General features: G+C 31.7%; 3 protein-coding genes across 7 annotated transcripts in view; 1 reads left to right on the top strand and 2 right to left on the bottom strand.

Moving 5' to 3' along the window:
- Window positions 1-14,022, top strand: part of LOC148604791 (low-density lipoprotein receptor-related protein 6-like) — a 20,184-nt gene extending 6,162 nt beyond the window's left edge. Inside the window, exons 5-14 of the mRNA XM_088550247.1 lie at window positions 1,855-1,970; window positions 3,687-3,861; window positions 4,252-4,383; window positions 4,935-5,106; window positions 5,582-5,812; window positions 6,424-6,542; window positions 7,516-7,797; window positions 8,364-8,513; window positions 9,700-9,759; window positions 10,855-14,022. Of these exons, the coding sequence (XP_088406373.1) occupies window positions 1,855-1,970; window positions 3,687-3,861; window positions 4,252-4,383; window positions 4,935-5,106; window positions 5,582-5,812; window positions 6,424-6,542; window positions 7,516-7,797; window positions 8,364-8,513; window positions 9,700-9,759; window positions 10,855-11,036 (1,619 nt within the window). The 3' untranslated portion in view covers window positions 11,037-14,022. The remainder of the gene's footprint in view (window positions 1-1,854; window positions 1,971-3,686; window positions 3,862-4,251; window positions 4,384-4,934; window positions 5,107-5,581; window positions 5,813-6,423; window positions 6,543-7,515; window positions 7,798-8,363; window positions 8,514-9,699; window positions 9,760-10,854) is intronic.
- Window positions 14,023-18,074: 4,052 nt separating this feature from the next.
- LOC148604792 (low-density lipoprotein receptor-related protein 4-like) lies at window positions 18,075-45,696 on the bottom strand. Of its 5 annotated transcripts, none has more exons than XM_088551208.1 (14): window positions 45,492-45,661; window positions 42,250-42,421; window positions 40,333-40,551; window positions 39,614-39,738; window positions 36,956-37,237; window positions 36,302-36,433; window positions 29,923-30,094; window positions 29,291-29,521; window positions 27,761-27,879; window positions 25,496-25,777; window positions 24,927-25,076; window positions 23,725-23,772; window positions 23,188-23,244; window positions 18,075-18,446 (listed from the first exon to the last, which is right to left on the bottom strand). In XM_088551208.1, the coding sequence occupies exons 1-14, from the start codon at window positions 45,559-45,561 to the stop codon at window positions 18,364-18,366; spliced, it is 2,142 nt and encodes a 713-aa protein (XP_088407334.1). In that variant the 5' UTR covers window positions 45,562-45,661; the 3' UTR covers window positions 18,075-18,363. The 5 variants fall into 5 exon arrangements, with proteins under 5 accessions (XP_088407334.1, XP_088407336.1, XP_088407335.1 ...); XM_088551209.1 differs by lacking the exon at window positions 18,075-18,446 and adding an exon at window positions 20,553-20,888; XM_088551206.1 differs by lacking the exon at window positions 18,075-18,446 and adding an exon at window positions 21,426-22,317 and having other exon boundaries at window positions 45,492-45,696.
- A 6,002-nt stretch (window positions 45,697-51,698) lies between these two features.
- LOC148604793 (complement C1q and tumor necrosis factor-related protein 9-like) lies at window positions 51,699-55,224 on the bottom strand. The gene is made up of 3 exons (XM_088551211.1): window positions 55,147-55,224; window positions 53,895-54,069; window positions 51,699-52,130 (listed from the first exon to the last, which is right to left on the bottom strand). Exons 2-3 carry the CDS (start codon window positions 54,022-54,024, stop codon window positions 51,736-51,738), a joined length of 525 nt encoding a protein of 174 aa, XP_088407337.1. The 5' UTR covers window positions 54,025-54,069; window positions 55,147-55,224; the 3' UTR covers window positions 51,699-51,735.
- Window positions 55,225-64,206: the final 8,982 nt, after the last annotated feature.

Genomic DNA, 64,206 nt, shown 5'->3' on the forward strand with positions numbered 1-64,206 from the left:
ATGGGATAGTAAGCGAGTTTTATGAACTTTACTTGTACCTTATAAGAGAAGAATTTTATGGTGTGGTTAAATAGATAAAAATCCATTGTGTAACTCCCAAAATAAAGGAGTAATTACACTTATATTCAAAGCTGGGGAAAGGGATGATAGTAAAAAACGGACTATAAAATTATTTTGAAGTTGAAGGTGAAAGCATGTATTACCTAGTATCTTTGACACTGATTAAATTTGGGTTTGGGCAAATATTTAAGGGAAGGGTTTCTATGCTATTCAAAAACACAAAGACTAATTCAAACTAATGGATTTGTTTCCAAATATATAGTAATATCCCATTCAATACGTCAGGGATGCTCTATTGCAGCGATGTTATACATATTACAAGACAAACCATTTGCGGCAACAATAAGAGGTAATCCTAATACTCAGGGGATACACCTTCAGTCGAGGGCCGGAGATGGCATTGAAGTCAAATTAAACATATTCGCAGACGATACTTAACTTATTAATAAAGCGGAAAGATCATTATCGAGACTTTCAAAGTCTTGGAAATTTAGGAAAAAAAACCAGCGCGCCCATGAATTTAAACAAAACCGTTGGTATGTACTTAGGCAGATGGAGGAATAAAAAACATATACGAAAATCAAATGGAGTAAACAACCAATAAAGCCACTCGGAGATCATCATTTATGGTGTAAATTTAGACAGGGTTTGGCCAGAGTAAAAAAGTCACATAAAGAGCTGTATGAATGTTTTGAAATCAAGAGATTTAACCTTTTCTGGCAAAGTGATCATTATCAAATCTTTCGGATTTTATGTTATTGGATATGAGATTGAAATGAGAGGTATACCAGAAAAGATGAAAAAGAAATAAATAGTATCATATGGGATTTTATATGGGATGAGAAACCTAACAAGGTCGCAAGAGCCGTCTGTTGCCTTCCCAAAGAAAAAGGGGGACGGGTATGGTCAACCTTAGTAATTTCATCAAGTTAGTTAAGTGTATGCATAATATTATTAACTCGATAAATGGAATGCCATAGGCAAATGCTGGCTTACTTATCTAGATTCAAAATTAGACAAAATGTTTTTTATTTGCACACGTTCAGACATAATTTCTCTGGAACAAGTCAAAATGTCTAAATATTATAACAATCTCTTGACATCCTGGCTAGAACTACAAAAACTACACAACTCTAACAAAACCTCTAGAACAGATCTTCTAGGGTATTATGGGTAACTAAAAATTCAAGTTCAGAGGGAAAACCTTGCTTTTCGACACTTTTTCCAAAAGCGGGATAAAAAGGGTCAAGGATATATGGAATACACAAGATAACACCTATTAAACGTCAATCGCGATTTTTAATAAACTGAAAAATAAACGGAATTGGAAAGCACAATATAGCCAAATAAAAGCCGATAATATTAATATACTGAAGACATATAATATTGACATTAACTTAGAATCAGAAAAGAGGCTACCGTTTACGATAAATTAAATGGAGTTCGTACGAGAAGGACAGATTATGGAAATCAAAAATATCAAATTGAAAATGATACAGTCATTCTATAACTTCCCTCTCACCCTAAATTGTGAACTAAAATGGGAGACCCACTTTCAAACTAATATTGAGTGGGAAAAAATATGGACAAATTTACGAGATAATTTTGCTAAAAGAAAGCAACTTCAACTTCAAGATATTAGCAAAATATTATATATACTGAAGAAATGCTACACCAAATCAAACGGGGGAATTCACTTTTGTAAAGAAAACGAAAGCTTACTCCACTTACTTGTGCAATGTAAATTAGTCATATAAATTTAGGAGGAAATATTTGAAATGATAAACTTATTAGGTGGAATTATAGGGTTTGGCCAGATACAAAATTCAGAAAAGGTAATAGCTCTTGGTACTCAAACCGTCGATAGGAGCATGCTACTAATTGACTCGATTCTGGTAACAGTCAAGTGGGTAATTTGGAAACACAGCAATATAACTTAATATCAAAAGAAGGTTGTAACCAAATAAAAGTTCAGAGTATGATAATAAATGAAATTATTTTTCTCAGATATCGTCCAGTACGAACTAAGCAATGACATATATATCATGCATTTTTTAGAGTTTTTACATATGTATAAAGAACGGGTAGCATTTATTGTTGCTCACATGTGTATCTGTTGTTTTCAATGGTTTCTTCATGTTAGGCATGTTGTTTTAACTAATTATTGTTCATTTATTTCTTCGTATATGTCATCATCATTATAAAATTTACTTACATAATTTGAAATAATATATCCACACACTTTTAAAAGTATCAGCCACGTGCTCTCACATATCCTTTCAAATTCAGTGATGCATGAAATTTTTGAGTCCATATGCCTCAGATAACGGTCAATTATTGATACTTTGGTTAATTTGTTCATATTCACTATTCAATATTTAATCCATACGTTTAGTTGATGTAAGTGATACAGTATTTTTAAAAGTAGGATAAAAGTACAAAAATAAATTAATAAATAAATAACTAAATAAATAAATACATTTAGATTGTTCTGTGTACAAAAAGAAACAGAAAAAAAACGAGTGATTTTGACCCTCATATATTCTCTGGATATGTTTGTTTGTCTGTTTGTTGGGGTATAACGCCTTAGCAGCAATATTTCAGCTATATTCAGGCGATGAACATGAAAGAGATCATAAAATGAATATGAAATGACGATGATGAAATGAAAAAAAGGATGGGACACAAGGACAACGGGGTCAACAAATTTTGATTGCCACAAGATAAAAGGGAGGAATGGGTAGGGTTGGCCAATTTAGCCTCCTGCGGCGGAGCGCAAAGGTTCCTACTCCTATCGAATACCACAGCAGGGTTCTTTAACGTGCAAAGAACGTGGCATCTTTCCCAACACGGTGCACCACAATGGTTTGCGGTCAGGTTTTCCGTATTATAGTCTGACAACCCCAGCATGTCACACGTCAAGGGTACCCCATTCCACCGCCTGGGGCACACATCCCAGTTGCTCTGTGGGCAGAGCGCCTAGCCCCCGGCTAGTTGTCTGAGCACTATTTAGTCGCCTTTTACGACAAGTTTATCGCTGCTGCAGGCCTATTCTTATGACACCAGGACCTGAACGGGGCCCCTGGATATGAGATGTGTCAATACAGAGAACCTCTTATTCTGCTACCCTGGGCTTTAAGGAGATTTCGATGTATTGCAGAAATTGTTAATAAATTTATGTACTTTATTTATGTAAAAAAAACATCTCTCGAATTTGAAAGTAAACAATTATTTGGTAGGAAAAATAACCTTCAGAAGAATGTTTGACACTTATAATTCAAATTTGAAAAAAAATATATTATGAATGTGACGCCGTGTATAAAAAGGAGATAAACATTATTCATGTAAAATAAAACCTTAAGTCAGTAAGTATCTCTGGCTTGAAATTCATTCGAAGCCCAAAGATAACTTGTCAGAACCAGATCTATGATATGATGAAAATTGTGTCTGTAGCGTCCTAGACTGCTGGACACCACATATACTCTCTTTGATTAATATCGACTTTTGTGATTTATTTTATACAGATTTAGACTCCAATCGTCTCTATTGGATTGACAGTGCGGTAAAAGCGATCCACTCGTGTAGGTTTGATGGTACAGATATCAAACTATTGGTAAAATCCCAAGAATACATGGGGCTGGGGTTTAACTTTACACAAGGATTGGCTCTTCTGGACTAATTTCAAGAATCAGAGTATAGCACGAGTGGATAAAGCAACTGGCACCAACATTGGGTTCATCAAAACTGAGTTGAGTCTACCTATTGGTATCAAGGTTTACAGTTCAGATAACCAACCTTCAGGTAGAAGTTAAAGCATTTTGTCCGTTAAACATCGTAAATGTACACATCTACTCTTTTGGTTTCGTATTTGGAAAGCTTTAATTTGCAAAAGTATAAAATCCCGCATGTTTATTGATTTAACACAAAAGGATCTATTTGGTGGTTGCTTTTCCAAATCACAATAAAACGCTCCAGAACACAATTCTACATGAAAATGTATCGCAAATGCTTTAACCTCATCCAGGGAAAATAACTACACAAGCATCTTGTTAATATTTCAAACTGAGATAATAACATGTGTGTTGCGTGAATAAGTTAGATTTAAAAAAGATTAAAACTGTGTCTATGTTTAAGCAAATATATATATAATAAAATTGATAGAACATATACGAAAATGTGCTATTTTTTCAGTAATTAATTTGTGCATAAAGGAAAGTGCCAAATGTGAACATTTATGCCTGCCATCACCACAAAGGACGGTAACATGTGCTTGTGCCGATGGTTTCATGTTGCAACGCGATGGTAAAAGATGCAAAAACATAGGTAAACTTTATTCAAAAGAAAAATATTATATTAACAAAAATAGTAATTAATATCAGCATCATCATTATTATTTTTATTTTCATTATTTTTATTATTATCAAAATTATTTTTATTCATTAATTTACAAAAATTATGAAACTTAGAGGTTTGAAGATAGTATGCGGTTCTGACATATTGGTAACATGTTACAACGAACTAAATATTCCATCAATACTGTCATGATACACTAGGCTTTAAAGGTGGGACTAGTTGTTGACCTATATGACCACCATCTTAATTGTAGTGTCAGTATCTGCTTTTCGTTAATTTTGCAGATTTATTGTATGTTGGCTCCACTTTGCACTGATATTTTCTTGTTATGCATGATTGAACAACAAATACAAGATTTTGTTGTCGAAGTAAGCACACATTCACTTATTAATTATTCAAAATCCATATTGAGTTAACATAGTTTAATAAATTGAACTTACCCTTACAGAAATGGAAACACAAATAGTGTATATGTGTTAATTGAAACATAAGTATAAAACATAGTAACATTATCTTATTAGGATCAGGGACATGGCTGACTTACACAAACTTAAAAACAATCGAACGGCTTGATATGGACACAAATGTCACTCAAACTATTGCTAAGGATGTTGTCAACGCTGTTGCATTGGACGTCCACTACGAGAAAGGGCTTGTATACTGGACGGATGTGTTAACGCATACAATTTCGAGGTGAATATGATTTAATCGGTCAGTGGTATGTTAAATATTGCTGTGTGTTCTGTTTAAGCTCCTATCAGTATTTTGTGATAAATATCCAAACTTATATTTAAGGGTTATTCATTTTTGCAATAGGAAATAGAGAATAGGAGATGGAAATCAGGATCTGTACAGGGAGGGGAGGGGGGTTGAATTGGGAGAATGGCAAATCGATTTTTAAATTTTGATTTATTTCAAAATTCAAATTAAACAAAATATTGCATCTTGAATGTAGAACTTGATTGTACAATTTCAGTTGGTATTGTGTTTATATTATGGTGTAAAATGCTATGGGGATTATACCTAGGATGGGGAGGGGGCTATGGGGATTAATCACAGGTTTGGGAAGGGGGTTAAGGGGAAATGAGGGTATTTGTGTCGGGAATCGGAGAATGGGGAAAAGATAATAATACATATGGAGCGCCGTTTTATTTTGCCATACTTTCAGGAGTAAAGTTTCCAGAGATTCCGTGTCTAATAAAGTTGAGAACATCATAACAGACAAAATAATAACTCCTGATGGTCTAGCTATCGACTGGATGTATGATCTTTTGTTCTGGACAGACGACGGTATAGATCATATACAGGTCTCTCGTCTCGATGGGACTTACAGAAAAACTATTATTAAAGACACCAGCTTGGATAGACCGAGAGCAATTGCTGTTGACCCAACTTCAGGGTTTGTAGTATATCCTAACTGTTTTTATCTTTCTGTTAGAAAAATAAATTTGCAAGTTAGGCAATGTTTAAACATAGTAATGACGGTTTGAAGCATCAACACATCAAAACATCTTGTCAAGAGTTGAAATTTATGGCTTCCCTATAGCATTTATAAATATTTGACGGATACTGACTACAACTACATGCACTCCATATCATCTTTGTGTTTAATTTTTTGTCTGTGAAAACGATTATTCTTTATTTTAGTAATGCTAGGATATACACGAAATTAACACTATAGAAAATACAATAAATTTCATTATCATGAACATGTATGTACAAGTTTCTATGTGTTAATCACCGTGACAATGAGAACAAAATTTGCAAAAAACAAATAACAGCTTAACAGAACATACGTTTTGCTATAAAAAAGCAATACAGAAAATGTTTCAATAAGATCTTTATTTTGCGGAAGGTTGTACCGTAAGTCTTAAGTAATTGATAGGACCTCTTAGTGCACGAATAACTTCCGTACAACGGTTTTAAAACAAACTGCGTATCAATGTATTTGTTGAGTACATTTTTAACATTATATACGATCAATACACATCGTCTCTTGCTCTGTTACAGATGGTTATTTTTCTCCGATGTAGGAGAATATTCCCGAATAGAAAGATGCAGTATGAATGGACAAAATAGACAAATAATTGTAGATACTGGCCTTATTGCACCTAATGGGATAAGCATAGGTGAAGTGTACCATTTTAAAATGAAATTATTTCAATAAGTGTATCTTAACAATAAAAAATGAATAGGTCGATTTTCAATGTGTGCAATTCATAAGGAGTAACTTTTGGATTTACGACATGTGATATGTAGTTTAATGTAATATACAGTCAAAAGTGCTACACATGAAGATCATATGGTTTTCATAATATGATTATCATCTGATGCGAGCATGATTTGGTACTCATATGTTTCAGTTTACAAGTGATTATTGCATGCTTATCACATGATTATCAAATGCTTAAATTATCATATTCTTATCGAAGGGATATCATTTGAAAATCATTTGTTTTCACAAACATATACAAATCATATTTTTTTTTCACAAACACATAATATATGTTTACCATGTCTTAATAAACATATGGTAATCATATGATAATTATTTGTTGTACATTTTGGTGTTTAATTTGTTTCGGTTTATCATTGACTTAAGAGGCAGTCCATGTAGAAACCAGGCAGTTTCTGTGATATGGATGGCACATTGTAATATTTTCTAAATTTTTGTTGACTAGTGTCATGATTTGATTATGTTATCGAATACTCAATACATTTTGTAGTTACGATGTACTCCTTAATTATACAAAAAAATCAAATCTTTAATCATTTTTCAATTAGTCTTTATTTCTTGTTATTGAATGTTGTGTTATTGTAGTATCATGCTACTGTCATGATTTTGAAAAGCAATCGAATTTTGTTATGTTATTGAAGTCTTCCCATAAACGGGCATGAGAATATATATTCCAGAGCGAGCATTATGCCTAACGTCAATCTTAATTTACATGTTTCTATTATTGGAAAATGTGTTATGAAACTGCGCTAACGGCTGTATCATTTTATTTTAATATTTCTGATTGCAGTATAAAACTTTCCAAAACTTGTCTATTCTTTTGAAGCTGACCTTTAGTGAATTTTTTGTTTCGTTTTCATTTTTAGATCACATTGATAAAAGACTATACTTCATTGATCAGATATTGCATAAGATCGAAAGCATCAGATTTGATGGCACAGATAGATTTACTCTGATAACACATGCTACTGCAATACCAATGCCATTTGGGCTAATTGTATTTGAATCCAATGTGTATTGGTCAAATTGGAAAAACAAAACGATATTCAGCTTAAACAAGTATGGCATTAGGGATTTCAGAAAAATCGCATTATACTTAAGATCTCCTATGGGGATGGCGATGTACGGAGAAAGCGTTCAACCGAAAGGTAAAGATCATAGATTATAGAACAAGGCGACCATTTAATTCTGAGTGATGACAATTTTTGAAATTCTTGGCATGGAAAACGGGTGTAAAAGTATTCTGGCCTACACCTAAGAAATGAATATAAATTCTTTCTGATCTCCAATGCAGAGTGCAAAGTTCAGTCAAATAAAAATCCCTGACCGTTTGAAATCCTGTCTTGGAATTAAATCTTCTGGCTTGCAGAACCTGTCAGCGTCATTAGAACAAAATAGATATCCCATACGCTTTTCACAAATTCCTTCCAGATTTTAATGATAGTGTTTGTTCATGATACAAACTATGGATTATTTTAATCTGTAAAAACAAAAATTGATTTCTATACGCTGATAATTTCAGAAACAACCGTAAGATAAAGGTGAATAATTTTCTAAAGTTCTGTGGAGTGATTGAACACTATCTGATCTGTATAATTAGAGTTTTGATAAGTCCCTTTTCGTCATTTGTATTAAATTTTCTGATCGGAAATTAAGTGCACGTTTGTTCAAAAGAAAGTATAATTAATATATATCGGAAATTGTTTTTATACAGGTCAAAATGTGTGTAAAGAGGACAACGGTGGATGTAGTCACATTTGTTATCCTCTACCAGCCATTGACAGAATATTTAGTACGACCAGTGCTTGCTTATGTCCCGATAGATATATTATGTCGCATAACAACAGTACATGTATAAAACGTGGTAAGTGACTGTGTTATTGTGGCCAAGACATGTACTATAAGCATTTTAATTTGTATAGTTTCGATGAATATACTTTAATTGTGCATCAAATTCAGTGAAATCTAATACACTTTTTTTCAACTAAAAGAAATAACTAAGTTTGTTAAGGTCATTTTATTTTGTTTTCGTGTGGATTTATTTTATTACTTATTTTTGTGTCGTCTTAAATAAAAATCAGATTTGCCATAAAAACATGCATATTTATCATATTGTAAATATTCTTCTTCTTTTTGTAGTTTTTTTTCTACAGTAAAAAGTACTTTTTCAACGCGTTTAATTCCTTACTGATGTACTACAATTCCATTGTGTCCTTCTCACATTCGTGAAGTGTTTTTAAGAACGTCCAAGTTTTTTTTTTAAGTTTGAAATTACATATTTTTTCTTGCTTATAAAGAATGATTTTGGAAAATACATTTGCACTAATAAATTAGCGTTTGTATATTAATCGTCATTCAACTTTGTTATGTAATAAAATAAAAAGCATTTGATTTTTTTTTTGCAAAATTCTATTTATCCACCATAGATAAAAATGAAGTTTGGGTCTGTATAAAATTCATCAAGGGTTATAAATCATATCTTAAGATAATCAAAGAAACTCGGCGGATGTTTCTAGAAAAGCAGAGGACGCTTACCCTACCGGTGCATCTGGTCCATGCTCCCAGTTTTTAGTGGAGTCCGAGTTGCTCATTTACTTTTGTTACTTTGTATGTATGATGTTAGTTACTTTATGTTCTTTGTTGTGTATGTCTGTTTTCCATGTCTGGTCTTTGTCCCTGGAATACATTTTTTTGATTACCGCTATAACCTTGGTTCCCTTGATTACTCTCTCAAATACATTTGTTACGTCCCCAAAAAACTCTTACTGTGTTTATTTTCTTTGATCTGCAATATATCGTGATATATTTCAATGACTGGCTACAGTATAAAAAAACTGAGGGAAAATTTTCCCATTTTATTCTGTAGTGGAGTGCAACCAAATTTGTAGTGCTAATATTCCTAATGACCACCTGTCATTTGCACGAATACAGTTTCTATGAGGTATTCTGAAGGACTTCCAATAACTAATTAGGATTCAGAAATGCATGGTTCACTAATCAAAAGCTTCTGTCTGGTTTTTAAACAGAGCTTAACAAATTTGTTATTTTAGCTTCCAAAGAAGATCAAGATGACTCTGACCAAGACAGAAACAAATTTAGTGATGAAAAAGGTATGATCCTAGTCCAAAAGGTATGCTTTCAATCCAAAAAGTATGATGTTAGTCCAAAAAGTATGATCTTAGTCCAAAAGGTATGCTTTTAGTCCAAAAGGAATGCTTTCAATCCAGAAAGTATGATCTTAGTCCAAAAGGTATGATCTTAGTCCAAAAGGTAAGATCTCAGCCCAAAAGGTAAGATCACAATCCAAAAGAAAGATATCAATCCAAAAGATAAGATATCAGTCAAAAAGGTAAGATTTCGGTCTAAAAGGTGAGATATCAGTCCAAAAGGTAGGATTTTGGTCCAAAACCTGAGATTTCAGTCCAAAATATAAGATCTCAGTCCAAAAGGTAAGATCTTAGTCTAAAAGGTGAGATTTCAGTCCAAATAGTAAGATCTCAGCCCAAATGGTAAGATCACACTTTAAAATGCAGGATCTCAAACTAAATGATAGGGTTTTAGTCCACAAAGTAGTGTGCCTAACTTAAAGATAGCAACCTAATCCAAAATGTAGGATATAAATCAAATATTCGTATATGTGCAGTTTAACTGAATGATAGAGGATGTTGATCTTTGCAGAATTATCATTGTAACCATCTCCAGTTCCAGTAAAGAAAATCGTCTGTGTCATGGGCCTGATCTGCTAATTGTGAATTGTAGATCTGAATTGTTAAAAACATCAAAATATGTAGTAACAAATTAATAAGAAATAATCAAGGAAACCAAGGTTCTATCGGTAATCAAAAGAATGTAATCCAGGGACAAAGACCAGACATGAAAAAAAAACAGACATACACAACAAAGAATATAAAGCAACTAAAAGCAAATGAGCAACTCAGACTTTTAATAACTGGGAGCATGGACCATGTGCACCGGTAGGGTAAGCGTCCTCTGCTTTTCTAGAAACACCAGCCGAATTGTTCATAAAAAGTAAAAATTATTTTGCAGAGATAGATTAGGAATTCTTTGTGGATTTATTACTTTTTTGGTTCTAATGACTGTTCATCAACTGTCTATTTTTTTATAAAAATGGAAACAGAATTTTTCAGTTTATAACAAAAAGAAACAGAAACCAATTCTACTATAATTGGTCTTTATCTTTGTAGAGTCGTTTGACGGGAAGGAGACTACAAAAATAATCGGAGCAGTTTTTGCCAGTGCTATTTTGATTTCGATAATAATTTTCTTTGGAAATTATATCCGACGTTTAAGAAATGAACGGGAAGAACAAAGACGTATGGCAACTGGACCAAATCCTGTGTATCACTACGTTGTCGAGAAAGATTAAAGTCAAAGTTCTTGAAGATTAATCCATGTACAAAACAATTGGTAATTGTAAAATGTGGTAAAAATATGAATGTTTTAAGCGTACTGACCAAAATAAATGTTTAAACTTTTTTTTACAATTTTGACTTAAGATGGAAATACAATGACAGGAAATTGAAAGGTTCCATAATGACTAAATTTAAAACAGTATGTCGCCTGAACAGACATGTCAACATGATGTGTTTTAACAGGTTTTCTATTTAAATGTTTTTGAATCCAATTGAAATATAAGAAAAGGTTATTCTAAAATCGACTTTTGTGAAAAAAAAAGATGAAGAGGAAATGCAACTAATTAGCAAAATAGGATAAAATATCTTTTAATTTTAATTTTCGACATTTTTTGTTCTAAATTGAACAATTTTGGTTGGAGATATCTTTACGAGCGCCTTTCTAAGTATAATAATGTAGGGATTTTCGTTTCGTGTGGTTAAAATAAGACACTTCATGTTATAGCAAAAAATGGTTTCTTTCAGGAATTCAGTTTTGTTTTTGTTGAATTACGACACATTAGTTGTAGTCCTGACTTCCACTTAAAAGTCCTACCATAACACAATGTGAAGAAATAGTCCAAGTTTCAGCCCGACTGCGAAACTTCCCTCTGTTTTTAAATGGATCTCTACAGAATATTTGAGACAATTATCCATAGTTGTCCGAACGAAGCAGACCTTTGTCAAATATAGAACTAAAACATATATGGACTTTTGGCTTTCCGACATTTCATGTTTAACTTGTTTCATTATCAAATAACCTTCCTGAGATATTACCTGAACTCAATATGTACTACATTTATGTATAATGAGTTTAATTTGTAAAAAAAGGATTCTTCTGAAAATAATTTCTATATCTTATTTTTACTTAAACTTTGTACTGTTAATAGATGAATTTTGTTTCTGTGTAACTATCAAAAGTCAAAGGGAAATAACTCTTTCACGACATTTGTGATTCAAACTATAGATTGTTTACCTTTATTGATTATTCAGAGCAAATCAAACATATTATTTTTTAATATTTAACACAAAATCCCCCATAAAAGATTTCCTTTTTTTTTTAAATCTTTTACTTTTTATATATTTTTTTAGTTCCTGTTTTCTTCAATTTTTTTGACAATTTTATAGAAAAAAAATGTCATGATTGAGGGTTAAAACTTCAAGTAAAATGTTTACCTAATTAACGTAATTGACACTTAAAATAATAGGTTACTTATATGCTTTTATAAGTTGTTGCTTAATTATCTTTTTCCCGTTCCCCATCTACATGTATTTGTAGATAAGGAATGTCATTTTTTTTGTCTTCATGTACAATTCACATTCTTTCAAATTTGAAATCCAAAATGTCCTAAAGTAACTAAAATTAATCCTAAAATATTGTATTGAAATAAATTTCAGTGCAATAAACAATATGTACATCCATGTAAGCCAAAATCGAAAAATTTAGGAAGCCCTTGAATTCAGCAAATACATAAAATTCATCTTCTTTTGATAATTATAGCCTAAATTATGAGTAAAAATGTCAGTATGATATGTACAAGCTTTGTGTTTCATACTGAAACATGGTGCATGGGGGTAGGGTGATATTATGAAATGTAATGGAAGAATCTTCCATGAAAATAGGTATCACTTGATATCTAGTTATATCTATAGCATGGTACAAAATTTGAGACATTTGTACCATACAATAACTTAAAGAGTTTAAGCGACATTATATGGAAAACTAAATTATCCCGTTTTGACAGTTTTTGGTGAATTGTGACTGTGAAAATTGCATTAACGCATAAAAAAATTCCAATATCGTTTTACTTGAATCAAACTTGTATAAAATTTAAAAAAAATAAAATCATCGAGTCTAAGAGTATGTTCCACTGAAAACAAAATCAACAGAGATGGGGCAAATATACAAATCATGTGATCGTTTTTTCCTCAACTGCATAATAACACTGCATGGGTGGCTATATATATCTTCATAACCAGTTAAAAGTCACTAATGATTATCATGGTTAACTACAGACAAACAGACAGACAGACAAACAGACAGATCCCTGACCAATGTGTTAGAAGTTTTCCGAGTACAATAGCTGAAAAATAATAAGCACGAACATGCACAAATCATTGTTGGTAAACTTATCAATAGTGTTAATTAAATCAATAATTTATATCATATTTGCGAAGTTTTAAAATACACAAACGAGAAAAATAAAAATGAAAAATGTTTTTATTAGAATTTATGATTACGAACAATAGTAAATTAATGTGGGAAAGTTTGAAATAAAGCATATATATTTATATCTAGGTATTAAACCTTCCGCTAGTGGCCGTTTTTGGCTGGAGCCTCCCAACATTTCATCATACATTTCGTAATCTTCAACGGTCTTGTTAGTCTCCCGGTGGGAGCTTAAATCCTGTAGCTTTCGAAATTTTCGCTATTCATCAGTCAAAATATTGGGGATGAAACTGGGCAGCTATAGACGCTAAAATTTGCATTTAATATTCGAAAAACCGACAAAAAGCGGAACTGCTGACAGCAATTAGCACGACAGAACTGCTTTGCACAAATATAATATAAGACCTGTTATAACAAATACTAAAACTACATGTAGGCTATTAAACACAGATATTTACACATGGACGTGAAGAATTTACATGTACATCCATGCTCATCCAAAGTACTTCCTCAGGTAACAGCTTTGATATAAAAGCGGGTATTTTAAGTATCTACGTGTTTTTTGGCGTATGTGTCAGTGTACAGTAAATACGAAAGAAATGTTGGAATATTTATTTTATATACAAGAAACTGAAGCAACAGGATTTTATACACAGAAAATTGCGTAAAATTGACCAGCATTTTGCATATATTAAATTTGCAATATCGAATACATGTAAGGATATGTTTGATATGTACACATTGTAAATGTATATGTATTGAAGATTTTTTTCCGAATAAAGAAAGCAGTGTTGGAAGAACTTTGTTATATAGAACTCTTCTTACCTTTGCAATAGATAAATACCCGGACCTGGATTTTTTTTTCAGGCAAACAAAGCAAACGGCTTTTAATTTTTCTACTTTCAAAATAAAAATAGAAGCGAGTAAAAAACTTCATTCGCGATTGATACTATAACAGTGTTTCCAACTTTGCTCAATCGCATAAGGAAATAAAATGCGTTGCAGCATTTATTACAAAGAAAATTATCTTTAGACTTTAGGCAGGTTTCTATACACTAATGCTTATACCAGCTTATTTAAAGTCTCTCATGTTTGTACTACGTTCCATGCAAAAGTAAATCATAATGTAAAACAATAATTTATCGACGAGATTTATACGGATATTAGAGCAAAAAAATATTGAAAACTATTGGATTCAGAAATTAAATCCATAGAAAAAATCCCACGTAAAGAACAGCAACGCGGTTCAAAGTATATAAGTGCAATGACGTACATGCATGCATGTTTGTAGCAGTGGCTACATCTCAATCGACGTCTGATCAAAGATTATTTTAGACTTTATTTCATTATTTAGCATAGTAAGGTGAGATAAAAGCTCTGTAATTAATATATCTACTCCACCTTTACAGTGTAATTAGGATTTCAGTGTATACTACACGGGTGGTCTGGTACTTAAGCATGTGTCACATGATACATGTACAGGTAAAGTACGACAGTCATTTTTGAAGGGATTTTAAGCATGATTTTAGAAGGTTTTTTGTTAAATGCACATCGAGATCCAGCGTTAACCAAAACATCCTTTTTCCTATATAAAGAATTTATAAATGCACACTTTCAGTTTCAATCTTTATTTGGTTAACGCTGGATCTCACTATAGAATAAGTGCCAGAAGAGTAAAAAAAATGCTATTTTATTGACAGGATAGCCTTCCAGGCGGTTTTGTGCATTCGTTCCTGTATTGTTACTCTTTAAATCACAAACTGAATGCATAAAATTGAAAATTTACAAATATGTATTACTTTATTATTTAGTTTTCTTCCGAATTGATTATAATTTTTAACCATTTACTTCAGGAGGCAGGACAAGGCCTTATGGGCCCTCATCCTTTAATTTTATGGCAATAAGAAAATATACAGTAATACAAACAAGTACTATCTTTTAAAAAGATAGCCGGCGCAGTAAAATTTTGTTCTTTTAACTTCTAAACTACTTTCAAGAAAATAACGCTTGACACGCAATTTTAAACTTTCAATAGGATATGTAAGTCTGGGTCCTAGTCTACCATTCAAAAGCATGGAGATTTGTTATTTAGAGAGCGTTGAGTTCATTGTTCAAGGAAAAACGTCTTTTTGTGTAAAAATACCGATAAACAATGACAAATATCTATTTCTACATGGAAAAGATATTGAGAAAAAACATAAAATTGAAGATGTTGCCTTTTTATACCGCGTTTCATGCAGATCGGTCTTCGGTTTTCAATAAGTTCCACGCCGGAAATTCCGGTAGAAAAAATGAAACTAGAACGAGACATACCCTATACATCAGTATTTGGCCAATCGGAAACAGAATTGCGATCGGGTGACATGCGTTTCCATGGAAGAGTGTCCTTAAGGTCAAAAGGTATTGGAAAAATACTTTACATAAAGTATAAACATTATGGTTTACCCTTTTTTGGCGCTATCATTAAAAAAAAATCTTCCAGTTTTGATTCGATACAATTTAAGTAAAGATCATTATGATGTATGTCAACTTGTGAAATTATAATAAAAACTACATGAAGGGTGATTGTCCAACTGTATATCTTTATACCAACAGGAGTATTCATGTTTGTTTTGATGAACCCAATGTTATTTCCTGTCGCCTTTTCGACCCTTGCTATACTATGATTATTGAAGTTAGTCCAGTAGATTCACTCTTTGTAAAAAGCCAAACCACAGGCCCATGGTATATAGTCCTGTGATTGTACCAATAACTTGATGTACCATCGAACGTACAGGAGCTGATCTCCTTGAACACATTATCACTCCAAATGGAGACGACTGAATTCGAAGTCTAGTAAAATGAAGCCGAATTCCGAAAACAAAAAAGTGGGTTCTTTAAGTATTATCGCAGGAACTGATGGAACACTTTCCTCTTACGTATGTCTCATTAATAGAACATTCTTTTAGATGTACACCGTCCCTGATAAATATTGTTGATGAATAGTAGTTTAAAGTCGTGTAAAGTAGCAGAAATCTAGGTCATTTATTTGTAACTGTCAACTTGGTCCACTATAATAATCGCCTGTTTTCAATATCTGGTTTCATATTAAATCGGGAGCTTAAAAAACGCATTATGACACCTTCATTTTCGTATACCTTATAAATGTATATACGATTGAGAACCACACCTGAAAAATTATTGTTTGTTCGATTGGTTTTTGTACACAATGAATCACCTCTACTATTGGCAGTGTATAAATTTTGTCCTCTGTTTGTATCGCCAAACAAACATCTGACATCCTTAGGCTATAGATAACGTTAAAATCTAATGCAACGGGGTGCAAATACATGTAAGTAAGACGTAATGAAAACCAACTCATTGAGGCTTTAAATCATATCTATCCTATTGTCCTTTTTAGTGATTCATAATACTCCAAAATACAATACACGGAATACCCATTAACATTATACATGTATATATGCTATCAATTGAGATTACCGAGTTGTAAATTCTATAATGTTGCATATGTCTATGCATAACGCATAGGTATATTTAATTTGATACATTATTCATCTCCTGTACTTTATTATAGCGTGAACTAAAAGTGTAATTTTCAAAAGCTGATATTGAAAAATAAATCAAATTAATATATATGAAAATGGTTACAAGTAGATTTTAATATGTCATCTTCATATCGTCAAACAGTGTATGTCGGTACAACCCCACCTTTAGCACCTGCGCACTGTCTCTTTTCTTTAGCTGTCGCTTTGAGATAAAACACTCATTTAAAAATGTTTACGCAATGATTCAACGGCTGAGAGGTTATCTAATTGTAATCAATTACATAAATACACACATTTAACACATACGATAGCATAAATATACGAAACTTCCATACGGGGTAGGTAAAACAGAACAGCTGTTATTTTGGCTACGTCTAGGGAAATTTTTGTTATAGCGTGTTAACATCTTTATCGGTATCGTTGTACAATCCTTTAGACTTATATATATATATATATATATATATATACATATATAAAACGTCTCAGAATGTGACGACTCTATTCTCTACACTGCTTCATCGGATCAATTTGATACAGGGAAGATAACGTAAACTTATAGAAGGGTCTGAAAAATTCCCAACGATGTTAGGACTGTCAAATTTGCGAAGCAAATTTTTGTCGTTCCCTCCGCGGGACTCGAACTCGTACCGCTGTGACATCTATGGCAACACCGCATGCACTAAGTCCAGCGCCCTAGACCACTCGGCCAGCTAGGCTATAAAAAAATATAGCTTTCGCTGGCCGGGTGATTCCTCCTCGTAGGATTAATCTAGGGCTATAACTTAGTACACAATTATATATGTCAAAGACAAACAAAACTTAGATACAAGTGTAATATGTCATGACAGAAGCTCGTACCACCCGGCTAAAGGCATCTCATATAACAGTATCATCATGAACACTCTCAGAATACATGACTATAACAATTATTCTTTAAACTCTTTTATAATTTAAAATATTGAAAATAATAAAAACAAACGTCCTTCAACAAGAGTAATATCTTCTGTTCCGACTTATTCTTAAGTGATGAAATTACATGTTTAAAAAAAATCTTGACCACATTGAACAAACAATACCTATACCGCTGTGTTTGGATATTTATCATTGATCGAAACGTAAACATTTTTAAAGCAAAATAAACGAAGTTTTTTACAAAAAGAGTAACAAACCAAATACAAACATGTTATATATTCGTCACTTTGATGTAAAATACTTTAAGTCAAAGTATGTTTCTATATACTATATTAATTACTGTAAATATTAGGACAAGCTAGCTGACTAAACTGAACAGCAATTGGTTTATATAAGTGTGAGGTTTAATAGGATTCAAAACACATTTCAACTGATATAAAAAAAACATTTAAAATGTGTCTAGCTTAATATAGTTTGGAATAATCAAGGTTGTGTTTATTCAGGCTTTACTGTATATAAAATCAAGGTTTACAGAGTTTCCATTACCCTATTCCTGGGTGCACCACCTGACCTCTTGGGGATACTAAATTATCTTTAATAATAGTTTTTCGTAGCTTCCTATCAAGTTTTGAAACCACAATATGTTTGTGGTTATAGTCTATCCAGTATAAATTGTCATACTGCAGTAGCGTCAGCTCGATTGATCAATCCCGCTAGCATGTATATCCTCAGTTGCAGCGGTATTAGAAAGGCTTGCTCTGAAAATTCATGAAGAAATTCACTTTTTTAAATAAAACATAATGAGCATATATTAAAATTTAATATGAAAAATATGCTTAACTTCATACTATCCTTATGGAGTTAGTGTCTTACTCGGTTATAAAGTATGGTATATTTCTCGCACGTAGGAATATTTCAATAAGTAATGGATCTCAAGCAAGTTTTGAACTTGAGAGTGGGAACAATGTTTTGTAGTGTACATTTAAGATATTATATCCTCTTTTGATTGAAAGAATTATTGGAAAAATTAACCCTTCGAAAATGTCTACTTTGTAATAATATAATCATGAGAAAATGTCACCTTAATATTTTATTTGCTGTTGGAAATGAGAAAAGGGGAAGAGCGAAACGGAATAGAGGAATCGTGTGATACCATTCAAAAACTGCATGTATGACATTATATTAATTGTTAATAATAATAAACATTGTATTCCTTCATCAGTGATATTTCAAATCTTTCTTCAAAAGTCTTTGTTATAGGGGAACAAATAATATTTGTTTTTGACCGATATTTGTTTTGTTTTACATTCTTAGTTATGTGAAATAGTTGGAAAAAGAAAGAGACATGCTAATGTTTCCATTATTGTAGTAACTGTAGTGAAGAACTCTTAAAAGTATTACATGTAATATGATTGGGAATCAAAACAACGACTTACAAAGTATTTGCGTGTTTATGTCTTTATTTCGCTATTTTTGCGAATTCTGTTAAATGAATATTTTCGCGGGTATTCGCAATTTAAACAAAGTTTTTTTTTCTAAGTAAAAGGACATTATTGTAGTATTTATTCAAAGAGGTCAAAGTACTGAATGTTATTTTGTTTATGTTCTATAGGGTTCAAAGTTTATATTTCAAATGTATAGTAGTCAACTGAATTCTTAAAGTTGAAACCGATATTATGTATACATCTACGATTTTAATGATGTTGAGATCAAAAGGGAAATGACAGTCATAGTCAATTAACAGGAGGAAGACAAATTCCTGTAAGACAACATTTTAGTACGCCTTGACGAAACCGTTTATCGTCAAGGTATTGGAATTCCCATGCTGTGCACTAGTTATTGTGGACCTCTTTCTGTATTGTTACCAATCTCATTTTATAACCAGAATAAATGAAAACCCTTTCAAAAAACATTTGATAGAATGAGAAATGAGAAAAATTTAATAATATATTTAGATATTTGGACGAAAGTTTGGCTCTAAATACATGTGAACAACATTTAAACTAATGATATATATCCTGTAGAACTGTCTTTAAATAAAGCAAATATTGATAATAAAGAATATCTGTTCCCTTATGTAAGTATTCAAATCGATAATCGTAAGTTTAATATTCAAATGTACGATAAAAGGGATGATTGTTAATTTCCTATCGTCAACTATCCGTTTACATATCACAATTGGTTCGGTATGTTCGTATTTGTAACAATATTTTGGATTTAAAAAAAAAGGAAACTTTATGTAACCAAGAAATAATTGCATCAAGGTTTTCGATATCACAAGCTCGTTAAAACATTTACAAAGTTTTTCAACCGATACAAGTAACTCACTCTCAAATACAGATGTACTTGTAAAGGATTAACACGTGCGGGTATCTATCACCCTTTGTTTTACGGCAATACTCTACACAAAGCACGGAAATCTCGATACTTACCCAAAGTTAATTAAACCGTTTAATATGCTCATTTGTAAGGGATATAGTTATGCTTCTGTTGTCAAATCGTTAAGGATATCAATATTTTGTGTTAATATTGATTCACTCATAGGGTCTCTACATAGAAATTGACCACTATACTTAAAGCAGTTTTTGGAATGTCATGGGTTGTGTCCCTATTTTATGACTTATGATTTACCGCGATTCTTAAACCCACATGAGAAGAATTTGGATTGATTTTACATACGATGGAGACGTAACTTTTTGTATGCTTAAACTTGTCTAGCATTTTAGTTAACTGCTAGAAGAAATGTCCACTAATTTGACGGAATTTGCCGTAAACGAACGTTACTCAACGAAACTCGCCCTAACAGAACCTTTTGCGACCGACCGTGAAGAACAGATTTTATTTATAATAAGAGCAGATAAAAATCTAGGAACAATTCATATTTATTTCACAGTTTATATTTTTATTTTATCACAACATTTTAAATCTTATAATATGTGCAGTGCGTCCGATACTCAGATCAATATCAATGCGACATACAGAAATTAAAAAGAAGGGATGAACCGCGAGATACAACGCTATTAATATCTTTCTTGTCTTGATTTAGCACAAAGTTCTTGTCATTATCCTGATTTTGCATAAAAGTAGCGAACTTTTCCAATAACAGTGTTTACTTCGAAAACGTCATTTCCTCATCGTCCATTGGAAGCCATTTGCTGGCCTTGGCTTTACATTTCCATGGGTTGTTGTCTCTTTGACATCTATAACATATTCTTGTTATATTGAATTATTACGTAACAGTATGATGTACGCAGAAAAAGCATCGTTTTGGGTTGGTTCGGTTTTTCTTCATACATATCATTGGCAGATTCGGAAATTTATATGGATTTATACTTAAGCGCCCGAACCGTAATATGAAGTTTTAAAATGGTCAGTAAGAAAAAGATATAACGAAGTATCAAACGCTCACATAACATTACGTTCGCTGTCCTAGTGAATGAAATATTCATTTACCGATACAGGGTCGCAATTCATTGATTAACTAATTTGAATGCTCAGGTTGGTTTAATTTTAGAATTTAAAAGTTATGATAACCCGATTAAACTGAGATATTTTCAGTTCAGTGTCTTCAAACATATTCCATTTAACGACTTTAAAAACAAACGGCCTTGAGGAAGATGATTTTTTGCAACCTGTTGCCGCCTGCCCTGCGCTATGAGGCTTGGGTGACATTTTCATCCCAGTGGGATTGTTGTCTCTTTGACATATATATTCTCTTTATATCAAAATACGCAACAGTGTGTTATGCTAATTTATTTAAGCATGTTAGAACATTAGAGTTAATTACCGTGAAAACAACCAATATAATGAGAGGATGCGTGATTGATACTTTTCTATGCTATTCATGTTAACATTTGGATTAAATATATTAAATCAAGCATCAACACAGGCATATTTTTGCACAATTTTTATAGCCCAACTAACAAAATATTGAAATACTTTGAAATATTGCATTTTACTAAAAAAAAAGCAATTGATCTTGAGGATGATATGCGTGATTAATAGTGAGCCATGCGCCATGCAAATCCATTAGGTATCTTAACATTCACTGTAAAAAATATTAAATTAGCAGTTAATGTCTGAATGATAGTGTTCCAGTCAAATTTGTGTTCATGACAACCATATAAATCCTTTTTATGATAATTGTACGCTAAAATGTTATTTAAAAGTGTTCAATTTTACATATCAACAGTTAGCACGTAGGATCTAAGTATATCCCAGCTTGCGGTTTACAAAATGAAGGATTTGATCCTTCGAAAACAGGATTGTCTATTCCAACGCCATGAATTGTACCAGGTTGCGTGCTTAATTTTGTACTGATCTGTGGGTTACTTCCACTTGCCTGCAGATTAACCTCATCATAAATATTCTCTTCATAAACACTTTTTAAATTCGTTGCACTAATTGTTTCATAGGGGTTCGCTTCCACTTTAGTGATCGCTGTAGACTGCGATTCGGTCGTATCATCAATAATGCAGTGGTATGCGGAATTTGGTTGATTCGCCTCGTGTCTTTGTTCTGCTTTCTTGTTATGTAAACGCCGACAATAAACAGAAATTAATATGGCGACCAAAACGACTATCACACTGCCTAACGATGCTCCAATAATAGTTGCATTGGAATTGCCACCTGTCGATTGTATATTTGATTATGCCCAAGTGTTATTACATAATTTTTGCCTGTTGTATGTTTAGAATAAAATAATATCGCTCTCTAAATTCATTATGAAATATGTGAAGAATCTCTTAGTAATAACAAATAACAAAAATTCAAACACTTAGATTGTGAATAGATTGTAACACATTTTGAAACGTGGTAACTTTGACTGTAATCTCTTCCAATGATAAAGCAAAATTGCATTTCTGGCCTTTGCATGGATTGTTTCGTCTTCAGCTTTAGTTTATTTTTTATGTTATTCGGGTATAAAATGGCAATTATTTTCATTAAAGACCAAAGGGTGGCCTTGAGCTGATGCTGATATTTTCATCTCGGTGGGGTTGTTGTCTCTTTCATATATATACCATACTTATTCTCGTTATATTTCTAAAGATTTTAAAACGATAGAAGGTTAATGTTTTTAGAGAACACTTTTCTTATAAAGACTCCTTAAATATTAGATACGTATGATTTTCTGCATCACTATAGCATTTACATTTTTTTCAGTCTTTACATTATGTTTGTACTAGTACTTAATTTGCACACACCAATGCATCTATAATGTAAATGAAGTGCATGATGCACACATTGTAACCTTTTGGTTAATGTAAGTGAATAAAACAAATGTGATCATTGACAAACTACGCATTTCAATTTAGAACTTTTCCTGAATTGAATTTATGATTCAATACTTTTTATATAGAAAATTTACTTGGTCAAGTCAAGGTATTTCTGCCACTCTTGGCATTACAAATAACTGATAAATTGAAAGTGTATGTCAGTAGTTAATGGATGAAACAAAATCATATTACAGTTCCTATCTGTCGTATTAAGTATTTTTACCATCTGGATTTGGTGAGTGTTTTCCGTTGAGCTTGTCATTGTTTTTTGTGGTTCCAACTAAAATAGCAAATGAATATTAAAAGAATCAATGACAATTTAAGTTAATTGAATTTTATGGTTTATTGATCAAATACGTGTTCAGAGGACTGTCAAGAGGTTTCATCTAGTGAATAGATACAGCTGTTAATTATCAGAGACAACTTAAGTATTTAAAAGATCTGATACAATTTTAATCAACTTTGGTACGCATTTAGGGTGCAAAATAATTGTTATGTGAATGTTTGTAATACCAACGTCAATAATATTGAAATGCTTGCACATTACTTTCAATTGCAGTAACGAGCTTTCAACGGTACAAATAATATACCTACAGGGCAATGATAAGCCTTTAGCAAGTGCAGTTACTGAAATGGATTTTTGGAAACCTCAAAACTGCCTTTATAGTCAATCGTTTCTTTTCCATATTAATAGGAAAATATTATAATTGTTCAAACTTTTGATATAAGTAAGTAGTATTTATGATGCATGCATACATACTTGTGCTCCCAGTAGAAATTACCGTAGTTGAGGAAGAAACATCTTGTCCTATACAATACACAAAATAGGTCATAAAAAACATTATGCAATCAATATCAGAATTGTCTTTATTGTATTTTACATTTGAGAAAGATGCAGAACTTATATTACAGAATCCAAATTACTTAAATGCTAACAAGTTTGTGATGTTAATTATTGAAAGATGTACGTCAAGAAGATTGAAATACTTATACATTTGTTTCAATGGCAAAAACATATTTGCTTTGTAGTTAATATTTCTTTTTCAATATTTGTAACAAGAAATTATAAGTGTTCAAACCTTTGATATAAGTAAGTTATATTTATGATGTATACTAAGTGGTGTTCCTGGTAAGAATTGTCGTAGTTGAGGTAGACAAAACTTGTCGTACGAAATACAACAAAATAATTTATAGACACATTATAAATAAATAAAGAAATATTTTTCTTTGAATTTTATTTTTTGCCCCGTGCACAAAACAGGAACTCATTAAATTGTATCAAAATTATAGATAAAAAAACAAAATAAATGTTTAAGCCTGTTAATTGGGCGGATGACGGATAGAAGTCAGAGAAATCAAATGATCTCTTTCTATCTCTCCGTAGAAATAAAAAAGAAAAAAATATATTATTATTATTATTATTATTTATTATTATTATTATTATTACATCTCTTATAAAGCGCTATATCTATATTGCATATACTCAAAGCGCTGTACATAACACGCATATATATATTTGGAATACTGCAAGAATTTGAAAATTGAGATTAAGGAGTATTGCATCACTCATATTTTCACTACTTCTTTTGAATTTTGCTTGGAGTTCTATGATTTAGTTTTTACCCTTGATATTAGCAGATACTGTAAACCATGACATTTTTCCGACAGTTTTGTTTTCGCTATTTTTGCGCCAAGATCCGTAGCGCTAAAATTAAACACTCGTGAATCGTTTATTCGAAGAACATTTAAATGCAATTTGATGAACGATTGCGAATTTAAAACTGCGCGAAAGCAGATAGACGGCGCGAAAATTTCCCTGTTTATAGCATCTGTACGTGACTATATTATTTCCAACTTTATTTTTCGGACTTAAACCACAAGAATTATTTGGTTCGTTCAAAATAATTTTGAATATTTTCTCAATGCAATGTTCCTAAATACTTATAATAAGGTCAAATTTACCTGGTGTAATGCAAGTTTTATTGTTACTCGACAATGTGAGACCATCAGGACACATGCATCCGCTGGCTATACTAGCTGTCATACCAATCGTTGGTAGTGGATAACAAATATGGCTACACCCACCATTGTCTCCTTCGCACAAATTTTGACCTGTGCAAATGAAACGTCTGGTAATCTTTTCTCTCATTAGTGAAAACAAAATGATTATGAATAAAGTAATGTCCGAGGATTTGTAGTTAGAAACAAAAACGAAGCAGGTATAACTTTAACAACTTAGTGGACATAAAGACACAAAAATCCATCGATTATCAATATTTACTCCACCATAAAAAATGGCATGAATCAGTTGTAAGGAAGGGTAAGTGGTTTTGCTTTTCTTAATACAACTCGATTACAATTCGACAAATCAAAAGACAAATCCATGTATAAAACTCTTTTTAAATAGTTGATATTAAAGATCAAAATTCAATGACTTAAATATTACAACTATGGTAAAAATTATATTGGCAATGGACTTTAAGTCAGGTTGGTATGCGACCAGTTAACCTGCTTTTATGTTTGAAAATTACCTATAGGTTGCAAGCCTTCTCCATACATAGTAATTCCCATAGGAGATCTCAAGTACAGTGCGATTACTTTAAAATCTTTTATACTGTACTTATTTAAACTTAATATTGTCCTGTTCTGCCAATTCGACCAGTATACATTGGAAGCGTAAACAACCAGATCATATGGCTTTGGCAGCACAACTGTATTTTCAATCAAAGTAAATCTGTCTGTGCCATCAAACCGGATACTTTCGATTTTGTTTAACCTTCCGTCAATCCAGTACAATCTCTTACCAATGTGATCTATAAATATTTTCTAAGGGTATATTTAAACTGGAAATTGATATATTTGACTATAACGATGACAAAACACATTGTACCATATCAAAATGTGGAATTAAAAATTGCAAAACATGCAACATTCTTATAACCGACCCTTACTTCTCCAGTTTCCTTACAAACAAAACCTTCCATACAAGAAGTCACAATGACTTAAGTTACAAATCAACAAACTTAATATATGGATTAGAATGCAACTTATGTGGTTTAATATATGTCGGAGAAACACAAGAACGATTAAATAAAAGAATGTGCGGTCATCGTTCGGGAATTAACACCACCAAATTCCCGACAATTTATCAACACTTTTTTCAACAAGATCATTCAATCCTCTCCATTTTTATTTTTTTTATTTTTTTATTCCGCTCGCATTTTACGAAAAAATTACCATCCTACGAACAGTCCAGTTCTAAGTAAAAAAAACTATCGTAGGGAAAAAGAGGAGTACTGGATACGAAGACTAGGTACTGCAATACCTTACGGATGCAATGGCAACAACATCAAACGTATAGGAAACCTTTCAAGCCAATATAACAATAACATAAATTTGATGAATTTATTTGACAAAAATCCAAGACGGGAAAGGAGTCATGGCCACCGCCACTATACGTCACCTAAGTTACATGATGTCTCCATAGATGGTCTTCTTCCTTTCATACAAAAACCTCTTGGACTTTTTCACATAAGAACCAAACTTTATTTTATACCTCTCATTCTACTACACTCCCTTTACAAAACAAGTCTTGACACTCCTGTTTCTGACCCCATCTCATCATTATACAGACTTGTTGCCATCATTTTGGATATTGGTTTCCACAGACACTTTAAACCAGTTTGTGTAAAAAGTCAAGATGAAGAAAAACGATCATTTCCTCCACTACCGTTTGTCAACAAAGGTATAGATGAAATTAATCTGGCTAACATACTCCATCATAAAAACGTTACCAACAAAATTTCCCCATATTTCAAAGAGAAATCCATACCAATTATTTCATATTCCTATACTTCACCCATCGCATCCAAAAGTTTCAATTATAAAATATTGCAGAACCTCGAGATTGAGGACTTCAAGGCTAAACCACCTGACTGTTCTTGCAAAACCTTTGTGCTCCTTTACTTGCTGACTTATTCCTTCACTCTTATGAGGCTGACTTTATAGCTGATCTGATCAGAAAGAAAGAATATCGTTTGGATAGATCCTTCAATCTCAGTTTCCGCTTATAGATGACGTATTATCTTTAAACAATCCCAATTTCCGGGATTTGATACATCGCATCTACCCAAAAGAACATGAGATAAAGGATACTACAGACACTGTGAAGTCAGCCTCATATCTTGACCTACACTTAGAAATCGATGGTAAAGGAAAACTATTGACCAAACTTTACGACAAATGTGATGACTTTTCATTCAGAATTGTCAACTTTCCTTTCATCTGTGGCAACATCCCTTCGTCTCCTGTATATGGAGTGTTCATATAACAACTCATACGTTATGCCAGAGCTTGCCAAAACTACTCAGACTTTTTGTATCGCGCTAGAACTTTAACAAATAGGCTTCCAGGGTTATGTTGCTACAAGATTGAAGTCATCACTACAGAAGTTTTATGGCCGTTATCATGAACTCGTGGATCGTTATGGTGTATCCATCAGCACCATGAACACTGATTTATTCAACGGGTCATAGTTTTCCTTCCCTCGTTTGTCCACCCCGGACTTGACTAGTTACTTTATGTTCATTGCTGTGTATGTCTGTTTTCCATGTCTGGTCTTTGTCCCTGGATTACATTCTTTTGATTACCGCTATAACCTTGGTTCCCTTGATTACTGTTATATAACAAAGCAAATAAGTTAAACATTATTGTGTCATGTCTCCTTTAAACATGCACATTTTCCTACAGAACTGTGAAGGAGGAGCTACGATACGAATAGATAATTATAAATGAACCTATGCTCATCCCGTTTGGCCAGATGATGCTATTTTGAACAATCACTTGTCTATTTGTCCCATCCATTGTACATCTTTCTATTCTGGAATGTATTCCCCAATCAGAGAAAAATAGCAATCTGAAACCAGAAAAAAATCGTCATAAGCAATGACACGAAATGCTTTTTTCTATTGTTACGCAATAACTTACTGTATATTTCGACCGCATTAGTGATATAGGTGTCCTTCCTTCCTTCCCTCTTGCTTTCATTCCTTCTAGAGGGGGGGGAGGGTACACATCTCTTATTCGCTACTTCTTCTACAGTACTAAATGGAATTTAATGAAGCTTTTACATAATTCAACTTACACATTCATGCGCATTTTATTAAATGCAGTAATAGGGTATAATGAAAGAAAATATTGCTCTCAGTTTTTCTTGTTTAAACTCTATAAACTTTTTGTAAAATATACTCAAGGTTAAACATGCATTTGGTTAATCATATACGTCATAAATCACATCTTAAAGTTTATACGCAATAAACAGATTGGAGCTACTTGGAAACTTCAATGACCCCCAAAAACTTGGAATGCAGATTTCGTGCGAAAGTCATTGTAAAGGTAATGCAAAACAATATGAAAGGTAGAGCTATACTGTTGAATAGCTGATTAGATATAGCGGATACAAATTATAAAAAACAACATGTTTTTAAAAAAAAATGGAAAAATGAATGCACAAACAGATTGTGTGAAATTTAATATATATGAGAAAGCAATCAAGGAAACCAAGGTTCTATCGGAAACCAAAATAATGTCATCCAAGGACAATTACCAGCCATGGAAGACAAACAAACACAACAAAGAACATAAAATAACAAAATAAAACATACAAAGCAACAAAAGTAAATGAGCCACTCGGACTCTAAACTAAAAGCAGGGACCAGGTGCATCGGTTTGGTAAACTTCCTCTGTTTTTTTCCAAAAAAGAAAAAAAGAAAAAACCGCCAAGGTACTAATTAAAAATCAATTGATTTTACGGTGCTGGTATTGTAACGATCCATAAAACTTCTCTAGTAAGGACTTCCAACTGGTAGCAACATATCCCTGTTCCAGAAGCAATATTGTAAGAAATATAGCTCGTCACAAAAATATATATTAGCATTATAATTTATACAAACACAGTACATGTTGATCCATTGTAAAAAAACATTATTGAAGTTTTTGATTGGTCTCAAAACAAACAGTAAAGCATTAATGCTGTTTCATTTGGAATATCTATCAAGACAAATGTAATAATGTTGTTAGAGGGGCTCTATATTTGCAATAGAAAATATCTAAATATTCATCTTGTTCTTACTTATTTGGAAAAGAAAACTCACTTCACATGTTTATCCGTGACACAAAAAGGAAAAATGGAATAAAAGAACAGTCTGTTTAATTGAATAACTGTTGATATGCGACCTTCATGGGTGTTAGAACTACCTGTTGTAAATCTATTCTTTATTTTGTTCAAAGAAAAAGACTCAAATCCTTTATATAAGCATAAAACAAACCCCGAATTTGGGTCTATAGCAATTGCTCTTGGTTGATCCAAGCTGCTATCTTTAATTATAGTTTTCCTGTCCTTTCCATCAAGACGAGAGACTTGTATATGGTTCAATCCTGTGTCCGTCCAGTACAATAAATCGTAAATCCAGTCAATAGCTAGACCATCCGGGGTGATAATTCTGTCTGTTATAATGTCTTCAACTTCATTAGACACGGAATCTCTGGAGACTTTTCGTCTACAAAATTTAAACTAAATGGCTTTTCCATATATTATATTGGTAGGATAGTAAAAAGAAGAATGGAACATTTATATTACAAGGGGCAAATAGGGTATTTCTTTAAAATTATTAAAAGAATTTTTTATCACAGCCAACCCGAACTCAAACATTCAAAGTAAAATATGATTAATTGATTGTTGGGATTTAGAAAGTAAAATATGTCAGCTTATGTCAGCAAGGAATAACCAATAAAAATAAAAGAGGACTAAAATAGGGAGATAATTTAAAATATAAATTTTCTACCATTGTATATTAAAATTATTGCCCTAGCCATTTTTTTTACGTTTTCTATTTATTTCATCTGCCATGATATATATTGTATTATTTAGTTCTATATCGATATATCGCATTTAAACTACCTCGAAATTTTATGAGCACTAACGTCCGTCCAATAAACTAATCCTTTTTCGTAATGAATATCCAAGTCAACGGCGTTTTCAACATCTTTAGCTATAGTCTGAGTGACATTTGTTTCCAAATCGAGGCGTTCAATTGTTTTTAAATTGGCATAGGTCAACCATGTTCCAGATCCTACGAAAAAAAAACAACTAGGGAAGGGAAATAAGACATATGAGTAGTATAGTATGTGGTTCAGGTTCATTATCTTTTAGGTGAAGTAGCCCAAATTGACATGCGCATGACGTCACATCCGGTGGCCGTAAACCAGAAGTTACAGGTAGAGATGGAGCAGATGGGAATATTAAGAAACCGGAAGGGAACCTTGGGTTACGAGAGGTTGACTAAGAATGGACATGAGACCCTTAAAAATTTGGAATCCCATTAAGTGTCTTAATAGGTGATATCCAATGGTATGGCGTTCTGTAAACAGATAAGTATAAAAAGGGGATTATGACTAGGGTTATTCTTCTTTGTATAATTTGCTTGTTTTGTTTCTACACTTTTATTATTTTTATTGTTTTTAATCATGTTATGTCATTTTATTATTTGCCTGAAAAAATTATAATTATACTCTTTTTTTGTAATTATGTTAAATTCGTGTTTTCAAAGTGAAGTGAACTTTACAGCATATGTCTTTCTATCGTTTTCTTAATTCATTGAGTAAAGTCGCTTTGAATTGTACTTTCAAAATAAATGTAATTTTTGGTGCAATAATTACAACTTGAATGTTTGATTTCAATCATTTAATTGTTTATAATTATTTTTGTGCAATTTATTTTTTTACTTTATATTTTTTCTTTTGTGATTTAATTATCTTTTTGTTTTGTAATCTTTAATCGATTGCATAATTCAGTTTGAATACTTTTTGCAAATTTAACGGTGTAGTGACCTTTACAGCAAATGTTTAACTGGGGATTTAAATGGTGTTTTTTGTTGATTTTAAACCGTTTTGTATTATACTTTAGGAATGAATAACTATCGTAAAGAAATTATATCATCACTTATTGTGCAATGTTAACAACTGTTAAATCATTTTTATTGCTTTTTTGTTTTTTTAAGTATTTTTGTGTAGTTCATTTTGTCTAATTATGTTTAATACTTTTGTATAATCCAGTATGAAGGATTAAGTTCACGTTGTATTAGGGTTTTGCCATATCATATGCTTTAGGCTTTTATGAATAAAATTACACTGATGTTTTCATTTTAGTATCTTCTCATGTTGTGCAATTAATGTTTTAGTTCGGAACGTTTAGCAGAGCTTTTGAAAGTTATTTTTCCCTTTCGTTTTTATAAATAATTTTTTATTGCTGACTTTTTCATCATTTATTCATTTTTTTACAGACGCACTCAACCTTTTCATCGATTTAACTCGTGTTATAGGTCTCTACAAGTTAAATTGATTTCATTTTGGCAAGGATTTTATAAAGCCGCTTGTCCCTGATTTTAATTGGAATTTAAACATTTTTTCAATACTTTAATATCTTAATGTTTATATGTACATGTCGCGTGAACTGAACTTCATTGATTTTATATGTGCTGTGGGTCTTTATTGGATAACTATTTATGGAATATGGGTTGAATTTCTAGTTTTTTTTCCATAGTTTCATTCGAAGTTTGTTACATACTCCCCCTTTTCTTGTTAAAATTTCATCTGACCTCGTATGACCGTAAAATTTTTGTCTTAGAGTTTAGACTATTTTTGTACAACTTTAGTCTAATATGTTCCCTGTTAACATCTTATTTACACACAAACTTGATTTGACTCGTGCTATGAGGCCATATCGGGTAACGTCTTTTAAACATAAAAACTTTAACATTTACCAAAAAGAGCCTCATAGCACGGGTCAAATCAAGTTTGAGTGTAAATAACATGTAAATATAACGAAAATATCAGACTGAAGTAGTACTTAGAAAAAGTCCAAACTTCTTTTAAAAACAAAAGACAAATATTAAATGGTCATACGCGGTCGATTCAAATTTAAAGAAAAAAGCGAAAACAAACTACGAATTAAACTATAAAAAAAGCACTCACATCATAAATATTGAATAAATAATGAAAAAAGCGACAATGAAAATCACATAAAAAAATAAAAGTCCAAACAAATTTCAAAAGCTCTGCTTAACAGTTCGATTGTAAACAAAAATATCAATTGCACATGAGAGGTAATTAAAATTACAACTGTCAGTGCATTTCTATTCATAAAGGCTTTAGACATTAAGAATGGGAAATCTCACCAAAACACCAACTTGATTTTTCAAACTGTGTTATACAAAAACTATTTGACAAAATTAGACAAAATAAACTACACAAAAAATAATGAAAACAATGATAAATTGATGTAAACATTGCACAACACGTGCAGATGTTATAATAATATTACAGTCAATATTCATTCAACACAAGGCACCATCGAAATACCAAACATAGTATAATGTGTACAAGTATTCAAACTAAATTACGCAATCAATTTTAAAAAAAAAATATACAAAGGTAATTCAATCAAAATCAATTCTGAACAATAGCATGACAAAAATCAAACGTCCTAGTTGTAAACATTGCACCTATAGCATAACTTTATTGATTGAATACAATACACGGCGACTTAAATCAATACATTAAATAAATGATTGAAAAACATCTGCTGTAAATGACTCTACACTCTGATATTCTTCTGAAGTATTTAAATTGAATAACTCAATCAATTTAACATCATTATGAAAAGATAATCAAACTTTATTTTAAGCAAATGATTTAATAACACAACAAATGATTAAAAATAATTAAAAATGATAAAAGTGTAGAAATAAAAAAAATATACAAAGAAAAATAATTCTTGTCATAACCCTCCTTTTTAAATTTAACTGTTCATAGAATGCCATACAATCGGAAAACACTAATAAAAACATTTAAGGGGGTTAATATAGGGTCGTTTTCGCCCGAACCTTAAAGGATCCCTATGTCCCCTTCTTACGTTAAGGATCCCAAAACTAAGCCCACTTTCTGTCACCCAGGTCCCTTTCCGCTTTCCCAAATGACCACTTCCAGTTCCCTCCCTTTCCCTGTCACTTCCGATTCCGACCACCGGATATGAAGTTATGCAAATGCGCATTAGTCTAATCCACCTATAATATACCTGAAAAATTATAAGCCTAAAACACATACCATACTTCTTATATACATGCATACACAATTCGAAATATTCTAATATAAACAGTCGGTTTCAGTGAGGTTCTGGATGTTCTGTTGAAACAGAAAATACGAAAAATATGTATTTCGTCAGAAATTCTATTTCATGGTTTCAGTCAACAACGAAATCCGCGAAAATTGGTATCCCGCAAATACTTTTACAGTACTTAGTACCAACAACATCATATATATTTTTGTATTTTTTAGTTTAACACAGAGTTTTACTTGATTATGTTAAATTCGTGTTTTCAAAGTGAAGTGAACTTTACAGCATATGTCTTTCTATCGTTTTCTTAATTCATTGAGTAAAGTCGCTTTGAATTGTACTTTCAAAATAAATGTAATTTTTGGTGCAATAATTACAACTTGAATGTTTGATTTCAATCATTTAATTGTTTATAATTATTTTTGTGCAATTTATTTTTTTACTTTATATTTTTTCTTTTGTGATTTAATTATCTTTTTGTTTTGTAATCTTTAATCGATTGCATAATTCAGTTTGAATACTTTTTGCAAATTTAACGGTGTAGTGACCTTTACAGCAAATGTTTAACTGGGGATTTAAATGGTGTTTTTTGTTGATTTTAAACCGTTTTGTATTATACTTTAGGAATGAATAACTATCGTAAAGAAATTATATCATCACTTATTGTGCAATGTTAACAACTGTTAAATCATTTTTATTGCTTTTTTGTTTTTTTAAGTATTTTTGTGTAGTTCATTTTGTCTAATTATGTTTAATACTTTTGTATAATCCAGTATGAAGGATTAAGTTCACGTTGTATTAGGGTTTTGCCATATCATATGCTTTAGGCTTTTATGAATAAAATTACACTGATGTTTTCATTTTAGTATCTTCTCATGTTGTGCAATTAATGTTTTAGTTCGGAACGTTTAGCAGAGCTTTTGAAAGTTATTTTTCCCTTTCGTTTTTATAAATAATTTTTTATTGCTGACTTTTTCATCATTTATTCATTTTTTTACAGACGCACTCAACCTTTTCATCGATTTAACTCGTGTTATAGGTCTCTACAAGTTAAATTGATTTCATTTTGGCAAGGATTTTATAAAGCCGCTTGTCCCTGATTTTAATTGGAATTTAAACATTTTTTCAATACTTTAATATCTTAATGTTTATATGTACATGTCGCGTGAACTGAACTTCATTGATTTTATATGTGCTGTGGGTCTTTATTGGATAACTATTTATGGAATATGGGTTGAATTTCTAGTTTTTTTTCCATAGTTTCATTCGAAGTTTGTTACATACTCCCCCTTTTCTTGTTAAAATTTCATCTGACCTCGTATGACCGTAAAATTTTTGTCTTAGAGTTTAGACTATTTTTGTACAACTTTAGTCTAATATGTTCCCTGTTAACATCTTATTTACACACAAACTTGATTTGACTCGTGCTATGAGGCCATATCGGGTAACGTCTTTTAAACATAAAAACTTTAACATTTACCAAAAAGAGCCTCATAGCACGGGTCAAATCAAGTTTGAGTGTAAATAACATGTAAATATAACGAAAATATCAGACTGAAGTAGTACTTAGAAAAAGTCCAAACTTCTTTTAAAAACAAAAGACAAATATTAAATGGTCATACGCGGTCGATTCAAATTTAAAGAAAAAAGCGAAAACAAACTACGAATTAAACTATAAAAAAAGCACTCACATCATAAATATTGAATAAATAATGAAAAAAGCGACAATGAAAATCACATAAAAAAATAAAAGTCCAAACAAATTTCAAAAGCTCTGCTTAACAGTTCGATTGTAAACAAAAATATCAATTGCACATGAGAGGTAATTAAAATTACAACTGTCAGTGCATTTCTATTCATAAAGGCTTTAGACATTAAGAATGGGAAATCTCACCAAAACACCAACTTGATTTTTCAAACTGTGTTATACAAAAACTATTTGACAAAATTAGACAAAATAAACTACACAAAAAATAATGAAAACAATGATAAATTGATGTAAACATTGCACAACACGTGCAGATGTTATAATAATATTACAGTCAATATTCATTCAACACAAGGCACCATCGAAATACCAAACATAGTATAATGTGTACAAGTATTCAAACTAAATTACGCAATCAATTTTAAAAAAAAAATATACAAAGGTAATTCAATCAAAATCAATTCTGAACAATAGCATGACAAAAATCAAACGTCCTAGTTGTAAACATTGCACCTATAGCATAACTTTATTGATTGAATACAATACACGGCGACTTAAATCAATACATTAAATAAATGATTGAAAAACATCTGCTGTAAATGACTCTACACTCTGATATTCTTCTGAAGTATTTAAATTGAATAACTCAATCAATTTAACATCATTATGAAAAGATAATCAAACTTTATTTTAAGCAAATGATTTAATAACACAACAAATGATTAAAAATAATTAAAAATGATAAAAGTGTAGAAATAAAAAAAATATACAAAGAAAAATAATTCTTGTCATAACCCTCCTTTTTAAATTTAACTGTTCATAGAATGCCATACAATCGGAAAACACTAATAAAAACATTTAAGGGGGTTAATATAGGGTCGTTTTCGCCCGAACCTTAAAGGATCCCTATGTCCCCTTCTTACGTTAAGGATCCCAAAACTAAGCCCACTTTCTGTCACCCAGGTCCCTTTCCGCTTTCCCAAATGACCACTTCCAGTTCCCTCCCTTTCCCTGTCACTTCCGATTCCGACCACCGGATATGAAGTTATGCAAATGCGCATTAGTCTAATCCACCTATAATATACCTGAAAAATTATAAGCCTAAAACACATACCATACTTCTTATATACATGCATACACAATTCGAAATATTCTAATATAAACAGTCGGTTTCAGTGAGGTTCTGGATGTTCTGTTGAAACAGAAAATACGAAAAATATGTATTTCGTCAGAAATTCTATTTCATGGTTTCAGTCAACAACGAAATCCGCGAAAATTGGTATCCCGCAAATACTTTTACAGTACTTAGTACCAACAACATCATATATATTTTTGTATTTTTTAGTTTAACACAGAGTTTTACTTGATATATCAAACGAATTTAAAATGACCAGTAAGAGGACCAGCTAATAAACATTTTAGTATAGTAAAAATAGCCTTTATTCAAGATATTCTCACCTATGTTCAAGCATCCTCTACCATCACTTTTCAACTGAAAACCATCGGTGCAAGCACATGTTACTGTGTTCTGTGGTGAGGCAAGACATAAATGGTCACACACTACATTGTTCTTTATGCACAAATTAGTTCCTGGAAAATTCCAGAGTATTTGTCAACTTTTGAGAGCAGTATAATAATAAGATAAATCGATATTCACAAAAAAAAACTAGAATGTTTAGTAATAACGTGCGTTATTCAAGGACTAGACACATTTCATTTTCTGGTAATATGATAATGTACATTATAAAAAAAGATACTTTACAACCTCACATCTTGACTTACACTTAGAAATCGATCAGAATTTTTAGTTTTTAGTGGAATCCGAGTTGCTAATTTGATTTTGTTACTTTGTATGCATGATTTTAGTTACTTTATGTTCTTTGTTGTGTGTGTCTGTTTTCCATGTCTGGTCTTTGTCCCTGGATTGTATTCTTTTGATTACCGCTATAACCTTGGTTTCCTTGATTGCTCTTACATCTAGTATATGCATTATGGTTTACTTATTTTTTTATTTTTCCACTATCATTCAAACAGAAATAGTTTTGAATCGATACAATTTAAATAAAGATCGTTATGATGTAAGTCAACTTGTGAAATAATAAAAGAAAATACCTGAAGGTTGATTATCCGAACTGTATATTTTTATACCAACAGGATTATTCATGTTTGTTTTGATGAACCCGATGTTATTTCCTGTTGTCTTTTCGATCCTTGCTATACTGTGATTATTGAAGTTTGTCCAGTAGATCCACTCTTTGTAAATAGCCAAACCCCAGGCCCATGGCATGTAGTCTTGTGATTGTACCAATAACTTGATGTCTGTACCATCGAATTTACAGGTACGGATCTCCTTGAACACGTTATCAATCCAATAGAGACGACTGAATTGGAAGTCTAAATAAGTAACTTCCAATTTTAATAATTATAAAAAAACTTCAGTACTATTAAAGCAACGGATGCTACTTTTTCCTCAGATAAAAAACAACGTATTTAAAGTCATTTAAAGTTCTGCAGGAGTCGAAAAAGAGGATAGTTATTTATCACATGTTATTATTCAAAGCCCAAAGCAACATTGTTTTTGTGTGCAAAACCTTTTACATCCGATGTTTATTATCAGAAGAAGACGTAGAAAATAATAGCAGTGATCAGACCTATACTGCTACCACACTCTCCAAAGAAGAGATTGTGAAAAACCATAAAACTGTGCTATCCTCTTTTGGTCTCTCTACCAAAGACGATGATTGTGATTTACCGTCTATGAACTGGATTCCTAAACTCCACAAGAATCAATACAAACAACGTTTCATAGCTGGATCTGCAAATTGTACCACCAAACTTCTTTCAAAACTTCTATACTCACAACTGTCAAAAAGGGTCTACAGTCCTACTACAATATTTGTTACTCCCGTAGTGGTATTAATTCAATGTGGATCCTAAAAAATTCAAAAGATCTTTTGGAGACTATCAGTTCAAGACTATTTTCTGAATATAATAGCATTAAAACCTATGATTTTTCAATACTGTATACTTCTATTCCCATACTCAATTAAAATCCCGACTTAAAACATTATACATCGTTGTTTTTTCCAAAAAAAGATGGTACACCTAGATACAAATATATTTTTCTTGATAGAGATTCCTCATACTTTATAAGAAATAATTCCAAATCATCTTCCAAATATACAGAGGAAGATGTTTACAAAATGCTGGAATTTTTAATCGACAACATATTTGTCCAGTGTGGTGGACGTGTTTTTCAACAAACGGTCGGCATTCCAACGGGACCAAATTGTACCCCTTCACTAGCTGACCTATTCCTTCACTCTTATGGCAGGGTTATGTTGTTACAAGATTGAAGTCATCACTACAGAAGTTTTATGGTCGTCATCATGAACTCGTTGATCGTTATGGTGTATCCATCAACACCATGAAAACTGATTTATTCAACGGGTCATAGTTTTCCTTCCCTCGTTTGTCTACCCCGGACTTGACTTTTTATGAGCAACTCGGCGGATGTTTCTAGAAAAGCAGAGGACGCTTAGTTTCCATGCTCCCAGTTTTTAGTGGAGTCCGAGTTGCTCATTTGCTTTTGTTGCTTTGTATGTATGATTTCAGTTACTATATGTTCTTTGTTGTGTGTGTCTGTTTTCCGTGTCTGGTCTTTGTCCCTGGATTACATTCTTTTGATTACCGCTATAACCTTGGTTCCCTTGATTACTCATTCATACCTTTTTTAACAAAATAAATGATTGTCTCGAATACTTTGTTTAATTTGACCGAGTATTTCACTCAGCAAAACAGCAGAGAATTTTTTTTTGGAAAATGTTTTGTTACTTTAATGTCACTTAAACACCATAATTGGATGGCATACTTGAAGTCTGAAGCTCAGAAATTAATTAAAATATTCTATGCAAGCAGGAATAAACTGTCACTTTTCTAAATTAAATGAGATGTTTTATCCAGTAGACAAGCAAAGCAACAAGTGGTAACATAAATAATCATAAAAAATCCAAGTTTAATAAACATGTAGAAATTTGTCTTATGGATTTTCGCTGTTTTAGAAATAAAAAATAAAAAAAGGATTCCAAAGAGTTGTGCAATTTTTGAAGACATGTATGAGTAGAAAAATTAATGGGTCAATCCTTTCGTTTTTTTTATATATAAGCATTGGAATTTTGGCGATGAGAGGATTAGGCTTTTTGTCTATTAAAACCCAGTAGTGATAAAAATAACCCGTCATTTTACTTTTCAAATAACAATTTAAGAAGTTAAGTGTTTAATGAAATGATTGAAAAAAGGATGGGACACTTGTCAAAAAAATTACGCTATAAAAGCAAAAAAAACAGAGGCGTCCGAAAATCTGACAAAAATGGCTGAACATGAGCAGAGAGCATCCTTTAGTACTGGTACGTTGCAGAACACTAGACAAGAACTTCAGAATATTTGAATCGAAAACAAAACTTTAATCTGGCTAAGCTGTTGAAAAATTTAAATTTAAATGCTTGCACTTTTACTGTTTTAACTATATACGTAATTACGACTTATTGAACATTCTTGTAAGTAAATTCTGAGTACATCCATTTGCCCATTTACCAGGATGTCTAAATTAAAACCAAATATATTTCATATGTAATAGTTTTTACTTAAGCACAACAATAAGAATATTCATGAAATTAGTAGAAGTACAGTTTATATTTTGACAGTTCGAAAAAAAGGATTCATTTTTACTGTAGAGTAAGAGTTTGCGTTAGTGAAAGATGAAGGTCATACCAATTGCAAGTCCATTCGGATCATCTAAATTTGTCCTTTCGGAAGTGACAAGGGTTGTTCTGGAACTTCCGTCTAAACCACATTTCTCAATCTTTGGTTCTTTAATATCAGAGAAGAATACCCATCTACAATATTTTTATCAACCAGAAATATATATTTCTCGTTTATTTACAATTATGTTTATGACAAACTAAACTTAGATAAGATATAACGACTAAAGCTCGTATGTCCTTGTCATCCCGTCAAATACTTTAAACTTGAAGATTGAATGTTAACTGAATACGACATGCCTATACCAAGTATACTGTAAATTCGTACATTGTTTAAAATTCTAAAAAATGACGCCATATAATGTACCTGAATAGTATATTGGTTGTTCCGACCTTTGACTAAAGTAATGGAATAACATCAATTGAAAAGAAATATATCAAAGCAATATGTGTATTTGAAAACTAGAGCAATTAATATACAGTGTAAGCTCGCTATTTAACTGTCTAAACAGAACCAATTTCGGACGTCAAAATTTGGGTATTTAGAAAGGATCGTGTCATTAGCCTATACATTCGAAAGGTATTTGACAATTAAAAGGAAACTGACAAACTGTCAACATGTGTTCAGTTTATATAGATAGTTTGTTTAACAAGGTTCAGATTGCAGTTCAGTTCACAACATACCAAATACACAAGCAACCTTACAAAGTTTTCGGTAATAACTATTACCCGATTCCTGGATGCACCACCAGACCTCTTGGGGATACTAAATTGTCCTTAATAAGTGTTTTTCGTAGCTTCCCATCAAGTTGTGAAACCACAATGTGTTCGTGGTTATAGTCTATCCAGTATAAATGATTATAAATCCAATCAACCGCAATAGCGTCAGCACGATCAATCCCGCTCGTATGTATGTCTTCCGTGACACTGGTGTTCGAAAGGCTTGCTCTGAAAAATACTCGAGGGTTGGAAATTCTTTGAACGACTTATAGCGAGAAAGAAGTTTGGGAATTAACACATTATAATGTAATATAGATAAATCAGTTTTACTTTTTACATTTTTTAACCTCAATCAAATGACATCTAGCTACACATTTTACTGTAGGGATTACTTCAAACCTTACAAAATATTGAGATAAAGTTATAAATCATTGATCCAAAATTCACCAATTGGGACTTTGATTTCGAAAGTGGGGTTTTGTACATTCAAAGTATTATATCTGATTTTATTCGGAAATCATTATTTGAATAAAAAACGATTTCAATATGTGATCTATACAATGCTAAAATATAGAAAAAATGTACTTAATATAAAAATGACTGTTAGAAATGACAAAAAAAAAGGAATGAAAAGCGGGGATTTTATTTATTGATTAATTTCATTCAAACTCATTTATTAATGACATTGCATTTCTTGATTATTTTTTATTTTAAATCGTGGTTTAATAATATCTTACTTCAAAGCTCATATCATTATTCGGCAACTTATTTGGCTGCGATAGATAAACTAATATTTACATTTTAAGTTATGTAAGTGAAATGATTGAATAAAGGAAGATATATGCAAAGTTATTATCAACCTAAGTAAATGTAATGAAAAGACTTTTTAAAAGTAAAAACTAGATGTGCGTTGACGTGGAAAATATTTGTAAATTCTATTCTTTGGTATATATTTTTAAAATTTTATTAGGTTAATATATACTACATACAAGTAATCTTTACAACGGCAAGCAATAAAAACATATGTCTCCAAGCTGCAATAATATATCGTACAGGCATTTTTACAAGTTTAAAGAAATATCACGTCTGTTATCTACATTATAATTTAATTTACAGTCTGGTTAAACTGAAGCTTATCAAAAGACCTATTTCAAATATATATATATATATATATATATATATATATATATATATATATATATATATATATATATATATATATATATATATATATATATATATATATATATATATATATATATATATATATATATAGCCAGCCTTTTTCTAAATATAGTTACTTATATACAAATTTATTATTTAAATGCCATATTAACAATAATATAGTTAATGAATATAATTAATTATTGGTAAGGCTTTCTAAATTATATACATATTGTGTATTATATTGTTTATTGTTGGGGTTTAACGTCCGAGCAGCAATATTTCAGCTATATTCAGACGATGAACATGAAATTGATGATACAGAACCATGCCAGGATGTAATATTGCTGTAATGAACAAGGTTTTCTTTACATTTGTCAGGTGTATTTGTGATATTTAAGGACATGCAACTACATTAATCATATTGATGTAGGGCTCTAAAGTGATATTGAAGAATTCAAGAATTGACTATTTCATTGTATATTTCATTAATTAGTAAATGCTGTGACCAGGGGGGGGGGTTGTAAATGTTTGACGGTCAACTCAATTATAAACTCGTAATCGACTTATTGGTCTATGCATGCATTTGAAAGAATAATCAAAGGAACCAATGTTTTTTTTACCAAAAATGCAGAAATGACAAATTCAAAGGCCACACTTTATAAACAGAGAAAAGACAAAATATAAAGGCCAACTTATGTGTATGTAGTTCGTTAAAAAAAAAAAAGCTGCCCTTTTTTGTGTACTGACAATTGACTCTACCTTTGAATTCTATCATCTATCTGATCAGCCCAGTAAATGTAACCTTGAGTATAGTGATAATCAACAGCAATAGCTCCAATCTGGTTGCCTATTAACGTTCTGTTGGTCCATGTATTCAATTCTAACCGTTCAATTGTTCTGACATTCGTATGAAGAATCCATGACTCACCTTCTAAAATGTATTTTGGGGATCACAATTGTAGTTTAAAATGTTGTGGTTGGTTAGAAGATATGTACGAATCTCATGGAATGAGAGGTGAAAGGTATCAATAAAAGCATATTTTTTTGTGAAATGACAATGTCTAAAGTAAACAATCACATAAAATGTGACAAAGATGAATGCCATTCTATGTAATTATTATATAATGGAAATCTGTACTAGCCTCTGTTTAGAGTTGTCAAAAATCGTCACCCCGATAATTCCCCAAAAGTTGTCCTGCAAACCAAAGAAAGACATCTGACGACCCGTGTAAGGGCCAAGACCAATCCCTGATAGGCATGAAAAAAATTCATGATAATCAACATAAATCGTTCTGTTATCATTGATTTAATTGCTTTTGTTGGCGAGGTCTTTAAGAGCTGTCTTCACACTTATTGAAAACATTTTGGTGATCACTGTTGGTATTTACTATACTTATAAAGGTTAAGGAGTTATCAAGCGAACCAAGATTATAACGGAAAACAAAAGAATGTAACTCAATGACAAACACAAGACATGGAAAACAGGCAAACAAAACAAAGAACATAAAATAACTAAAACAATACATACAAAGTAACAAAAGCAAATAAGCAACTCGGACTCCACTAAAAACTGGAAGCACGGACGAGGTGCATCGATAGGGTAAGATGCAAATAGAGTTAAACGTGTAAGTGAGTATTGAGTTACCTTTTGATATATGCAAAGAACTTAATATGCGTGGTAGTGTTAAAATATATCCAATTTGAAATGTCTGTACGATCATTATTATCTGGTTCATAATTTTGAGAAAAATAAGACATTGATCCTTATAGCCTTTAAACATGTAGTTGGTAAATCGTTTATTGATTAGTGTTTTATGTATATAGTACATGAATGAGGGAATCCAGAAGTTCAAATATGCCAATTCAGTACTTAAAACGCAATTAACTACCGGTATACCGTTACATCAAGTTCTTCAAGTTACATAACGTCTATGTGTAAATCCTTTAGAGTAAATTTAAAACGACAAACTATTATTGCACATGAACAAGTAAGTATTTATTTCATATTGCAAAATACGACAAGGAAGTCATTCGTAATGTTCACCAAAAAAAAATCTTATCCGAACCCTGAATAATCCGAAAACCTGTCGAAACAAGACATTTTTTAAAAGTTTCTTATCTCTGTTTACTTGTGTGTTTAAAACCTGTTTTAAACCGATCGACAGATTCAAGGTGACAGAAATGCTGCAAATGACAAACAAACAAACATATAGTTAAACAAGATAATGAAAGCAGCAGAACAAAGCAGAATGATAAAAAAACTTGGACAAAGAACTTGCATTAGTACCCCTAAGGGCAATTTCTTAGCCAGCAGAAATAAGTACGGGAATATGCAGACCAACCATCAGATTGGAATTTTTCCAATGTACATATATTTACATGTAACACGATATAAATTTGTGTTTTCAAATAAATGGTACCAATCTTCAACGTATATCTTGAGTTGTAATGGATCCTAATGTTTCAGCAGTTGTATTCCTTTTGAACAAGTATACAAAGATATATATTTAGATGTATTATAAAAGATCAATTTCATTTGGGTTTTTCAAGGTTCTAGTTGGGTAATTACGAGTTAACAAAACTATTGTTTCCGAAATAGGGCTTGGTAACCATAATATCAATAAAGCGTTTGAGATTCAATTGGACAATGCAATTAAACATTTGAAACTTTTCGAAACCATATAGAGGATTAAGGCGAAAAACGGCTCCTTACCAAATGGTTCACTTTTGTTTAACAGTATGGAGCTCAGAGTAATTTATGAGTAATCAAGGGAACCAATGTTATAGCGGTAATCAAAAGAATGTAATCCAGCGAAAAGACCAGACATTGAAAACAGAAATACACAACAAAGAACATAAAGGAGATAAATTCACTAATAGTCAAGTTATTGTCTGGTCACCCATTTTAACCCCTAATTTCTTAAATGTTCAAGACTAAATCCCCAAAATCAAAACTAGTCTGACCACTGTGGCACAATATCACAGACATTCCTATGCTTTTACTGGAGTTAAATTCTATGTAATGAAATTCTATGAAATGCTTATTTTTGGCCCCATTTTTAGCCCCTTAGTTCAAAACGGTTGGGACCATTAACCCCAAAGTCAATAACAACCTTCCTTTTGTTATTTGGAACCTTGTTATAAAATTTTTGATAAAGATCATACAACTAATGTTCAAGTTATGGCTCAAAAACTAAGTGGATAAGGAAAATGACAATATGGACGGTGACGGTACAATACCATTATACCACTGCAAAAAAAATGAAGTCAAAATAATCAAATTGCACACTAGTATCATCATTTATCTTTAAAGAAAGGAAAGAAAAATGGTTTAATTATTAAGGATTTATCAATATATGTTAAGGCAGTTGATAAGAAGTTATTAAACACTTTCTCATATGCAACTAAATAAATGCATAAAAAATATAACATGAATACTAAGACAAATAACTGAAAACAACACATGTATCATATAATGTTCCTTAGAAATGACATCAAAGTCATATTATAATCACATGGGGGCATAAAGTATTCAAAACTAGATAAAGTGATGTCCCCGCATTTAACCTACATACAGCTATATCATAACTCATAATTGTAAAAAGCACTTTGTCAGATGTGTTATTGTGTCTGTGAGACACAAATGATGCCCCCGCATGTGGTTTTAAGTCAAACTCAGCATAGCTGAACAAAACTTAAACTCAATCAGTAACTAATCATGACAGACTCACATACCAAAAAGCAGTCAAATATCTTCAAGCATTTACAAAAAAAGCAAAAAACTATTATTTCAATACAATTTTTTACAAGTTTTAAAACTCGGACTACCACTAAAACTGGGAACATTGATCAGGTTCACGAATAAAGCAACATTTAATAGATGAATATTTTACCACAGACAGTATTCTAAAACTGCAACCTGCCCTGTCACTTGTCTTTGATGACCTGATCTCAAATTAAATAAAATGAATTTGTTATGAAAGAACTTGTATTTTTCCTACCTTCAGATGAAATCACTGCTACTTTTGTTGAAATTGTAATAACGTTAATAATTAACCCACATATATCCATCACTAAATTGCAGTAAAACGATATCTTAAATATATCTTAAACTTGAGAACTAAATACAGACAAGTTTAATGACTCATTTTTGGTCAACAAGAAGGAAGTATAAGTAAAATCACGTGGTTCACACAGCTAATACATGTTTGTTTTTTTTTTACAAAGGTCATATAAACTTACATACCCTACATAATCCGTTAAAGTAATTACATTGACTGATGAACAGAAATTAATACTATTTCAACTGAGGTTAAATTAAAAGGACTTTGAATATAAAGCTCTGTGTTTGGTTTATAGGCCATCTGGAATTATTTCAAAATGAAGCACGAAAACATACGACTAAGAATTGTTTCAATATTAAAATCTTAGCTTTTAGTTTTGTTTATTTTAACGAAAAAAAAACAATATGTTCACATCGTTATTCCAATGGTCTTTTTAGGTGTACCTTATTATTTGTTCTTTGTCATGTAGTATACATAAACAAGATTGTGCAACGACCCCGTAAAGATGTTAAACAAAATTCATCATATCTTACAGCGTTTTCAAAATGTTTATTGAGTGTAAGAGTTAAATGTTTAAAGTACTTGCAAACAAATATATTGAAAAAGTATGACGTAAATGTTCAACTAATTCAACCACCTACATCAATCGTAATTGCAGTTAGTACGACAGTAAGTACAAACCTTGTTCATAATATACAATAAGTTTCTATAAGTAACAGGCATATTGGGAAAATCAGAAACAAATATGTAAAAAACTCAACAATCTGACAATAAAATTTCACTCAAGGATGCTTTCTATATTTGAAAAGACCATAATTTGATCTCTACTTCACTGGATTTGCTCAATAAAATGTTAAAATATAAGGCTTATGACAGAGTCATATGCCCTTGAAATTCCTTTTCGGTTTATTTCAATGAAATTATAACCTAGTTTATCCAAATGATATGAAAAATCTTGTCATGTTACCTCGATTCTTGATTTGTGCAAATAGTCAAATGAATTACTTAAAATGGTGATTTCTTTCATACCATTTTTCACCCACTGCATATCTTTAGAGAGACTGGCTTTAAAGTCGACTTTTGAATTTTAAACTCTCTTAAAATGTTTAACACCTGCGTTCTATGCTAAAATATGTACCTCTCTCCTTTTTTAATTATTTAATTTGCTGTGCTGTACAATAAGGAACATATTATGCAAATGCTTAAATCTGAAATCGATGGGTCTGTTGTGTTGTTTTTCAGTGTGGCTATTTAGGCGTAAATTGAAGCTGTTTAATTTAAGTCATCTAACACTGTTTAGTGATGTTTAAAAAGGTTAAAAGATAATGTTAAAAAATATTTTTCTATATATGAAAACCAGAAACGTGATTATTATTGCAATGTATATATAAGAGTAATCAAGTGATTCAAGATTCTAGTGGAAATCAAAAGAATGTAATGCAGGGATATAAAGACTAGACCTAAACAAAAACAGACACACAGCCTAAAATTACCAAATGTTATACGTACAAAGCAACAAAAGTTAATGAACAACTTGGACTCTACTAAAAACTAGGAACATGGACCAGGTGCACCGGTCGGGTAAGCGTCATCTGCTTTATTAGAAACACCAGTCAAGCTGCTCATAAAAAGTCAAGCAGGTATATGAAAGAGGAAAGGAAAACTATGACACGTTGATCAACTCGATTCTCATTGTGAAGATGGATAGACTGTAACTAAAGACAAACGTAATTGATTTATTTTGGCTTAAAGATTGAACTAACAATCAATAATCCATGATTTATATATATATATATATATATATATATATATATATATATATATATATATATATATATATATATATATATATATATATATATATATATATATATCAATCTCATCCCCAGTCTTTCCTAAGGACTATAAATCTGGTTCTTTTTGTGACGTTATAAATAAAAAAAAATGGTTCCCTTCAAGGTGAAAAATGGCTTGTCTTCCTACACTCACGTTCCAATACAACAAATCTATTTTACTTTTGCATATGCTGTTCTATCAAATTTGATTCATTGTTTTTTTTGTTTTTGTTTTTTTTTTCATTTTTTGTGGTACAAGGATTTGGTGATTTTTTAGCAATTAGTGGTTTGTACAATGTTAAGGTTGAGCCATCTGATACATTAGTTATTACAAAAAATGATAGAAGACTTAAGACTGTACACGGAGAACCATTTTTGTCATAACTATTGCTGTTGAAAATCTTATTATTTCTCACTACATAGACAAGCATATTCCTATTTTGGCGATGTGAGATATCTATATTTCACCCACGGCTGAGATAAAAAGGACGCAACATTTGTGAGGTCATAAAAACACATTTCAGGACGTCGTGTTAATTCAAGGGAACTTTGGCATGCAAAGCGTTCTTATTTGGCGTACTAATCACAAAATTAATTCTTAAAATGAGAAAAAGAATCAAAAACCACCCGAAAATGCAAATTAGTAAATTTGAGACACCCAAGAGTAAGATTTCAAAATCTCTAACGAGGCTCTGTCTTGCATTCTCAGCAGTGTAAAATGTCTTTCTCTACTGGTTTTGGTTATTACGTTTTGAGACTATATATCTTTTACGTTAACAAATTTGTTCTTCTTAGTCAGATCTTTGGATTACGGTGTACAACAATATGACACATGCAGCATTCAGAAATTGTTTAATAAATTTCAACATTATAAAAATTGTTAATTGTATTTGTTCTTTCGTTTCGGCAAAATGTTTGTTTCAGAATTTTTTTGTTTCGGAATAATCTGTTTAATATAATGATTGATTTTAGTAGTGATTCATGTATAAATGAAAGACTTGTATAGAAATTTTGTTTTCAATAATAAAAAATGTTCAGTTGCTGAACTTGGCTAGGATAATCAAGGGAACCAAGATTCTAGCTTTCAAACTGAATCAAAGTTCAATGTATTAAAGCTTTCTCTGTGGTACGTTTTCGCAAGCAGGTTCACCCATTATCAAAGTTAATGAGTAAAAACCATCCAGTTATTTAAACATTAAATAGGAGGTTTTCTGAATTATAGCCTCATGGATCCCATGGATAAAATTTATGCCATCTTAGAATAACCTCATGGTTAAGTGGATTACACTTAATATGGTTCCTGATTGAGTAATCAATTTTTGGCAGTTCTTTCTTTTATGAAAATTACTCTTTCATGGAAATAGACTGCAAAAAATTAACATATGATTTTCTAATTTGGGGATTTATTCGTTGCTACATGTATTCATAATACATATTGCCGTAACTTAATGTTCAACCGGTTATAGAGATTTTGTTTGAATGCCTGCGTAATTGATAAATTGGATTGTTTAGATAAACTTTTAACTAAAAAGAAAAAAAACGATAAATTTTCTGTTAAAATAACAAACAAGTTTTGCGATATTTGCATATTACTATTCAGGGTGATGAGCGCGAAAGTAGTAAATTTTTAATATTGAATAATAAAAATAGTCATGTTTATAAATTATTTATCATTTTGTAAATTTCAGACCAAATGCTTTCATTCCTCTAGAAAGGTATATAAGGTACAATAATGCTAGTGAATTTTATTAAAAGGCCTTTCCGGGCAAAATGATCCTGATATTGCCACTGCATTCTACATAATGTACGTGTAATTATATGCTAACTCTATCGTCACGTTATAGTTTTATAGATATTCGGAACAAAATCATTAAAAAGGTTTTTTTTTCAAATATTACAATTATCAGTTGGATATACCATTCTTAGTGTATGCAAATATGAAATATTTTTAGACTTTATCTGAATAGATATAAGCAATTCCCGTTATGAATCATGCAATTTTATTCAAATATTTTAATTTGATTTTGTCTGTTTGAATGCTGGAGAGCTTATTTTATATTTGATGTAACAAAAATTCATGTGGTCAGCCATACAACAAAGCTAAGGCACTTCAAGTAATTTGAATATCAGTGAAGGCATGTTTTCTCATTGTAAATTGACATTTTAAGATATCAAAATTAGAAAATATCACGCGAATTAAATATGAACTTGAGTTACTGATGTGTTCACATCAAACCTTATATTTATACTTATATAATGAATATCAACATTAAGTTGTGAAGCCATACAACCGAATGCTCTCTCCTCTCACAAGTGGACACTTTTTTAACAGAGTAATCAAGGGTACCAAGGATATAGCGGTAATCAAAAGAATGTAATCCAGGGACAAACACCAGACATGGAAAACAGACACACACAACAAAGAACATAAAGTAACTAAAATCATACATACAAAGTAACAGAACCAAATGAGCAACTCGGACTCCACTAAAACTGGGAGCATGGAACCATGTGCACCGGTAGGGTAAGCGTCCTGTGCTTTTCTAAAAACACCCGCCGAGTGTTTCTAGAAAAAAAATGATTGAAAAGTTTAAAAGTAATGCTAAAAAAAAACAAACCAGAATAGTGAGCTTTGAATTACACTGTTCTAAAAGATTAAAAACGACTTATAATTGTTTGTTTTTTTTTTTTTTTGCTTGCTGAAAAATTAGGAGTAATTTTCAACGGTAGGAAGTTTATCATGCTTATCTCGTCGAGCGGCTTTGCCCACGAGTTTAAAAATATTTAATGATCTGTTTATTGCTGTTTTGCTGCATTGTAAGGTATCAAATTTCTTTTGTTTTCCTGAGCTAAATATGTAAGTTTTATAAGCGCTGCAAACTTTTCTTTCGGGACAATTTTCGGCGACAATCTATATGACGTCACGTATGTTGTACACATGTGATACATATTATTTGAAAAAAAATCGGTTAACTATGACTGCGCCGTTTAATATTTGTGGAATTATTTTGAGATTTATGCATTCTAATCGGGTAAGTCACTGTATTTAATCACTTTCAATTGTAAACTAGAATACATTGCCACAAAATAGCCATTATTTCACACGCAGTAAACAAACAGGCAGTTATATGGGTCGTCCAATTTCCCTACACTGTTGCTTGTATGTCTCGTGATGATATAGAAACTAGAGATAATTTTTATTCCCACTCGACTGGCTTGAGATTGAAAATTATCGTACAGCAAGATCAAAGAGATTTTAAACAAAATAGCGATAAATAAATATATATATATATATATATATATATATATATATATATATATATATATATATATATATATATATATATATATATATATATATAGTACAAGTGTGGCTAGAGATGAGAACAATTTAAATAAGGTTCGATAAGAGCTATATCTGACCCCGTATTTTACAAAAAAAATTTAATGACTAAAATGTGATATGCACTTCTGAGTAGATAGTTATAACATTTTTATATGGTTTAAGATTTTCACAACTTTTAGATTAATGGACGCACCTGCCAAAAACAACAAAATTGAGTAAATTGCTAATTTACAGTCCTTTTTTTGTTATTTTCAAAGGTCTCTGATAAAGATTTTTTATACCGACCACTATCGATGTATATATATATTAAGTGTTTTGTGCGAACATACTTTAGATAGTTTATCAATTCTTTTTTTTTTCAAGTTGTTTATGAAAAGTATTCTATTTTTTGTTTATTTATTGTTTTAGCAGACACATTTATGGGGACATGGCTATTAGTTATTCTAAATATTTTCTAAAATCTTAATGACTGGACTTTTACACTTTCAACAAAATGGAAACACTGCAACACAATTCAACTTGATACGAGTACGTTCTCTAGGTTTGGTATGCTAGAAAGCAAGTTATATAAAAGTCCAATTGATTGTGACTTGTATCAAAGTTGCATTAAGAAATCATAAGGAATAATTTGGGTCAGCTTGGTGAAGACATTCAAAATTTAGGATATGTTGAAAAAAAAGAACCCACATTCCGGAATATTTTTAGATGATTAACAAATTTGCTAGTTTGTGACATCATATTTTCAATCATTAAAATATGATAGGCTAATATGCCAAAACGAGGGCCTTATAGTACCTTTTCTTTTGTAAAAATATATGCTAAAACAAATACAAGAGAATTTCAAAATTGTCAAAAATAGTAATTACTGTGTAATAATTATAGAGTAATTGCATTTATATTACTGAATAATATCTCTTGCTTTAATTTTTTGGGCATTGCTACTGACAAAGATTTATTGACGTTTTTGTTTTATTTTTACTTAAATAAATATAATATATATTTAAGTTGAGTGCAGAAAAAAGCCATAAAATGATGAGTGGGAATCACCGTACACCATACCACCCGACCTAGTAGTTCCTTTGTTCTGCACATCAATGCGATCCCCTTTTGTACACCACAAGATAATCTCTTGGGTTTTTGTAGATATTCCTTGTATAAAACCATGTGTCATTTTGACGCCATTTCTACGTATGCTGAAAGCATTATATTCTTTTCCAGAGATGATACATCCAAAAACGTAGTGACCCGATAAAGGGCATACATATTCCCCTGTTCCCGTATTGTAGACTCCGTAGTTGTCAACTGTAACCCTGTCAAATTTTACTGTAGTAAATGTATATCCAGAAAAACTTATGTCTGGTCTCAGGAATATTTGAAATGCCGGTGTTTTTTTCTCTGTAAGTACAAAAGATACCTATACCGTTAAGATATGATGCACATTTAATAAAACGAAACTCCAATGTCTTTATTGATTTCCGTATATTATATCTCTTGTATAAGTTTTCATACTCTTTTTTGAGAGATTACTCATTAAAACAATGTACAATGTAAACCATACCAGAATACCTAATATTTATGTTAGATTGATATCTTTATATTATAATGAAGATGAAAGAGTAATCAAGGGAACCACAGTTATAGCGGTAATCAAAAGAACGCAATCCAGTGACAAAGACCAGACATGGAAAACAGATATACACAACAAATAACATAAAGTAACTAAAATCCTACATACAAAGTAACAAAAGTAAATGAGCAACTCGGACTCCACTAAAAACTGGGAGCATGGACCAGGTGCACCGGTAGAGTAAGCGTCATTATTTTCTGAAATTTCCTATTTTACTTATACTAAGCTTAAGGCAATTCTAAATCATGCAAGTCGAAACCCCAATCATCAAATGGTACACAAACACCTACTATTATCCTATTCAGACCGAACCTTCTAAGAAATTGTCGTAATTTTCTACTGAATTGATCAAATGATATTTGCGACAGAGTTCACGTGGACTTTGTAGTGAATCGAGCCTTCGCCTGAAATCCCCATGTATTTTGTACATGAAGTTCATGTAAAGTGAATTTCATGTGAATACACGTTTATTTCTTGTAGTTTTCATATACTTCATGTAAAGCTCGATTCACGTGAATTTCACATAATCAATATATGCCTGTGTAAGCGCTTACATTGACTATTATCTTGCCTCGACCTATAGATCTCAAAAGATATAAACGTTCCACGTATACGATATATAAACCCGGGAAAATTACCCAAAGAAAAAAGAAAAAACATACATCCCAAATAATCTCCATTAAAAGTTTTTTTATTAGAGTATTTCATAATCTAATATATAAGTTCTATAATGTTAAATGTCAGTGACATTTTAACTATTGTTTTTTTTTATTATTTTAATTGATATATTTGGTTATAAACCTTTTTAAAAACCGGTTTCTCTGTTCTTTTAAGTCAAATTTCTACAGCCCACAGATTTCCCTGTCATCCATATCCTAATTTCTCATTTCCGATCCAGCAATTTCAAATTTTCCACCATCTGTTATTTTTTAGAAATGAAGTATATAATGATAGAACATTGTGCTGTTTGATAACTTTTTTTGTCCTTCTGTTGACTATTAATATGATATAAACTTAAGTATCTTCATAAGATTCAGACAGAAAGGGATTCATGCATGTCAAAAACCCATCAAATTCAATTTTATTTCTTGTTCAGAAAATGGTTATAAAGCACATAACCAGTCTTAGTTTTTCATTTGGAGGTAGCGCTTTTGATATTACATGAAATCAGCACTCGTTCTTGATTTGCTTTAGTTAAGTTGATTTCAGTGAGAGGTTAAAGTGTAGATCTAAATACAGAAAAAACTATTATCACATAAAAATATAACATACGTAGACCAAAAAAGCATCGCCTGAAACATGGGGTTTTTGTTCTATGAATCTCCTTACAATACGGAGTGTCTGAAATGACATATACCGGTACTTAAATATGATGAAATATTTCAAAAGAATAGAGTCTCAACACGACAAACATATGTTCAATATTGGCAGTGAGAAGGAAACAGAATATTCCATCTTTCTCTTCAAGTAATCTTAAATAAAAAAGATATTGAAATCAATGAATCTTACCATAGTTTGTGATTTCAACTTACTTTCAATGTTTTCAACTTTCTTCTTTAAATTTGCATAGTCAGGAAACATTTCAAGAACTGACTTCTTTTCTTGTAGTGATGGACATCCGAAAAGTGAAACCACTATAACACATAGTTCAATAAACTTCATCTTCTTATTAGTACAGTTTATCTTCAGAAACGTCGCAGATAATGTCTAAAATTAAGATTATTCTAATGGCAATTAAATCAACATGCCATGTACCTGTACCGACCTTTACACGATACCAATTCAAAAGAAAATGAACATCATAGAATTTTGGTATTATGTGTAACATTTGGTCGAAAACTCAAATACACTCCTTGAAAGAGTAATCAAGGGAACCAAGGTTATAGCGGTAATCAAAAGAATGTAATCCATGGACAAAGACCAGATATGGAAAACAGACATACACAAAGAACATAAAGTAACTAAAATTATACATACAAAGTAACAAAAGCAAATGAGCAACTCGGACTCCACTAAAAACTGGGAGCATGGACCAGGTGCACCGGTAAGGTAAGCGTCCTCTACTTTCTAGAAACACCCGCCGGGTTGCTCATAAAAAGTCAAGTCTGGGGTAGACAAACGAGGAAAGGAAAACTATGACCCGTTGAATAAATCAGTTTTCACCATAACGATCCACGAGTTCATGATGACGACCATAAAACGTCTGTAGTGATGACTTCAATCTTGTAGCAACATAACCCTGTTCCAGAAGCATATTTGTTAGAGTTCTAGCGCGATACATAAAGTTTGCGTAGTTTCGGCAAGCTCTGGTATAACGTATGAGTTGTGAACACCCCATACGCAGGTGCCGAAGGGACGTTGCCACATATGAAAGGAAAGTTGACAATTCTGAATGAAAATTCATCACGTTTGTCGTAAAGTTTGGTCAACAGTTTTCCTTTACCATCGATAAAATATAGCTCAAAATATTTCTGTCCATAATGACATGTTAGGAAGGGGCGTCAGCAGTAAGGATGTGATTGTTTGTTGAAAAACTGTACACTGCAATATTGTTGCCAAAAATGCACACAATCACAATGAAAAAAATACGGCCTTTAAATTCTAGTAAGTAAATAAATTGGTAATAATAAAAAATAATAATAAAAGGGAAATTCTAACAATCATGCACCAATTAAGGTACCCAGAAGTCTAAATACGAATCAGCCTTCTGTTTTTGATTGCTTTTAACGCTTCGAATTCCAAAAAAAGAAAACAAGACCACTACAACTGTAACAATGAACTTACCTTTCAATTCGAAATATTTTTGTTAACAACCTTGAAGCGTCAAAACATGATAGCTATGACTTTTATATACCTACCAGTATCGATGCATATATACAAAGTATTTTGTGCGAACATAATTTTTAAGTTTATTCTTTTCATATTTAATAATAAAATTCTAAATTTGTAATTTTATTGTCCCATGATTGTTTGGCCCAACACGTTTCTGCGACTTACAGTACTAAATATTTGATAGCTAGCACACATGTCTATCAATTCTTTTTAAACTTTAAAGTTATTTCTGAAAAATATTTTATTTATTGTCTTTTTATTGGTTTAGCCGAGAAATTTATGAGGACATGGCTATTAGTTATATATTATAAATATTTTGTAAAATTTAATGACTAGACTTAACACCTTCAACAAAATGGGAACATTGCAACACAATTCAACTTGATACGAGTACGTTCTATAGGTTTGGTATGCTAGAAAGCAATTTATGTAAGAGTAATCAAGGAATCATAAAAAAAGTCAGGTCCGGGGTAGACAAACGAGGAAAGGAAAACCATGACCCCGTTGAACAAATCAGCTCCCATGGTGCTGATGGATACCCCACAACGATCCACAACGACCCACGAGTCACATTGATTAAGGCTAGAAACTTTATTTTTTTGTCTATTTAAGACGAAATTACTGACACATTAAAAGAAATCAGTGCCATTTCAGATAACATTTTTAAAAAGATTTCATGGAAGGACTTGTGTGAAGGGAAGGTAAACATTATACAATCTACAAAATCATGAAAACAATTTATCAGCTAAAAAGGCCGCCGTTTTCTTTTTTTTTTTTGCACAAAAAATTCACCAGTGTCGTCGCCTTGTCGTATCTGGAAGAGTAATTAAGGGAACCAAGATTCGAGCGCTTACCAAAAGACTATTTTCCAAGGATTAAGAATAGACAAGGAAAATAGAAGTAGGCGCACACAACGAATAATTGGAAATATCTAAAATTACACATACACACTAACAAAAGCAAATTAGCATCCTGGACTCTGGAAACATCAAGCATGATATAAGTATAAGACATTATGTGCACGATATTACTATGCCTTGATAGTAATAAAGATTACTTTATTTCAGTATGATAATGTGGTCTTTTTTGTCTTTTTCTTAACCTTTTAATATTAAATGTCAACGACAATATGAGTCAAGCTCTTATAAACGTTAAGGGGCCACATATTAGACTATCACTAGCACTAAAAACACCCCCAGTTTTTAGTGGAGTCCGAGTTGCTCATTTACTTTTGTTACTTTGTATGTATGATTTTAGTTACTTTATGTTCTTTGTTGTGTGTGTCTGTTTTCCATGTCTTTGTCCCTGGATTACATTCTTTTGATTACCGCTTTAACCTTGGTTCCCTTGATTACTCTTTTACCGGCCCTGAACTAAATATAACATTGCCCAAAAGCAACACCAATTAGCAGTAATCCTTATCAAAGTTTTTTAATGTATTAAAAGTAGAACACATGCAATGTATTCATTGAATTTATTTGAAGGACGCTTATCCTACCGGTGCATTTGATCAATGCTCCAAATTTATATGCGGAATCCGGGTTTCTCATTACTTCCGTTTCTTGCAACGTGTTATTTTCGATTAAATTTTCGATTTATTTTTGCCTATTTTCCTTGTCTAACCGATAGCCTTTTCTTTATCTGATATATTACCATTCGAATCCTGGTTCCTTGATTTTCAAGAAGATGCATGGTTACATGTACCAGTATTCTTCCTTTCCAGATTTGTTTTAAGAGTTACTGTACAACAGCTTTATTTTCTACTCAACCAAAGATTTGTATGCTTTCTCGTAGAAATCATTTTCATATTATATTGCCCTTTTCATTGATTTATATTTCTTTTTTATTTGATATGTTTGGACGAGATATTTCGAGCATCCGATATCAACTTTAAGCAACGGCTATGTGTGAATAAAATACTATGTTTTTCGACTAAATACAATTGTCCTAAAAATAATTCAGTACCGACTAAAACACCTTTATACTTTAATTTTATAATCATTTAACTAAATGTAGGTAATGTGTTTCTAAAAATAATGTTAACAACTGAAATAATTCTTTTATTTCATGTAATTTTTGTCTGTCCCATACATTCAATTAATTATATTATACGGTTCATTTCATACATATTAAAATATTCAATCGACATTCATTTAAAATATTGGATAAACATTTTATAATTCAATTTAATATGTTTCTGCTTTTTATGGTGTATGGAAAATTCTAAAAATCATTGTGTCCTCGGTGTATAACTTTTAAACTAAATTTACTGCGATGATTTGTGAATGAATGATAAATATATACATAGATCAAAACCAAAAAAAAAATGAACTGTAACATGAATTGTTAGTTATGAATTTATTCAGACATAGTTACAGGTATGACTAGATTTTACGCTAAGCCTAATCTGATGCTTATTTCTGAAAGATTAATGAAGGGAAGAAGTACTTGAAATAACATAGTAACACGTAGAAATAAAAGAAACTAATTGAGCAACTTGGACTCCACTAAAAAAACTGGAAGTATGAACCAGGTGCACCGGTAAGGTATGCTTTTGTTTTTTGGCGCATTCACCGAGTTGCTCAAACAAAAGTCAAGTCCAATGTAGACAAAAGAGGATAGGAAAACTATGACGCGGTAAACAAATCGGTCCTTATGGTGCACACGGAGTTCATGGGGAAGTGTTTTGCTGTAGCCTTAACCAAATCATGAGAAAAGAAAAGTCTTTACATGTCATGTCTTTCATAGAGCTTCAAGCGCTTTCAATTGTTGTTTGTAAATTCAAATCATAATTTGAAAAGTGGCGTTAAAATCTGTGCTGACATTAAAGAAGAGGTGACACGAATTCTTCATATACAAATATTTGTTCATCTGCCTTAAGATTAAGATATTCAAATGGTTTGAATAAAAATCAATATGTTTTTTTTTCAACGCTGATGACCTCTTACACATTGAAGTCTTACACATTATAGATAGTCCCGTTAACATTAATGTAAATATCAGATCAGGCCGTTGTTTTACATAGTCTACCGATATTATTGTGTTAATACTTTCATAGTGATTTTCCTTTTTAACTGAATTTCCAATTTATGTGTTCTTATTTTAGGTATCCGATTCATAATTAGCTAGAATTAAAACTTAAGTAGCAGGTTTTTTTTTTATTAAAATCAGACAGTAGTTGATTCATCCATATCGAGAACCCACCAAATTCAGTTTTATTTCTTGTTTAGAAACAGTAACTGATCACATAACCATCTTAGTTTTTCATTTAGTTGTTGCGCTTTTGAAATGAACATTTTATAGATTAAATATGAAATTGGCACTTTGCAAGAGTTATCGTTTTTGCTTTGGTTTCATTTGGATAAGTTTAGTGGTAGTTAAATGTATGACTTTCTAAAAAAAAACATCTGAATGAAGAAATGATTATCATTATGTGAAAATAAAGCATATATAGACTGAAAAAGCATCGTTTGTTTGGTGGGTTTTTCTACATTACGAATTACTATACTATAAGCCGTGTCTGAATTTTATGTGGACTGGTACTTACATTAACTTGCATTTATATCATTGTTGGTTACCAGTGTCGTCCAAAAGTTCTAAGAATGAAATAAAATTACACAAAGTATGTGGGATCCATTACACTGCCCTCTTATTTCGTTCTATTTTCATTTTGTTTGTATTTCATCCCTTTGATTCTATGTGCATGTTTAGTCCCGCATAACATTTGATTAATCATATTTTCAATTCAGATTTCAATTAAGTTAAGTTTTGATGTGTATTGAAAAAGAAATCTTAAAGCCATCGTGTCATAAAATTAAACAGTGTAAAACGATAAAGGAAAACAATAATAAATACAAAAAAAACCGAAATCATAAATCATTTAACGAGAATGTACGTGGTGAATAAGTTAAAGAAACTACAATCGAAACGGGATGAAAATGTCAGCTCAAGGCCACCCTTTGGTCTTCAAGTCCAGCGCCCTAGACCACTCGGCCAGCTAGGTTATATAAAAACATACCTTTCGCTAGCCGGGTCATTCTTCCTCGTAGGATTATTCTAGGGCTGTAATTTAGTACACGATGTATAGTAGTACGGGACAGTTCATTTTAGATGCTATTATGTAGGATAGAGGATCAAATTATTGATGCATATCACAACAAATCAATATTATACAAACGTCTCAAAATGTGACGACTCTATTCGCTACACTGCTCCAACGGATCAAATTGATACAGGGAAGATATATAAACGTATAGAAAGGTTTGAAAAATTCCCAACGATGTTAGAACTATATATATAGGACTCCATTGCAATTTTGATATAAACAAATGTTGTCCCCTACCAAAAGTGTTAATTACATAATTAGAGTAATCAAGTGAACCAAGGTTATAGCTGTAATCAAAAGAATGTAATCCAGGGACAAAGACCAGACATGTAAAACAGACGTAAACAACAAAGAACATAGAGTAACTAAAATCATACATACAAAGTAACAAAAATGAACTCGGGCTCCACTAAAAACTGGGAGCATGGACCAGGTGCACCGGTAGGATATGTCCTCTGCTTTTTTAGAAACACCCGCCGAGTTGCTCATAAAAAGTCAAGTCTAGGGTAGACAAAAGAGGAAAGGAAAACTATGACACGTTGAACAAATCAGTTTTCATGGCGCAGATGGATACACTGTAACGATCCACAAGTTCATGATGACGACCATAAAACGTCTGTAGTGATGACTTCAATCTTGTAGCAACATGACCCTGTTCCAGAAGCCTATTTGTTAAAATTCTGGAAGAAATGATCGTTTTTCTTCATCTTGACTTTTCATACAAACTGGTTTAAAGAGTCTGTGGAAACCAATATCTAAAATGATGGCAACAAGTCTGTATAATGATGAGGTAGGGTCAGAAACAGGAATGTCATGACTTGTTTTGTAAAGGGGGTGTAGTAGAGTGAGAGGTATAGAATAGAGTTTGGTTCTAATGTGATGAAGTCCAAGAGGTCTTTGTATGAAAGGAAGGAGACCATCTATTAAGACATCATGTAACTTAGGTGACGTATAGTGGCGATGGCCATGACTCCTTTCTCGTCTTGGAGTTTTGTCAAGTAAATTCATCACATTTATGCTACTGTTATATTAGCTTGAAAGGTTTCCTATACTTTTGATGTTGTCATTGCATCCATAAGGTATTGCAGTACCTAGTCTGCGTATCCAGTATTCCTCTCTTTCCCTATGATATTTTTACTTAGAACGGGGCTGTTCGTAGGATGGTAATTATTTTTAAAAATACGAAATTTCATAGAGAGGGTTGCGTGATTGTTCATTAAAATGTTGATAAACTGTAGGGAATTTGTGGTATTTGTTCCCGAACGATGACCGCACATTCTTTTGTTTAATTCTTCTTGTATTTCACCGACATAGACCGCATAAGTTGCATTCTAATCCATATATTAAGTTTGTTGATTGCAACTTAAGTCATCGTGACTTCTTGTATGGAAGGTTTTGTTTGTAAGGGAACTAGAGAAGTAAAGGTTGGTTATAAGATTATTGCATGTTTTGCAATTTTTAATACCACATTTTGATATAGTACAATGTGGTTCGTCATCGTTGTAATCAAATACATCATCTAAAGTGATGGAACATGGCTTGATTATTTTGAATAGTCAGAATGTTTGTACTGGAATAGATGGTCTGCTGAGTAAATGTGTGATTGGGTAGTAACAGGACTATAAAAAAAAGTCTGGCAGAATCGATACAGGAGCTTTAGGGCATTTTTTTCCCATCAAGACTTTTTTTCTGGTTACAAAGGATATACTTTGTTTACTCTTCTGCCGTCTTGCGTCTTTACAAACTTTTTACGCACCTTTATTGCAAAGACTTTTCTAAACTCCTGGCTAGGATTAACATAATATTTAGTTCTTTTTATTTTCACATATTTATTGCTAATTTCTTCTGCACAGTTTTGACTTTGACTGCTGTCGGTGTAAAAATAAGAATAAAAAAAAACAAAAAAACAAAAAAAAAACTGAAGTTTGAAGAAAAATAACAGAACTTTATTACATTTGAACAAAGATAAATGGAGAACGTCTTTTTATAGAGCATTTTGTATGCATGTAATACTGTGCATGTATGTGCTGGAATAATGTGTTGGATCTTACATTTTTTTTTTATCATGGACCTTTTCCATCTAATGCAATCACGTTTCCTGACTCAGAATAAAAGTTGATTAAGACTAAGAACAAAAAATTGTATATCAAGATGTGTAACTTACATATTCCAGTTGACGATTTGTTGGTGGTCCGACCTTTATTCGAGGCAAAGTTATATTTGGATGGAAATGAAGAATTTCACTTACATGTTTGTTTTTATCAATAATTTGTGTTTTTCTTAATTTACACCATTTAAGCATTTTACTTTTTAGTACAAAGTATATGCAATAAAGCATTTTGTTAAAGAATCAAGAATCTTCTTTCTCTACCTGTTTTAAGCATTTCATCCAAAAAGCTGATTAAGTATCAGTCTTTGTAAGAATCGGGCAATATGTGATACACCCCAAAAAGGCTACAATTTGTTTATTTTTGTTATTTAGTTGCTTTGTAAGTTTTTATTATGAAATGTATAATCATTCATTTCAATCTGTCTGAATATTAGGAGATAATTCACACTAAGTCTAATGGTTAGTACTGTATTTTAATGTCATTTACAGAGTTATCTCCCTTAATTTTTAATTCTACAGTACATTCTATATAATTTATATTCCTTATGAACACGGGATGTGTGAAAATCCACATGCTATTTTCTGTTTATTTACTTAAGTACTTCAAATAAAATATCATAATTAAAAATATTTAGGCTTTCCAAACACGTATGATATTTTGCATGAATCTCAGCTAGAGCACTACTTAAAGTATTTGCCTGTAGCAACAAACAGATTTCGAAGTTGATCGACAATTTATTTTAAATGGTCACCGCCTTATTTGTTAAATTTATTCAAAGAAGGATAACACTAGTAAAACAAAACTATGAAAACGAATTACAGTCTCAACTAAGGGTGGTGTGTACAAATGGCATGGTGAGTTCTCGTCGCTTTAAAAGAGAAGACTTTGTTATTATGCAATCATGTATATGGAAACTAATTTGTTTAATGTTCATGAAACCTTCCTTTTCTTTACTAATTAATCGCGGTTCATAATTAGGAAATTTTTATTTTCTGCACTGATGGGCGCCGCCAAGATGGGTTGAGCTGTAACGTGACGTAGTCGGTCTGTAAAGTGAAAGTAAATAGGTAATTGGATGTCCGCAGAAAGTGCAAATTTAAAACTTTTCCCATATAATTTCAATCCAAAATTCACAGAAAAACAGATTTAGGCAAAAACATGTAAACAAATGTCAGAAAACATTGACGAACAATGGTATTTGCATCGAAAAGACTAGTATTTCTGAGGAAAATCTAATGGCTTCTTCCGAAGAATATTCGTGTTGCTGGTCAAAAACTGTTTGAATATTTCTCTTTTATCATTTGTGCAATCAATAGCTTGACAAGACAACATGTTTTAGTGATAAGAAAAACAGGATTGTAGAAATATTTACGGAAAATCCTTTGTTTACATATAGATATGCAGTACTTGTATCAGTACCAAACCGACTTAGTGACGTCACGAGCTAATCGGAAGTTATTGGTAAAAATCGATAAAGTCTGCGTATCGTCAACACCGTCAATTCCTTCAGATAGAAGAGTTTTACAAGATGGCTATTCACATATATCTCAAAGATGTCGAATTCCGCATTGCTTTCTGCATTTTACAAAAGTGCATTTTGCATTAAAGATTATTTATTTTTGGTTATATGTGTAAGATTTTTCTATAAGAACCAAACCTATTGCAAAGGTGATCTTTCCCTTCAAGGAGGTAGACCTAGGGTGAAGGGGCATAACTCTTAACATGAGTGATATGTTTCTATCATATTCAGTTTCACCAAAACATACCAAGCTTTCATTTAAAACAGTATGAAAATCATTCCAAGTTACTTGGATGCTTACATGAGATTGATGTAAAATCCTAAATTCCAACGCTCCAATAATTTGTAAGAGTTGTGTCCCTTATAATTACCTTAGATCTACCTCCTTAAGCTGCGAGTGAGGATTAAATGAACGACAGGTGCACGAGCCCTGATACAATTTTATATTCAACTTTATATGCTCGGAACTGCTGGCAATTATCTCTTATTAAGATTGCCTTACTAATGAAAAAATAGAAAACGTTTTTGCGATTTAAACCAACTTGCTCAGGGCTTTTAAAAAATAAACATGGTCTTGAAGCTTCGATATTTTTTCAGCCTAACAAGCCGTAGCTCCAGCTCAAAACATTTGAAAGTTAACTCTTCACTAGAATATTTAGATTTTTGATTACACAAAGTGAGACAGAGAACATTTAACCAATATGTTTAACCAATACATTCGATTTCTATGTATTTGCAGTGTGGACAGAACTACAATCTGTCTAAATATTACAAAAACTTTCCCCTTTAATTTACACCTGACCAACAGAAACGTTTTGACTTAAACCGAAACTGTATATAAGAACTACATTTTGTTTACCACTAACTTGTGTTGTGTCAGTTATTTTTGTCAACCTTGGATTGAGGTAGTCAAACAATATTTACATCAACGGTTTTTGTCTTAAGGTAGAAAAATATCTAGCGTAAACATTATAGACAGCTAAAATCTTTGTACATCAACACACAAAACTTTGGCATAGACATTTGATGTCCAAATCAACAAGAGATATGAATTGAGATCTTTTAGTGTATTAAACAAGGCATGTTTATGTTTAGTTGGACAAACATTAAATTGGAATTACAACTATAAAGTTCTTACGGATGGCGTCGAGGACTATGCAAGAAAATGGATAAAACGAGAACAAGAAGACATTGATTCTCTGTCAGAGTGGTTAAAGGCCGTGAGGTCTTTAATTTTGAACCGAATGAAAGTTTTAAGTAGGTCAATGAGTGACAAG

This window comes from Perna viridis, chromosome 10 (genome assembly GCF_037379345.1).
Source record: "Perna viridis isolate PV_CMFRI_1.1 ecotype Kerala chromosome 10, ASM3737934v1, whole genome shotgun sequence".
NCBI lineage: Eukaryota > Metazoa > Mollusca > Bivalvia > Mytilida > Mytilidae > Perna > Perna viridis.

What these genes read in the sequence shown, in the direction of transcription:
- LOC148604792 (XM_088551206.1), bottom strand. Translation starts at nt 45,561, where the DNA reads ATGGATATATGTGGGTTAATTATTAACGTTATTACAATTTCAACAAAA. An exon ending in ATAGATGATAGAATTCAAAG is followed by an intron (nt 40,552 to 42,249) that starts GTAGAGTCAATT and finishes AGTATTTTTCAG; the next exon opens with AGCAAGCCTTTCGAACACCA. An exon ending in TCCGAATGGACTTGCAATTG is followed by an intron (nt 37,238 to 39,613) that starts GTATGACCTTCA and finishes TTACTTATTTAG; the next exon opens with ACTTCCAATTCAGTCGTCTC.
- LOC148604793 (XM_088551211.1), bottom strand. Translation starts at nt 54,024, where the DNA reads ATGAAGTTTATTGAACTATGTGTTATAGTGGTTTCACTTTTCGGATGT. An exon ending in GAAAGTTGAAAACATTGAAA is followed by an intron (nt 52,131 to 53,894) that starts GTAAGTTGAAAT and finishes TTGTACTTACAG; the next exon opens with AGAAAAAAACACCGGCATTT.